Here is a 60,948-nt window from a genome sequence, read left to right on the forward strand (position 1 = left end):
ATACCTATTTCAACAATAACTTGACGGATGTTGGTTTTCTGATCGTCAATAGTCTGAGGATTATCGTTATAAACACGATCCTGCGATCCTTTGCATAACCAAAAAAAATTCCAAAGGTAATAAATGAGCTTGGGGCCAATTCACATCGCCGAAAAGGGAAATTAAACTTGTCCTGGGAATTTCTCTTGCAAAAAAGCCAAAACAGGTTGTGTTGTGTGGCTTGGTGCACTATCTTGCTGGAACCACATCTTTTCAATTCCATATCATTCATTTCAGATCAAAAAAATCGGTGAACATTTGGCTAAAGCCATGAAAATTGACGGTTTGAGTAACACCTTCTTCATTTTCAAAGAAATACGGGCGATTTACTCCATCAGTGCTTTACTTTTTAATCATATCAAAATAAATCTGCACTAATAAACCTAGCGAGAAAGGTAGCGTACACACTTGAGGCTTGAAATCTGTCGATTTCAAGTTCCGGAGTTATAGGTTATGAAATTTTGTGCTCTCATTAATTGAAAAATACTCATCCGATCGAATTGGAATTAAGAAATCAGTTGCAAAATAGTGAAAGGAATGTTCATGCACAATTACGCTAGGATCTTTTTTTATTGTAATAAATTGTGTATAGGTAGGTTACGGTAGGTATTATTATGAGGTATTGGACATTCTTTTTTTTTTGAGATTTCAAATGTTTTTGAAGCAAAGCGTTGAAGAAATGACACTATGCGAGAAGATACAAGAAGGTCGGAATAAATTTTCAAGAAAATCGTTACAAGATTAATTAGGGACTTAATTTCGTAAAAAATTACACGAAGACAAATGTGAACAAGCATGTAAGAACGCCTGACATGTTGGTTGTGCTTTTCTCGTTTTTTTTTCAGGAAAATGTTTTCTAGTAAAATTTTGTTTAAATTTTGAAACAATTTGTCCGAAACGTCTTAGGAAATATTTCAAGTTGTGAGTTATAAACAAAACATGTCTTTCTGATTTGGAAAATCAATTAATTAAAGTTTAATTGGAGTTATAGAGCCCTACTATATCAGCATGATTTTTAAATGAATGATGAGTTTACATATGTAATGGTAAGTCGAATGGAAAAATGAATTTCAATTTCTTGTAAAAAGTCCCAGCAAAGTCAATGCAGGTCTTCATGATGAAACATCCCTGTCTTCTAATAAGGAAACATAACAGTTTCTCTTTAATGACTTTGGTCATCTGGACAATAAATAAACATATGCTGCTAACTTAAGTTTGTAGAGTACAAATTATAAAATGTATATTTCGTTATTTACTTGGAATTTTACTATTCCACCGACACATACGACAAAGCTGTTTTCCGTACTTTGCCCATTATTATTGGCATATTCGCCATTACGCTGTCCGCAGTAAAAGTGGAATGTGCGGAACTTCCAGCCCTCTAGCGTCAATTAAACGAAATTCAACAACTTTGAAATTCTGGCCATTATTCCAATCTAGTCATTACGTAACTAATTATCTCAGTCATATCTCTACTCGCCGGTTAACTTCGTGTTTGTATTCGAGCAGAAAGAGTTTCTAGTTGGAGGAATAGGTCCTGTGTGGAGATATAGCCAACTTGAACTGCTGCATTTCCCCCAGATTTGGATGAAATCATTAAGGTTATGTTGCAAAGTAACGGTTTCCCAGTGTTACTACTATTAGGAGTAAAAGGTTATTCTTATGCTTATGTTTCCAAGCCAAAATACCTAGTTATAGAAATAGTGTCAACTTTATCATTTTAATTTGTTTTTCTGGTTATTACTTGATATAGATAATATCCTCACCTATTTTGATTTATATGGCACCTCCTTTATATCTTTGCATACCTACATTGAAAGAGCTTGGGATTTCGAATGTGCACATACACGGTTTAGTGAAAAAATCTAATGAAAACGAGGAATAAATTACTGCTTCTTCTAGAATAGCTGAAAGTTATTTACTGCAGATTAATGATAATGATGTTTTAAATAAAATCAAATCAAATTTTCAAAATGCCCGCTGTTCACCTCCTGACAATATGCCATCCTATTAACAAATTCTTGAGTCACTCTTTTCAAGACCTCTCCACGCATCAGTTCACAAACATCAATAATTTCCCATATAAATAAAAAAAAGGTGAGATTATTTCCGGTTCAACCGGAAGTATATTATCAACAAATTTTGAATATTAGATACATTTTGCACCATTGCACTTACTTGAAAAATTTCATAAATATTGCCCTTTTCGTTAAAAAAATATTTACTTCCATACTTCATCCCAACCTTGTATAATCTGTATATTTCATAGTGTTGGGTTGATTTCAGTCGTTGAAAGTGAAACTGAAGTGGCCTATTTACATTAAGACAGTTACATTTTCAGTATTTCTAGAAGGTCTTGTCGTTACGAGAGGAAGGCTCTATAAATTTGTAAAGAGAGAGGAATGACAATTAAATTATTGAAATTTTTGCTTTTCAATTTTTCATATTTCATCATAAGAGAATAGTTGATTATATTCTTAATTGATAAGAAAAAATCAGAAATGAAAACATGTGTTGCAGTTTTCTACAGAGACCAAACCTTCCAATGTAATTTATTTCCATTCAAGTTCTGATCAAACTGGATTCTGACATAAAATTCAAGTGTGACCACTGGTCAGCGGTCAGCCCCTAGGTATATTTTTGATTGTTCGACCTGTATAAGAGTGTGAGAATTTGTAAGACTAAAACGTGTTTGACGAGATAACTAGATCTTGTTTTTTTGTCCTAACTTTTTTAACAGCCTGAAATTGTAAGTATGGCAATTTAGTTTTGATGAGAGCTTTCACGTAAGATCAGATGTGTTTGTTTTTCTGAATTCTTCTGGAATTCTCTCTGGTTCTCTGATTGTGATGATGTGATCAACGTGAAATTGAAATCGTCGGTAGACATATAAATGCAATATATTATTCCGTTCGAATTGATGGTGGTCAAATGGCGAGGAAAATAATTTTGAACGACTGGATTTATTGAATCCTTAGTTCAAGTGATTTTGCCAATTTTTGAATTTAACCGGCATTCGAGATCTGAATCTACCCTGAAAATTTCAATTGTGAGTCTTTGGGTTCGAGAGTTATTTTGTTTACGGTAGGTGTCATCAGTGAGTTGATCCCTATATCGTTTGAGTGCATTCCTGGCTTGAAATCAGAAAATACAGATATTGTGGCGAGAACGATAAAGCGATATGCTCCGAAAACTAGGACTCAAAAAGAATTATCTGGATCAAAAGTAATGTTATCAGCTGGACAACGAACAATAGATGTGGATAATTAGTTTGTAACCCGATCCTTGCACTGTAGAGCCTTCAAGGTATAAGATATGTAGAAAGTTATGTTTCACATAAAGATCATAATATTCATTACTTGGAAACTATAAACCTTTGCAATGAAAAATATTGTACTGAATCCTTTTATGGGATTCCCCTATATTTTTTCCTTTGTAAAAAAAAATATAAATATAAAAATGCCAGGCGTCATGTCAGGGCCAATATTCTTTACCAGGAATATACCTTTTTATTGTAATATAATCTCATAAAATCTCATTTTGAAGTGTTTTATAGTCTTTTCCTCAACTTCGTTTTTATTGTGTCGTTCGAAAGATTTAATTTTAAATTTAATTTTTTTCTAAACCACATTTTTTTCCAAATCAAACTGTAAGCGATCTCTAGCGTGTTTTATTTTAATTTTATTTTTTTTTTGTATTGTGACAGTATGCCTTGATATGCATTAGAATATATGATTTGGTTTCTTATATTATATTATTATACTTATAGTATATTATAGCATCATTATATAGCTCTTTTCAGGATCATTTCATCAATATGCCACACCTTCGGTGAAAACTCAACGGTTCATGAGTTAATGGGATTCTTATGAAAAAAATTGTGGCCACGGGGGCACACTTTTTTTGAATATTTCTGCCGAAAAAGTTTTTTTTTTCTGCGATTTTGCAAATACGTAATATTATGAGACTCTGCGGTTTGGACAAAAAATGTACAAGATGATGAATTGATCATAAACTTGGACAACTCAAGATTTTAAAATTAAAACCTGAATTATTCATTATTTCAGTGGATTCTACGTACAAAAATAGTGGGGGCTACTTAAGCAAACCATAAACATAAAATGAAAACTTTGAGAGTAATCGAGGAAGAACTTTAAATGAGGAAAAACCGCAATTTATAACTGTGGAATTCGATGTTTCCACAACTAAATTCGACATTTCAAAAATTGTAATTAATTATTCGTAATTGAAAATTTTATTGATTTATGGATTTCTCAACAAAACCAACGAAATATCAATTATAATTCATGAAATGTAAAATTTAGTTATCCAAACATCGATTTTTAGTTTCTTTCTGTGTTTTCCAGAAGTCACAGAGTATGTATATTTCTTTCTAAAATGTGAATATTGTTTTTATGATTTTGACTGATAAAATAATTTTGACGAATACAGTCATGTAAGTGTAATTTTAAAACAGTGATATGTGATATTCAATGTTTTCTATTGTTGTAAACTTGTAAAAGGTCATTATGAGGCCGAAACATAGGTACCTATGTATGATAAATTTAAAATGAGAAATTGAATAACTTTCCGCTTAACAAAAATTACTGCGAGAAATCCCAAGAAAATATTCAGAATATCTTATATAATTGAAATAGCACAAGAAACAAATAATAAATAATATACCTATGTAAATGCATATGAAACAATTTACGTATTAAGAGATTAATAGTATAGAATGAATATAAATGACGCCGCAGATCGCTATTGCCAGATGGATCGCCAACCTTCGTTAGGAGACGGCGTACTAAGAAGAAGCAGATCGCTAACCGTTTTAAATGAAAAAATATATATAAGTATTTGGAAGAAAAAACATTGAATGAAAACATCATTCGGATGGCATAACAAATAGGGTATGTCCTTTTAAAAAAAATGACAGTGCCGCGATGCATGGAGTTTATATTTTTTCGCTGACTGTCATGCGAACAAGTACAAAACGCCATTTATAGAATGAAAAAATATTCAGCTATTCAAAAAAAATTTGGTTACCAAGATAAGTGAAATTTCTGAGATTAATTTTTTTCGAGATTTTAAGATTCATTGTTGAACTAAAACGGAGTGCACTGGCAGATTAAATATTGCAATTTTGATACTTTAATAACAATAAGACCATCAAAGGGAGAACTTATACCCAGACGATCGAATTTGATGCAGACGCCGGTCCTTTCGAAAATACTCCCTATCGCATAGTTCCTCGAACAAACAACACCGTTGAGGAACCCTCCGATCATGCCTTCAACATATTTGCCACAATTTCGAGTAATTTAACATCGATTTCAGTTTAGTGGTTTCAAACCCTCAGTGCATTCCTCGATAATAAGGCCTGATATGTAAGATGTCAGCATGATGGAGGGATTTTCCTTGGAAAATGATAAGGAGCGATTATTATGTGCAGAAGATGGAAAGAGAGATTAGAGATGATGGATTCGAGGGCAGCACTTCTTGTATCAATGTTCACCAAAATCAGGTTCTCGAATTGAGAGGAAATTGTATACTAAATTTTGAATGAGCTCTTGCTATTCTCAAGCTTTAACGAGCTTGTTCAAATTCGTATTTCAACTGCATAAAGCTAGGCAAGGGCGTAGATCTTATTTTTTCTTGGGGTAGGTAATCGAAACAAATTTTTTGGACGACATTGTTTACTCATATCTATAATGCGAGAAAAAAAATAAAATGGCTCATAAACATGGGCCCGAAAACGCTTTGTTTTCGAGATATGGGGTGTTTCTTGAAGTCCTAATTTTTTGTGATGCTTAACCAGTTTACCAAATTTTTATTAATCTTCGCTACAGAGTTGGTAAATAAGTATCAAAACTCATAATTAATATATTTATCACAGCTACTTAACTGGATCTTCATAATAAATTGGATTTTCCTGAGAATAGAGAGCTGTTTAATTTTTTTTCTTCAAATCGATTGCAGATACAACAAAACTACAACAAACCAAAAAGTATAGTACTGAACCAGAGTTTCTTTTTAAATTTTTCCAAACTACCAGTGGTTCAAAAAAAATTATTTAGGAAGAAAGAAGCGGGCGATCTTCAGGAAAAAATTTACCCTGTAGATTTGCATTTGAAATTAGGATATCACATGATGAAAACTTCAAATTGGAATATCTTTGCCAATTCAAGTTACATATCTTGTGAAGGGAAGGTGCTATGAGAGAAAAACTTGAACTTATCTGTATCTCAAAAACAAAGCGTTCGCAGACTCCTGTTATAGGACTTTTTTCTTGAAATGATTCGAGAAATCTGTCTTTTTCATTTGTACCTCCAATTTAGGAACATCCTGTAGATATAGTCAATTCAAAACTGATGTCTTCACAAATAAATTGCAATTTGAATGAAATACAATAAATTGTACAACAGAGCTCAGATAATTTTTCGATGCGAATTACTAAGTTCAATTCTTTGATAATCACATATTGAAATTTTGTGACGAGAAGATACAGAAAATAGAAAACAAGTGTATACCGATGACGAGTGCAAAAAATCACAGATGGCAAATAAAGGGCGATTCCGAGAAAGCGGATAGATAAAGGAAAATAATAAACCTCGGACAAAGACGAGCTCCTAGTGAAATAACAGTACTCATCTTGAAAGCGCTGATAAACTCATAAACCGTGAAGGGTCCAATTTTTTACTGACATATGTCGATTCAAAGGAAAATAAAATGTAAATAAAAAGTATTGGTTCATTTTATGAAGAAATTTTCGTTTTTCGTCTTTGCGAGATTTCTAAAATTTTATATTTTGAGAATATTGGGGAGTGCAATTACCCCCAGTACCCCCCCATTTCTACGCCCTTGAAGCTAGGTTGACATGGGTAGTGGGTCACGGTCGTTGTTCAAGAATTCGTGGGAAATGTCTCGTATCAACGGAAAAGTAGTGCACATATTCAAGAAACGAATGATTCATTCTAGTAGACATGGGGTAGTGACGCTCAATCGTGGTTCAAGAATTCGTGGAAAATTACTTGTGTCAATGGACTCTCGTGCAAATATTCATGAAATGAATCGTTACGAAAGGCGGCACGATCGTAAAACGAGATATAAAGCATGTTAATCATTCCACGAATCAATTAGCCCTGGAGCGACCAAAGTTGAAGAAGACAAGGGGTAGTTTGGATTTTTTTCGTACTGAATTGTGCTGTGCTATGTTTGAGCTATATTGTACCATTGATTTTTCCTTTGTTACATGCGGTTCTCAAAATATTTCCCAAAATATCTTTATTGGGTTTCAACGGATGAAAGAGAATACTATACAGATACAGTGCGTGTTAAAATTATGGAACAATTTCATTTTCTCAGAAGAAAAATATTTGGCAACAAAATCCGAAAACTGGTCAATATTTGTTTCATTTTTACCAAATTATTATGCATTTTTGAAGGATTTTTGTCATCCTTTGCCATCCCCATCAACCCCTTTAAATTTTTTGAATAGGGAAAGTGGGTCATGTGGTACTTTTTTGCAAGGTCGTTGTATCTTCTTTACATGCGTGTAGAAATTTTCAATAGAAATTTTTTTTTTGAAAAGTTAGTTAAAAGATGTTTTCAGTATGTGCGCAAAGTGCACATACTGACTTCCTATTCAAAAAATTTAGAGGGTTGATAGGGATGGCACAGGATGACAAAAATCCTTTTAAAATGAATAAAAATTTGGTAAACGTGGAACAAAAATTGACCTGTTTCAATATTTTGTTGCCAGAATTTTTATTCTAATTCCTCATAAAATCCCAAAATTCATTGTAAGCTAAGCTAACACCCATGTTTTTCTTTAGTCGTATAAATTTTTGGCACATCTGTATTCAGATTTTTCTTATGAGAATAAAAATTGTAAACGTAAAAATTGTGCTGCACTTATGGGAAGTTGTGCTCTTAAAATTTCGGTAGAATAAAATTGAAGAAAGTTTCGTTTTTCTTCGATGAAAATTGATTCGGATACATGTGCTACATTTGTGCACCCTTATTCTGGTCAGATTTTCAGGAGAAACTTTCAAATTCTTCATCAAATGATGGAAATCAGTTATCAGTGAATTATTTGAAAATCTGACGTAGGTACATAAGTCAACAGGAATATACATATAGCCCAATCGTATAAAACATTTCTGGGTAAAAAAAAAAAAACAAATCTCTGGATTAACTTCTCTCTCTCTCTTCTTTTGTTTTTGAAGAATCAGCATTTTTTGTGAGAATATCAACGGAATACCTTCACATATGTGTAGCACAATTTTTGGCACATTTTTCAGAGAGAAATGAAAATAATGTTTGCATTTTACCAATTCATCGGAAAATCCGAGGAATTTTTTTGAAAATAATACGACACAAGTCAAACGAAGAAGGGAGATTCCTTGGAAAATTTTAACTAACAACGTCAATGACAGCCAAATTACAAGAGGGGCTATTTGATTGAAATCTAGTAGTGGCATCAAAGATTTATGAGTCAGACAGACTATGAAGGATTACTATTTCATCAGAAAACGATGGTATATATATATAAAAGGAAATCAGATTGGTAGGTATTTCTTTTAAAATAATGTCCTGGTGTCAAATTTTTATATGGACTAGCCCCGGAGGAAGTATTTTTGAAAATAATTTTCAAGAGAACAACTTACTTCAATACTCTTAATTGTGTTTTTGATAATTATGAAATACTTTGTAAGTTTTCCAATCCTAATTCCTCATATTCTACAAACTCATCTGGAAACATTCAGTACTTTAGAAAGAAATTGTTTAGCAATTGCAAAGAATATTTGGTCAATGAAGCATAAAGAATGCAAAAAATACTTCAGAACATTTTCATCTTATCCATTAATTGAAGTTGAATGACCACTGATTAAATTACTCAAATTGTTGGTTCAGAATTAAGAAAAGAATTTACTGGACGATATAATTCAAGGGTTAGACACCAACGGTATGAGTACAAGAGAATTCCAATACAAGTCTAAAATTCATCATTCTCCCCATTGATCATCGAAGAAGATAACATCTTGAACACACGAACCATGGAAATAATTCAATTAAGTATTAACGAAGCCCCTTTCTGACATAAGACACCGCTCCAGAAATAACAATTCAGAAACCAAAAGCAGGCAGTGAGTATGACAGCTCCCGAACATAGAGAACGGAACGCAGAGAGAAACTGAACGAAGGGTGTGTTCATTAATTCACCCCTTTCTCAAAGTCTTAGAGTTATTAACGTCAGCCAATGAGGAAGCTGCTCGTCTATTTACAATGGAAGCATTGTTTCCGCTTCCGTTTTCGCAAGATATTCAATTTTCGTTTCTCAAACGAGGCGCCGTCTTACTTTGTACCTTCTAGGGGGTGCTTTTGGGGTGGTAGGGGGTTGCGTGGGTTGGCAACTGCCATTAGGGAGATGAATTAGCGAGTTTGGGATGATCAATACTGAAAGGATGTAGAGGGTGTTCTAAAACTTTAGGATGGATTATTTCGAAAGGGTTTTGCTGAATTTGGAAATGTCATACTCATCGTTGCATAAAGAACATTGCAATAGTGTACAGTCCATTCAGGAATTATTGACATCCCGGGTGGTTTTGGAAAATCGAAATTAAGTTGGTACTGGCTCATTCACTAACATTTTGAATTGCAGATTTCGGGTTGGCATTGAAAATGTCATTGACAGGAGGTTAGATTTCAGTTTGTTTGTGTCATTGGTTTTGATCGAAGAAATTTTGAAACTTAAAAGTTGTATAAATTTCAAACATACATTGATTAGTTTATTTGAGTATTTCTCACAGTACTGTTTGAAAAAAGAAGAAGGCAAGTCATTACAACCTGGATTATAAGTGGAAGAAAACCTGTGCAATACGATTTCACCTTCAAAGAATCATTTAATGATTTGATTGTTACCAAACGCAACCAATATATCAGTCTGGATAAAATTTGACCAAAAAGCATCTGGATTTTAATCAATCAACGTCAACATTACATAAACTTAATTGGCAAAAGTTCAAAACAGTTAAGAAAAGGAAAATTCTTATTGATGAACAGAAATATATAATAAGTTGAGTACGATTTTATGGTGAATACAGAGAATATTTGCAACAAAATGTGAAATTCATTTATCTGGAGGAAACTTCGTTTTTTGAAAATGGCAGCATTATTCAACAGTGGACTCTAGAAAGAAAACAAAAAGTTTTTCAAGTATATTCAAGGGTAAAAGTGGAAGGATTACTATTTTGAATGCTGGATATTTGGATTTTTACCTGGATGTTTTGTTTTGACAGTGGTGATCATGAGGATTATATAAATCTATGAAGAGAGAATTATTTTATAATTGGATTGCTAAACAGTCTTGGCATTGAATCTATAGTTTATTTATATTCTATATTGAAATTAAGTATTGTTTATATGTTTTTTGTTCTTCAATGAGTAATCCAAAAATCTAATAAATTCCAATTGGTTTATAGAATTTTTACTGATTATTTAATCGAAAAATATATTCAGAAGAGTAACTTCAAGAATTTCTTTACCTCTTACCCACTTGAAGATAATAATAGAATGCAATAAAATTTTAAAATTCACAATTTAAAAATAATTTCATACAAAAATGCTTTTACTGAGTGAGTTAAAGCTGTTATGTTATGGGCAAAATAATTCATGTAATTTAATAGAAACTAGTATAAAAGCATTTCAATAAAAAACAGAAAACTTGAGTACAAATAGAACCTATATTTTTCATACAAGTTTAATCAATCATTCATGTCATGAACAGTTTCAATAAATAGTGACTTTAGAAAGTAATTTACACATCGGCTGATAAATTGGTTCCAATTTTGAAAGTTACATTACAACTGTGATGTCAAAATTTTTCATATACTAAATGGATTCTTTGATATTTTTTTCTGTCTTATTATGATATGGCTCGTCCATTCACTAAGCTACACTATTTAAATTTATCAACCAGTTTTTTCTGTTTTCTTCATCAGTTTAGACACCACAGTTAAAATGATCCATAAAAGTTATTTGATAAGAATTTTACAAGCAGGTTGGTATCCAGTGTCCATCAGTAATGCAACAATTTTTGAAGAGCCTTTGGTGAAAAGGAATATGCATATTTTAATGATCTTCAATGGGATCTTTCATATGGGCGACTCTTAAATGAATATATATCTCTTCATTGGATTTCCTTGAAATGAGATAACATTTCACTATATTTTTACGTTATATAATCTGAATTTCAATTTATGAAATCATGACTGTATGCGCCCCTTCGTAATAATCGTAATTTCGAAAATTCAGTATCTTCCGGATAGAAAAATGATAAAATAATTTAAACTGGTTATTCCTATGATGAACCCATAGACCTAATGGATATAAGGTCTATGGATGAACCATAGCAATTTTTAGTGATATTTTTGTAACCAGAAATAAAGCCGCGACTAGACGTTCATGGCCTACTTCGATGTCAATAATTCCTGAATGGACTGTACAAATCTTTATCATTTACTCTCATAACATAAAATACCTAAATTAGAAGAAAAATATATATGTGTATCACGGAGTTGCCATTTGTTGTTGTTGTTGTTCATTTAGAAACTTTTATACAATTTTTTTGACTTTTAACTCCTGAATTCATCTTTTTTTTGTAAAGTCAGCACTCTAGAGTAGATTTTATTTAAGGTCTTGCTACTTAAAAAATCTGAAATTCCTATGGAATCTTTGATGTCCCAATTTCAATACTTAACTCCAATTTCATGGAATTCAAACTAGCCCTACGCGAATATGGAAAATCCGGGTGTTTTATGTTTGCCCATGAGCAGCCGTACATACGGAAAAAGTGAATGAAATTATCAATAAAAGCATTTTATGCAATATGGTGGGTAAAAAATGTGGAGGAGCTATATTTACCGAATTTATATTCAGTTGGAATGTGGGAGAGAAGATTAACTAACATTCTCATCAGACTCTGGTACGAAGTTGCTTGGAAAGAGTGCACACGTCGAATCTATCATTTTGTCGTTTTCTAAATAATTGTAGGAGTGAACACTTGGATAGCCCACGAGTTCACCAGAAATTTCCCTCATCTATTTTTTCTTGATGTCAAAATGTCAAATTACTAATCATGGGGTTGAGCAAATATTTCGTTCTGGCGAGAGCACTTCTAATAAATGTCATTGAGTATTTCTCACTCAAAGATAGATTAAATTAGAAAATAATTTTTATCCGATGAATTTTTCCAAAGAAAAAACTGTTTCCTCTTCAAAAATATTCTTGACATTCTGCTCTTTCTTATCAGGGAAGTTCTTTTATCGAATTTTGCACTATATTTCTGTAAATATTGTCTGTTCCCGTATGCAAGTGCCTCATTCTTCTACATTGCATCTCCTTCGATATAAAATATAAGTGTTAAGTATTTAGTGGAATAACACATCTTAGAAATGCTCCTCTAGTTTTCATTGATGTTGAAATGCTGTTTACTGTTTTCGTTATGTCCTGGTTCTCATGAAAGAGGATATCCTGTAATATCCAGAGAAGATCGGGAAAACCAAAGGAAAGAAGGTAGGCATTGTTAATCACCTCAAATTTCTGGTGGTTGTTCCAAAGCATGTTTGTTGGATCGTTGGATAAAGTCTTCGAAAAAAGATGTTCCGTAATTCTTCAAAGTGACCACGAAGGAATGTGAAGACTGAACTCTAAGGGTAAATCTCGAGGATATTACGATAGGAAGATCGATTACTGATATTTCAGAAGAGCATCGCCCAAGGAAATATCTATAAATAGATCCAGATCGCCCACTTTGTTACGGTGTTTCCAGAAATGAGAGCGAGTTTGTAAGCGAGTCATCCCTGATGCAACGAATTGCCCTTTGTTGGACAGAATCCAATAGTTTTAGGATATGTTTAGGTGCAGCACTCCAAACATGGAAACAGTATTGGTTGGCACGAAATCATAGAGGAAAAAAAATCAGATCAATTAATCAACTACCCTAGGACAGGTTTGATCTGTGCATCCTATAGATCATGAGCAGCTGACCTGGAATTAATTAATTCCTAAGAAAAAACAGAGAATCAAGTTTTTTGGATGCATTCTCATCAATAATAATACCAATCACCGAGATGGATTACTTCAATGGTATGGTTACTCCTGACAAGCTTATGAAGCAAAGTTATTGCTGATATGATATAGTATATCCAAAGTCACTTGGAGGAAACTGAATATTTCGATTAGACAAGGTTTGTCCAAGTTTCCAGAAATTCCTTTGGGGCCAGTGAATTTATTGCCTCACAATACTTTCAAATAAACACCGGTATTTAGCGGATCGTGGTATCGACTGCAAAGGGACATTTATGGGCAAGCGTTTTTATGGACTAGTTCAAGTGACTTTGGATATAATATACCATCCATCTAGATGGATGACTGGTACTCCGGGCAGCACAGTGATATTGGCTTTCCTAGATAAAATGAGTTTTGTCTGCTTTGAACTCGACCAAGTTATTGGATCCCACCAGACGAAATCACACTGGTTTTTGTGGATGAAATGGTCTCTCAGCAGTTAGATGAGGATTTTCACTGCCCCATATGTGACGACAATTTAGCTTGTTGACATAGCCTTCGAATAAAAAATGTGCTTTATTGTAGCTGAAGAAATTTTGATGGAACAATTCGAACGTAGTTGCTCAAGAAATATCCGTTCGTTATATGTTCTACGCTACCATCGTCAGCTGGCTTAAGTTCTTGTGTCGACGGAACCTCACAAAAATGGAGATGCAAATCCACATGGAAGACGCTACAGCGTTCCGTATCGCAAACCCAAAAGCTGTGAGCGCTAAGGAATAGATAAATTTGGTTCTTCTGACAGTTTCACTAACAGCAGCAATATTTTCAGTATACCACAGTGCGATGGCTGACCTGAAATCAACCATATGACCCTTCGGATAATATATTATTGATACAGGAGATGATGTGGTGAGGGAATTATAGTAAGTATAGTATAGTTAAGTATGCAAAAGAGGTCCAAAATCTGATGTCTAAGAAACATTAATATATATCGAAAATTCATCAACGTTTTCCATAATAACCATTTCATTTGAGCTCCTAAAATGTATTTCTTTCAACACACTTAATAAACAAGGAAATTAACTCTGAAATAGCACTGCATTGTTCATTAAAGAAATATTTTTACATTGTTTTATATGTTTTGCTGAGGAAACTACAAATTTTGTGGTTCTCATGTATCTACCCTATCTAAACTCTCTCACATCAAGTTATCTGAACCGATGGAATATTAATGAATTCAAAGTTCCCAGTATATGTTAGGCCGTATTTCCACCACATGTCATGTTTGATGTGGATTAATGTGTGAAGGGATAAGACAGTTGAAGATGTTGGGTTTGGGAAGTGAAAGGGAGGCTATGATGCATAAATCTGAAGTTATAAGGTGTTGAATTTACTCAGTTGGGCAGGATTAGTTACCCTTTCCACATTCAGTTTCAATATAATACCGAATGAGAAATGAAAATTTTATTTTCCATATTGTCTTCATAAATACATATAACAACAACAACAATATAATACCGAATGAGAAATGAAAATTTTATTTTCCATATTGTCTTCATAAATACATATAACAGTATGTTAGGGCTGCCATAAATGTTGAAACATCGACCGGGACAAGTGGCATAGAAATAAGTGAAAATACCACTGAAAAATTCAAACCTCATCTGAGAGGTATTCATTTAATAAATATCCGGGGTTTTTAGGATTATTGACTTTTTTCACTTGGCTGTAGAATTATAACTTATTCCCCAATCAAATAAGACTCATTTATTCAGACATATTTTATAAAGAACAAAAACAATATCAAATAGCAATAAAAACAACATAAAGTCGCAACAATAAACAAGTAGGTAGGTACCCTTTTTTTTAGGCTTGAGGCTTGACCCTTGGTTTTTGTTTGCCCATTTAGAGCCATTTATAGTATTTCAGGACTTGTGGCTTTTTCAAGTATTTTTTGTCTTACATATACTCTCCACTGTGCTCACTGCACTCGATGCCTTTCGTTCTTACTCTTACCACCCCAGTATCTTATAGAAAAGGAAACATTCGTTCCACATTAACCTTGCGACAATATAATGGCACATTTTGCCCCACATCTGACATTTCTGCGTTAATGAAAGAATTAAAATGTGTACCTAAATTCTTCATAAACGGAATCTTCAAGGTTAAAACATTTCCCATTCAAATATCCAACAGTTCCTTATACTACATTTCATTAAGGAACATCATTCAAAACCGTTCATGAAAATATATCCAATTTTGTCATTGTCCACTATATTCGAGATATCGGATGTTGTGAAAAATCGCTGACTTCATTGTCAAATTTATTGCATTGTTTTCATTGTGCCGTCATTCTTTAGTTTGTTATAGACTTGTCTTGTTTGGTTCCCAAAATATTTATTTAATAATCTTCCATGGAACTCTTTCTTAATATATTCTCAATTAATTTTTACTTTGATGGTTTTTCAATCCTTTCGAATGGTTTGTCAATCAGAAATCAGAAATGCTTGACTGTGTAAAAATGGAGTACAATGTTCTATTGAAGAGTCATAAAAAAGTCGGTTATAGCTTTTAAGGCACTTTTTTCAGCTATGATTTTTTTTCAGTGGCACCCATAACTTCAGCAAGCGTTAGAAGTTGTGAAAGCCAACTAATTCTAGAAAAATAAAGTGCATTGCTGTAAGTTGTTTCTGCATACTCATGAAAACCTCCCATCTTTCGACGCTTACAGAAAATATCGAAAAATATTCGAAAATTTTAAAACCAATAGATATCGACAGCATATCGGCGGAAGTGGAAGCAGTATTTTGGAGTATGTGCTCTGGACAACTAATAGCTTCGATGTCTTTGGACAAAATCTCTTCTAATTAAAAAAAAACTCGCCTTTTCACATCAAAGTAAGTTTTTGTATTTTATATGGAAATATTAAGATCCTCTAAGGATTTAATACAAAATCAAAATTTTTGTATTTTATATGGAAATATTGAGATTCTCTAAGGATTTAATACGAAATGAAGCGATTGTATAAGACAATTTATTTGGCTATGTGTCCAATTTTATTTTCAATTCTTCAGTTTCTGAAAAATAATGTTTGAGCAACAGTAACAGCTTCTCAGCTTTATGATACTGGAGTCCGTTCAGATTGCATGAAGAGCAATTTTTTCTCACCTACTCAATGTTAGAAAATCTGAATTTTATAACGGTCGACTTATTGACCGGGACAATTTAACAACTTACCGGGATACGGGGACTCAATGGTCCAAACCGGGACATGTCCCGGGACGTATGGCAGCCCTAAGTATGTGAATCAATTGATGGCATTATAACAAAAGATCTTGAAGGAAAATGATTAATATATAGATGGATTTGACACCTACTGAATTTTGGAGTCACATTCATTTGAAGTTAGTTCATCTTTTCCAATTGTAGTTCAAAAAATCAGAATCAATTTCAGAAAAGGAAACATGTAGTTCAGAGAAGAAAAGTATTATTCAGAAAGAAATTTCATTTAAAAAAAGTTGATTCAATTTCAGAAAAACGAAATTGAAATTCAGAAGAGTGAACTGAATTTCAATGAAACAATAAATCATATTTCAGAAAAGGAAAATTGTATTTCAGAAGTTTTCAATTCAGATAATGTAATACGTAATTAGGAATTTTACCGAAAGTGGGGTCAATCTGAGCCCTCGCTCTCGTCAACTCTTCAGGATAGCTGTAAATAGAATGGTACTGCAGACGCGAATATTATAGGGATGAAATTTAACAATACAAAATGATGAAAACACAAAATGAAAAATTTACGAGGATGAACGACTCTACAGTATCAATAGCATAGTGGAGCTAAGGAACACACTAAATGTTGAACACAAAATATAAGAAAATGTTATGTTATCAAGTTCAAACCAATCAACAGAATATACTAAATCTAGTGACCTGTTAATGTTAAGAGTTGTGAACCCTCACATGGTTGCTCAGTTCAAAATGAAATTAGAGATATTTCTTCGTACAAATCACCTATTTTCATGAGGTTTTCACATTTGCTTGAACAATAATCTATATGGAAGAAAGTGAATATTTTTAATTTTCAAGTGAAAAAAAGAAAAAAAAATCTGATAACTTTTCGCTTGTCGCAAAAAATTGATGATATGTACTTTGTACAAAGCACTGATATATTCTTGAAATATTCGTGGAGAACATCATTTTGAAAGTAAAATTATAATTTCGTGAAAATCATCGTAAGGGAGAGGGAGGCACATGTGAACGTTTTTCATATTATTGGAATTTTATCTTTGGAAAATTGATTCCATTCAATTATTATTTTAACCTTCAACTAAGGAGATGAGTTATGCCATTTATACTGAAATTTAAATATAATATCTCTAAAATTCTTTTCAGCTACAAGCGAAAATATTAACTACTGCTATTTGTCGTCCACATGTGCCTCTTCAGGGGCACATGCGGACATAGCAATTTATAACAAGTGAAATAAACTGCCTTTAAGTCCTCAAAAAATGCATTGATTATGTACTATACTATGCATCCAAAATAATTGTGGCATTTATTCTAGATTATAATTCATGGAATTAATACAAAACTTAAAAAAAGCATTTGATCTAGCAGTGCCTGTTTTCTTAATCGGAGATGGAAGCTTAGTGACAATATCTTCAGAGCTAAACCAACTTTAATCTTTATGTTCTGGAAAAAAAATGTATGTCCCAGTGTTAGTTTCAGAAAATTACCGTTTTCTTTGTCATGAATTAAACCAATACAAAATCATTTATATGAAGGCTAAATCTATCCCAATCAATTTCCGCTTCTTCTTCATCCAATGGACTATCACCTGACTCTTGGCAAACTTTCTCTATATCACTTCCGGATGTGTCTTGGTCATAAACCTTTCGGACGTGTTCTGTCTTCTTTCTTTTCGGTAGTCTTTTCTGTTCTCATTCATTCTCATTCATGTTTCTTGTTCTATTCTATTTTTCTCAGGTGTTTCGGTTGAAATTGCTGACAATTCTTTCCTTTTGGAATTTTTGTTTGGTGGTGGTCTTATTACTTTTTTTAGTCTTTTGTGCAGCATAGATTTTTTTCCTGCCTACTTGCAACTTTTCTTATGGAACCATTTTTGTCGCATAGGGCTTAAACCACTTTATCTTCTGGTATCTCCGCCCTATTCGATTTTTTGATATATGTTCTCGCCATTTTCGAAGCAAACCTGTAAAATAATTAAACATATACATCGTGTTTTTGTTCTATTTTATTTTACTGCTTTGAGTAAAACAGGCTGGGGTACATGTGGACATGTCCTCATCTGCCCCAGACTGCATGTCCACTTCTGCCCCACGCTAGGTTCACTTGCAACATAACTTTTATTATATTTCACGTTATATCCTTTATAAATGTCTTTTCAGTAACCGTTTCTTGAATCATGCAGCAATTCGGGAAGAATTATACCATCATCTGCTTGAAAATGCTGGAAAAATATTAAATCACTGTTTTTTTAAAACTTTCTACAGAAAAAAATACAAGTTTCACTCAAAAGAAAACTGCCGCGATTTTTGCTGTCAAAGTCAAGGACGAACTACTATAGTGGTAGGTTAATTTATCCATATATGCGAGAACTAACAGCAGCGTCAAACGGGCGATAAATTTAAATTGTCCACATTTACCTTGTGTCCACATGTACCTCCCTCTCCCCTACAGTGCTGCCTCTACTTGTTTGCTTCAAAAGAAGAAGAAACAAAGTTTGGTCATTGCAGAAGCACCAGAAGAAAATTAATGGGTACCAAAGTTTGACTGATACGCGAAAAACCACGTGGTGGTAATCCTTCTTGACGGAAAATGATAACACAGTAAGTAATGAAAGTGCCGACGAAGAGATAATTAGATATAATATGATATCAATTATTATTTGAAGTTTCTCAAAAAATGGAGAAAACTGCTATTAGGGGCTCGATTAGGGGTGTCGCCGATTCAATTAGATTAGTTTTCAGCTTTTACTTCAGGATCTCATTAAGTTTCACGCAATTGTCTATCTTCAATTTGGCATTTATTGCCCGTATGTAAATAATGATGGTGCCGACGACAGTTGGATCAGATCGAGCCCTTTGATATAACCGCTGGTTGATGAATTCATTGATTCAATTTTTGCACGATTCAATTATTGAGCGTTGTGACTTTGAATATATTCCTCTTGCGAGGATATATCCCCCTCATTCCCTCTCATGGGTACGCCACTGGAAATTTAGGAGGATAGAAAACGAAATTATGGAAATCAAACGTCCTTGAATAGCAACATAATTGTTTCTGGATTGAATCTGGATAACGGTGGTCTACTACGCTACGTTATATCCCAATTGAATACAGTTTTGGGTATAAATCTTCTAGATGCTGAACTGAACAATATCTATAGAGTGGGGAAAAATAAACTATTTAAAAAAATCGAATACCTTTCCTACTCTTCAGAATGGTCTCCGATCGGTACATGTAGTATGGCACTTTTTCAGAATGTATTCTAATATGATTGCCACTGGAATCTTCTTCTTCAGGTGCAGTATTCGTTCTGAAATTTGGCTACCATCAAAGCTTTGCCTATTGTCGATACTGCTGATCCAAAAAATTGCCAGTTGTTGCAATTGTACCATTCTCTTAAGTTCTTCAACCATGAGTTCCTTCTTCTTCCTATTGATCTTTTGTCCATTATCTATCCCTGAACAATAAGCTGTAGCAACTGGTATCTATCTTCCCTCCCAGGTATTGCAGTTTGCGCTTTTTAATAGTCAGTACCAATTCTTTCTCTTTTTACATTCTTCGCAAAATCTCTACATTCGTTACTTTCTCTGTCCACAATACTCTAAGTATTCTACGGTACATCCACATCTCAAATGCCTCTATCCTTCTGGAATCCATCTTCTTCAATGTCCACGCATCCATTCCATAGAAAATAATTGACAGCACGTAACATCTCACAAGACTAAATCTAGGCTTAAGGCTTAGATCTCGTCCACAGAATATCTTTTTCATTTTAGTAAATGTGGCTCTAGCTTTTTCCACTCTGATCCTGATTTTTTCAGAGCTATCGTTATTTTCGTTGATAACAGTTTCCAGATAATTATATTTTCTCAATTTTTTGACCAAGCACTATTATGTCATAGAAATTTTGTTTTGATTTAGATACCACCATTATTTTTGTTTTGCCACTTCTGGAATAACTTGCCAATTCATCGTATTTCTCTTTATATTAATTTGTCGCAAATATTTGATATCCACCCGTGAAATGTTGGATTGTTTCATTTGTTGGACACCAGTAAGGACATCGATCGTCAGTGTTAGTTGGACTTTTTATGATAGATCTGCAGTAGTTTCTCATTGAGATCACCTCAGATGGCTAGGAGAAACCCTTCCGTTTCTAAATATATTTCACCTAATGCGAGTCAGTAGCTTCTATGGGGACATGATCCTAGTTACACTCGTTGAAATGTCTTTCATGCAGGGACTTCTCTCCCCTCTTAGCAGTTTTTCTTGTATTGACTATTGGTAGTATGAAATATGGTCTTTATGCAGTTGTAAAAGTGGTCTCTGAAGTATGCTCGTAGGCTTTATATCTACCCATGAGCTAGTTCCATGATGTCCAGCCAGCCTTGGCGTCCTTTGATCCTTGACAGTGTTGTCATTTTGATTCTACTTTTCGGATGGTGCTTGTTTGCTTTGTCATCAACATTTTCATTTTGCGTTCCAAGTTTTCGAAGTCTGTTTTGCTCCATGGAACTATTTCGAAAGATAATGTTTTTGCTGTTGAGGTTTGTTTTTAAAGTTTTTTGGTTCTCCTAATGAACTCAGTGGAAGTTTTTTTTTTCATTCTTTGATGGTTGATTCGTCGTTCTGTTTCATTCCAAAGTATTTGTAAAAATCAACCGAATCATTTGCTTCTATTTCTATTTCCTGCACGTTTGCGAGAGTTTTCGATTGATCCTGAATTCTTCCTGGCACATCGCTGAGAGTACGACAGCTATCATGGATTGGGAAGTCGAAACGAAATATATGATACACTTGTAGATTTTGCTCAATCAACAATCTGTATATAATGAACATCTGCTTCAAGAAAAGAAACAGCAAGCAATGAAGGTAGGTTATTCCAGATGGCAGAATAAAAAACTCTGTAGATTTCATAATCAGCAGCAGAAAGCCTAATCAACGACATAAGAGCCTTGAACAAGTTTTCGATAGGAAGCGACCACCGTATTGTAAGAGGCGAAAAATAATTGAATATAAAGAAAGAAATAACCAGCATGATACTCAAAAGAAAAAGAAAAAAAAAACCTGAAAAGTAGATGACAGTGGACGAAATATACGAGAACATAAGAGACTTCACAAAAGCGGCGATTGAAAAATCCTGCCCGAAAGAAGTGAAAGAACAAAAACTGAACCAAAGGACTAAACACTAAATGAAACAAAGAAGGAACACGAAGAATATATATAGGAAAATAAGGAAGCAAAAAGGACTGTTTGAAAAATGAAAAGGGTTAAAGAGGAGGAAAAGAGTTATAGAGGAGAAAAGAGGTTTTGAGTTATTGAGGAACGCTACGATGGGGAGAGAAGAGATACAGCAGATCAGAGATGGACACGCAAACGTAGTGACATAGAAACGGGAAATTTTAAATTCAATAAAACGTTTCTATCAAGAACTTTATACATCAAGTGATCGAAGTCGATCTCCCAAAAATACAAAACCAGGGATCAGAAGAGATTCCAAAATTTACTATGAGCGAAATGAAGAGTGCCCATAGAGATGAAAAATAATAGACCTTCGACGAGGATGAACTAGTAATGAAGTCAATCAAAGAAAGAGGACCAAAAATAATCGAAGCTCTAAAAGTTCTCTTCAATAAATGTCTCGAAGGAGGAATAACACCATCACAGTGGAATAATGCAGCCATTACGAATTACAGACCGATCAGCTTCCTTAACCACATATGCAAGCTGTTCACGAAAATACTATCGAAGGGTTTGACAAATAAAATAACCTCTTCCTTTCGAGAGAACAGGTAGGATCTCAATCAAGTTTCGGAATAAATGACCACCTTCCGACAATCAGAGTTCCAATCGAGAAATGTATCGTGTATAATAGAACGTTAATGCTTGTGGATTTTACTATTCAAAAGTATCCAATACATAATAATGACACCAAGGCTAATGTCAGAATATTAACTGATCAAAGCACTGAAAAAATATCGACCAAGGGATAAGACAAGGCGATACACTTCCACCCAAATTATTTGTTGCGTTGATAGAGAGTATGCTGAAAAAGATAAACTGGGGTTCCACAGGAATGAGCATCGACTGTGAATGGCTAATTCATTTATGTTTTGCAGATGATGTTGTGCTTATAACTGATAACATAGAAGAAGCACAATATATGCTGGATGAGCTTGATGATGTCTCTGAAAAATTCAGTTCAAATATAAACTTATCGAACAGACAATTCATGACAAACTTGGTATTGAGTAGTCCTCAAAAGATTAACAACATTGACTTAAAACAAGTGCATTTTTACAAATATTGGGGTCGTGAAATTGGCATCTGTAGAGATAACCAGACCGACGAAAATCAACCAAGAATAGGTTTGTCGTGGACCGCATCCGGTAAACTCAGACATATTCTAAGAACATGATGTTCCAATGTGCTTCAAGAGGAAGGTTTTTCCCAATGTGCTTAGAGAAGAAGGTCTTGAATCAATGTGTTCTTTCTGTTCTCATGTATAGAGCAGAGACACTTACATTAACCAAAAAAACATCTGCAGAATTCATGTGATGCAACATAGAATGGAAAGGCCAATACTGGAAGGTAATCACAGAGATAGAATACCAAACCGAACCATAAAGAACCGAACAGGAGTAAGGGACGCAGTGGAGGCTATTTTTCAGCTCAAATGGAACTGGGCTGGACATGTGGCGAGAATGAGCGATGTAGGATGGACAAAATGACTTGTGGTGTGGAGACTAAGACATGAGACCTACACCCTAGACGGTGGACATATGGCATCAAGAGAAGCTGGAAATTGGATTCAGGAGGCACAAGATCGAACAAGATATCTACAGTTAACTGGATGCAAATTTTTATGACTTGCGAGACGTAGGCAAGGGGATATTTTATTACCTGTGTGATCTCGGAAATATTGAGCATTTTTTTTTGTTTTTTTGATATTCTTCTTCATTTTGCTATGGTTCAGATTAAGCGATCAACATGAAATGTCGTACGTAACTCCTAATTAAATTTTTCCTGATAGTCATTGAAATACAAATTCTCATCTCGATTGTACTTGCAGTTTCAGAAATAATAGACACGAAATTTTTAAAGAACCCAGTTCAAAAGAGAAAAACGTTTCTACCTTTTTTCGTTTGGCAGTTATTATGTTTAAGGCCGGACAGACGAAAAAAAACGAATTTGAGAACGGATTCGTTATCAATTTACCAAACACTAACGTTTGAGACCATTTCTGGCTCAAAATTCGAAAAATACAGACACTGTGAAGAAATTATGGAGTGATATGTTATATGAACCCTTAATTAGTGGTAAAAAAACCTTTGGATCTCAAAACTCATTTCTGATAATTTTTATTCATTATATTGTTCATTCGGAATTATCTCGCATCGAGGAGAATTACCTATTGTCTTTTCAGTACTGAAATAATATCTTTTGATAATTCATTCATTTCGTGCTCCTTGACATAGGAACAACTCATTTTTGCGTTCTCGTTAGAAATAAAAACTTGTTTTGAAATTCAAAAAATTTTGCAAAGCAGAGTTAATGAAGATGGATCATGTAAAGTGCTGTACCATTCAAGTGAATATTCAATAATGCACGGAACCGATTGAGGCTTCTTGGATTTGCTTGTTTATGCTAAAGAAGTAGCTCTGATAATCAAGGAGTATCAGGGTTAAAAAATTAGGAAACAATTGAACTATGAACTCTCGGTTTTTGTCTCAGTCCGCTTCGCATTTGATTGAAAATATTGATAGATTTCCTAGCAGATAATAATAGTTCCGTAATATGATTATCTTTGAAGATAATATTTATGAATTGAATGATTATTGTAAAATAATTCTTGGAACTAATTTCCTAAAGCAGAACAATTTCTTCGATATTGAAGCCGTATCATATTTCATCAGATATTAGAACACCAATCAACATTTGATCGAAGAGCGAACCGTGAACAATGAACCCATACTTTCGTTGAATAAGTTTCTTATGGAATTATTATATCACGTGCAAAGAGTGGGAGAGTCGAAATACATGAAGGCTAGTTTTTGGAATGAGCTATTTATGCAGTCGATTCAACTAAACTGAGTGTGTCATTACTTTTAGAGCTCCTTTTACTCCTCAAAAGTGATATTAATGTGAGTTTTTTCAATTCTAATTCATTTTTCTCAAGTAGGACATCAAATACTGATGTATTTCTTATCAATAATCTCCGTAGAAAATTTTATGGGAATTTTATTGGTATGAGCTATATTATGATGCTTCAAATAGGTTATACATAAATTCTTTTTCAGAATACTCAAAATCCAAATTTCATTTTTGATATTGATTCAATGAGTTGATATTCCCAGCTTCCTCCTGAAGTACGCTAAAAATTTCAGTTCATGCGAAATATGTTTATGAAGTTCAATTCGATTGAAACTAAGTGAACAACGAATTTTGAACTAGCTTTCAAAGTCTTGTTATTTTTACCATTTTGGCAATAAAACTTAACACTCAAATAGTTATTTCTAATACAATTGCCGAAGGCACTGGAGTAGAAAACAGACAAGTATTAGAAATGGCCTTTTGTACGAGAATTAGAAATTAATTTCTTGATTAGGTAGAATTCTTCAAATCTTATGATTTTTTTGAATTCATATCCGTCAGCGACTTTTGCATTACTAACACTGGCAGTTGCAAATCTCAACTCGAGAGTTGACATAGGATAAACGGTAGTGTCAACGTATAAAATGAGAATTTAACTGACATCTGTTGAAAAATTTAATGAAGTATTGATTAATACACACATCGAAATGTTGTAGTTCAACTTACATTGAAATCAGGTGATCAATTTGGACTGAGCCAACATTTCCTCTAAAAGTTAAGACTTCATCAAGGCAAGTTCATTGATGGTGGAATTCATAAAACTTCAATCGTATTGATTTGCTTGATCAAATGATTTCTAAGTTCAATTTCAGTTCTTCCTTGACACTTCCTAAGATGTCTGAAAACCTGGTGTATGGACTGATTAGATTTTGTTTTGCCAATTTTGAGAATATAAGTTAAGCTCAACTGTAGGTAGCGCTATCAACAAATTAAGATTATTGTTATTTATTATTTATGAGTTTTGTGCCATTTTGTACATATTATCTTTCATTATAGTTATGACCTATGTATGCAATTCTCGAAATTGTATTATCAACACCAATGTAATGTGAATAAACACCAATAAACTCTCTCTCTCTCTCTCTCTCTCTCTATTTCATATATTTGAATTCATTCTAATAGACGTTTTGTGTTTTGTTTCACGACTTTGCACGATCATACTCGGTCACACATCGATTTGATTGTCCAGGATCGGGGTTTAATTGATGTATCCTATCAAAATCAAAGGAAAAAAGATCGAAATGACAAGTATGACATAGCCACGAAATAAAACTTATATTCTCAATTTTGGTCGAACGTCATTTCATTCAAAAATTGACGAGTTCATACACCATGTTTTTAGACATCTTAACACTTCCATAGATTTCAAATTACAATCGATGAGTTGACCAGTCAATCAAAGTCTTATGAAACCCACCCTTATTCGAATAGATGATTAGTTTGAGTAGGTACATAGAATATGGAAAATTAACAAATTTTAGTAGTAGTGAGAATTCAGATCACTCTCGAAACCCATGTTTAAAAAGTTTTCACAAAAAAGCACTATAATTTCATATATTATTATGACAATTTTTCAATTATTTCACTTAATCTCGTACCATGAATATGAACATGTTTTGAATTTAATTTGAATTTTTTTCAGATGAAGAGTCATGTGCTGCACAGGATAAGTTTGCTTTTCTTTCTGATTTATGGTGCATTTACATCTTCGATCCTCCAGAAAGATGTAGAAGATAGGATCTTCACAATACCCGGAAGCAATTGTCAACCAATTCCAGCGGCTTACAAGACAATCTTGAATTATTCACTCCTAAAAAAAGCATGCACCAATATCAGGAGCAAACAGAAATTGATGATCGAAATAAACTTCCAGGACTTGGAGTCAGATTTATTTGAAAAGTTGCCGAAAATAGAGACTGTCGATGCTAGTAATTTAAATTTTACCGTGATGAACCTAAGTTCTTCAAATTTGAGAACTTTAGATTTATCGAAAAACAAGATACGAAAGTTTAGATTACTTATCCGTAAAAATCTGAAAATTCTTAATTTATCATATAATAAATTGATGGATATCGACTTAACACCAGTGGAGGAAGAAATTCCCAATCTGGAAATTTTGGATGTTTCACACAATATATTAAGAAATATTGTCACTATTTCTTCACTACAGAAGCTGAAGGACCTGAATTTAAGTTGGAACCAAATCAAGACTGTACCTCCTAATACTTTCTTCAAACTGAAAGATTTGATCGCTCTCAATTTATCTCACAATAAGTTATCATCCTTAAATACATGCTTGTTTTGTTCTTTGGAAAATTTGAAACTTTTGGATCTCTCCAATAACAACATTGTCACAATAGAATTTTTGTTGGTACCTACAATGAAATATCTGCAAACCGTGGATTTGAACATGAATGAAATTAAAGACTTCAACTACAAAGAACTCATTGAAAATCATCCTGATTTAAGGACTGTAAGAATGACTCATTATTCACTTAATTGTATGCATTTTTCGGGGAATGTTAACAATGAGAAATGTTTCGTTGCACCAAATTCCAGTGGAATATGCTGCTTAACCATGAAAAAGCATGTCACAAGACGTTCAATACCGCAGTCTCATTTTCATACCACTATTAACGATAAAAAGTTGTCTCACAACGTATCTGCAATCGTACCACCTGAAAACAAAAGAAAAATTAAATATATTAATTCGAAGGACTCCTCCAAGAACAAAATTGAGGACACCGAGAGCATGGAAAATAATATCATGCAAAAAATGTACGACGATGTGGCCATCATCAGTTCTAAACTAGATGAACTGAATGAAACCTTAAGCGATATGGTTCTGGAAATTTCTAATATAGATCCTGATAACCTTAAGGTAGCAGTAGACAAAATAATTCCCAAGACGTCTCACATAGAAACAGAATATGAAGATATACTCTTCCTTCTGAAATTCTGTCTCTGCCTAATAATGGTACTCGTTTTCTTGATGGTCTTCAATATAGTGGCAATAATAAGAAGAAGTCGAAGTTCGAAGAAGTATAGGATGAACCTACTCAACTTAGAGAACGTTGATCACCGTTGATATGATGTCATAAGACCTTGATATCAAATTATTTCCAATTATCCGGTGATCAGAAAATGGATCTGATTACCACGCGAATTTAGAAATTATAAATTGATTTTAAATAATAACGTTGTTGATGGCGCATCCAATTGAATGACGTGTTTGTGGATCAGAAAGAGGAAGTCAGTTAGCTAATTGCATAATTGTGATTGATGGGTACCTACAATAATTCCATGTATTCTCTTTGTAAGAGAAATTAATTTTGTGTATCACGAGTGTAATCAATGTTAAATTGAATAAAAATTATAGATAATTTGGGATTTTTTTGTCATCGCAGAGATAAAAATTCTTACCGGTAAATGTTGGGTACCATAATTCTTGACCTTAATAACGTTTTTTTTTTGGTTCGTCATTAAAATCAATTGAAAGTGATGATGTAGGCAATAAAAAACTTATCATTGATTCTGAATTAAATCTCTTGAATATTTATAGATAGATGTTTTTGTACGGAATTGTAGATTCAGAAAATAAAGTGCTTTTTGAGATGTATAGGTACATCTAAAAAAGTCATAATGCAAAAGTTGAGCCTAATATCTCAATATTGATAATTGAAAACAATTGCTACTTCAATGTGTTGATAATATACTTATGTATATTAGCGCTTTCGATGAGCTATAAGAGGAAAGACAATAGACAGCCGCTTGATGCCAGGCCGTCGATCTGTCTATACAGAGTGTATCCCAAATTTGATGCTCACTGATAGCTTCTCAAGAACTATAAGGGAAAAAAATCTTCAAGGACCTCCGATTTTTTTTTTTGGATAATAAGATATCAGAGATCATGGATCGTTTTCGAGTTACAGGGTGTTTCAGAAAAATGACCTTTTCAAATATTTTGCTATATCTTGGTTTCTGTTTGAGATATTTGAAACATTTTAAAACGTTTCTTTATAGATTATATGATCATAGAAATTAATTACTGTTTCAGAGATATTGAGGAGGATTGTGGTTTTTTCAATGTGACACTCTATTTTTTTCAGTTTTTCAGCCCTTGTTTTTCAGCCGCAGATTTGTCGAAAAGCATCCCATTACCGGTTGTTCAAAAATGTTATCCATTTGAGAGATATTGAGCTTTTTGACTACTTATATTCTTTTGATGGGACAACTGATATACAGGGTGTTTCCTAAACATGCGGCAAAAATTCAGGGGGTTGTTTATTATTAATTTTAAAAATATGAAAAATGTTGTTCGCCCTGTATTTTCGACACAAATAGGTTTTTCAAAAATCATCAAAGGACAAAATATTTTTTAGAATAGTCCAAGGAACAACCCCCTGAATTTTAGCCGCATGTTTAGGAAACACCCTGTATATGTAAATAATTTTGATTTATTTCGAGATATAATCGATTTTTGTTCATTTCATAATTGTAATGAAGTAATATATAGGGTGTCTCATTTGAAAAACACCAACACTTCTCTAAATCCGGAATATTACATAATTTTTTTTTGTCAACAAAATTTCAAATTTTATATAACAAATAAAACGAATATTGGAAATATTGGAAACGCTTTTATTCTATTCTTTAATTTATAACAACGCGACGTTTCGAAATAGTTCGTTTCTTTTTCAAGGCTAAAAAATAAATAAATTAGCCTTGAAAAAGAAACGAACTGTTTCGAAACGTCGGCGTTGTTAAAAATTAAACAATCGAATAAAATAGTGTCAAATATTCCCAATATTTTTTTTATTTATTAAACAACAATGGATGATAACCAAGTAATAATTTTATATAACTTTTAAATAAATCGGTCTTTACCGAAAGGAGCACTTTCCCATGGATTATGGAACTGGTCTCTATGTCGCAATCAATCAGTTCTCACATAAATATATTACACACTGAAGTATAATGCCATCTGTCTTCATTATTAAAATTTAGTTTGCACAACCATAGTTCTCATCCTCAATATTCAACTGCAAATTCAGTTCAGAAAAACTATATTTTTTATGACTTGTGAGAGCTTGTATATTGATTCACTTCATTGAAGATTTATACGTATTCTTATTCTTAGGAAAAGAAATTGACGAATTTATGAAGTGGAATACACATATTGATGATCTGTTGAAAAAACTGAATAAGATGATCTTTGGCTTCAAAGTGATGCACACACAGTACATTTATAAAAATGTACTAACAGTTTCATATTATGCTAACTATAAATATTCATTAATATATGTTATATTTTGGGGAGTGAGTACATCAGTAGATATAGTAAATCCAAAGTCACTTGGAGGAAACCAGAATATTTCGATTATACAAGGGTTGTCCAAGTTTCCAGAAATTTATTTGTGGCCAGGAATTCATTGCCTAACAATACTTCCAAATAAACCCCAGTATTTAGCGGATCGCGGTATCGACTTCAAAAGGACATCTGACTATGCGTTTTTGTGGACTAGTTCAAGTGACTTTGGATATACTATACAATCAGAATTCATAAGCCAGAAAATAATACTTAAAATATTCTTGAATACATATGGGATTCCTGCAGAGGTAAGTTTAGTTCATTGGGATTGCTAACAATTTATTTGCATGAGACAGGGGCGCATCCAGGATTTCTTCAAGGGGTTGGTCTACAGTACCAAATTCACATAAAAATTAAAAAAGTCTTTTTTCCATTTTCATTTCTCCTGTATCCGCCTACATGAAAACAGAGTAGATTTTCTTAGAAATGACACCAAACTCACGTACAATAAGAACGTCCAATATAAATTATTCACAGTACAAGTTATTATCAATAAAAAAAAATCCATCCTATATGCATTCAAATCTTCAACAACTCGCCTAATAATCTGGAAATTATACAAAAAAACAGACTTTTCAAATTGAAACCAAGAAATTTCTAATGAATTTCGGATTATTTCATAGCTGTAAATAACCTAATGATACTATTTTATTTCATGTTTTCTTTCTGCGAAATTCAATTTGAAATGAAAAATCTACCTAATCGTCCTAATCTAGCTATTTATATAAAAAAAGGAAACAGATCATTTCAGTTGCATCTAGTTATCAGACGGCGTTTATTGAAAGACCAATTCCATATTCTTTCTGAATCCCTACATAAATATCCAGAAAAGTATTTCAACTATCATAAAATCATTTCCAAGCCTATAACAAGTTTTCAAATAAGATTGAATTTCCTAAGGTTCAAATACATAATATAAAATTTCCCCCATTCTAGGAGAAAATCATAAAACCCGGCATCACTGTATCGGGAAAACTGTCGGTCATGTGATCTGTAATGAACAAAAACTACATCTGAATTTGTCCCTCCGACTTTCAGGTCGGTAAAAAACTATGCATGCTGCAACTTTTATGTAGGTCCGACATTTTAGATGGTCAAGTTCATTACTGATCTCGTTACTGATTCATTTCAACCTACAAATTAGTAGTTCGCTAAACGTCCGTCGTGTGCATTCTACCTAATGAGATGAACCCAGAGCCGGCGTTCAGGGTGAAACGGCGAAACAAATGATTCGCGTTACATTTCGTGAGGGGTGGCAATTCTGCCCAGCTCAGCAAGTTCTATTCTACAGGTGTGAGGTGAGTCAATAATGCTTGATCGGTCGATAATTCTTGTGAATTTTGATTTAAATTTTGACGGAATCGACAGAAATAAGCACAGGAGCTTAAATGACTTTTTGACTCTACAGGCTAGTCCGAAAGTGGGGTTAATATCCATGTGGTACAAAAGGTATTTGCACTGACGGTGTCCTGTCAGCAGTCCCACCATTACCCGAAGCTAAGCTCGTGATAGCTTCAAGAGCTTCCTGTTATAGGTCGGTGAGAGCACCACAAATTGTGTGAGCAAGTGAGCAAGATCCGGACTGTTCCCCCAGAATTTTATTTTGTTGCCACTGCTGCCTTATCAGTCTTTTCCAAGCCAAAAAAAGGATCAGGACCAACAGGCGTTAACCTTGATGCTCTTTTCGCAGGTTCATTGGCTTGGAATAGTACAGAATTGGCTTTTTCGTTTCCTTCAATAACACAATCTCCCGGTAGCCATATATATACAGGGTGGCCATTTGAAAACGAAACAGACGAGATTACAGACGAAATAAAGTTTTTCGATAGAAATGCTCGGACAGGTCGATTTCTGTTTCGAGGGGGACAACTTAAGATGTAGGTTACGGACGCATAGCGCTTCAACCTTTGCTACTACAACCCTCACCCCCAAATTTTGAATAGGGAAGATGGGGTGAGTGATACCTTATTTGAAAGGTATTTTTATACGGATTTCACCACAGTATTTGTTTTTTCATTTTATGCATTAGTTCTCGAAATATTCTTAACTAAGTATTTGAAAATGAACTGGTGTTTTCATGGCACTTGTAGTGTTCGACATTTTGAGCTTCAAAACAACCATGACTGTGGCTTCCTTCCTAACTAACTAACGCATGAATATTTCGAGAACTAATGCATAAAATGAAAAAACAATTACTGTGCTGAAATCAGTATAAAAATACCTTTAAATTTAGGTATCACTCACCCCATCTTCCCCATTCAAAAATTGGGGGTGGGGGTTGTAGCAGCAAGGGTTGAAGCGCTATGCGTCCGTAACCTACATCTTAAGTTGTCCTCCTCGAAACAGAAATCGACCTGTCCGAGCATTTCTATCGAAAAACTTTATTTCGTCTGTAATCTCGTCTGTTTCGTTTTCAAATGGCCACCCTGTATATGTATAACCGGTGTTGCATATTGCACTGGTACCTCACATTCGGTACTGTTATGAATTACATATTATATTACCAGAAATTGAATTGGTAACTTCTGAAATAGAATTTCTCTTTTCTGGAATGTAATTCGCTATTTCTGAAGTTCAGTTCACTATTATGAATTACAACTATGTTTTTCTGAATTCCAACTTCCTAATCTGAAATTTAACTTCGTTTTTCTGAAATTAATTTAACTATTCTGAAATACAATTTTTTTTCTGAATTATAATCATCTATTCTGATATACATGTTTCCTTATATGGAATCGAATTTTAATATTCTGAACATCGATTTGAAAAGATCTTTCCGACAGACAAAACAGTTCAGGGCATGTCATTTGATTTCTCAATTCAAAATTAAGAAATTACATTATTTAACAAAATCTCCTCTTTAAGCGTTTCAAATTTCTATTCCTGATCATTCCAAAACAATAAATTCGATGAGGAAAAATTTTTTCTGAAAGAGGGATTGCCACAACGATCAACAAAATGTAGGTAAATAATAAAAGTCTTTATTGTATGAAAAAATATAGCAATATAACTATTCACAACAATAACCATTCAAAAAAATAATTATGGAAAATTATTTCAGATAAGTAAACATTGAACTGCTGATTTCTGTAGTTGTGGTGATGATTTTATTTTCCTTATTCTTTATATTTACACGTTTACCATGAATATAAGTGTGGTATTCGTTGATTCTCAATATCTCCAAATGGTGATCCAAATCATCGTAGTCAAAAACGGTAATGTCATTACCAATCATGTCTAGGAACTCTAAACTTCGCAAGGAATTGATGATTTTTATATTGGCATTAGTCAACTGGTTATAGCTCAAATCCAAGTTCACCAAGTGTATAAGTCCCGTAAACATACCGTTGGGAAGATTCAGGATTTTGTTTCTGGCCAAGTTCAGTGTTACCAAGTTAGGATATCTCTGCAGTATTCCTGGTTTGATGCTAGTGATCTGATTGTCATTCAAAATGAACTTCTTGAGATTCCAGAAGGGATACAATGTGTCTAGCTTGGTAAGTTTATTGTAAGAAAGATCTAAAACTCTCATTTTTAAAGATAGGGGAGGTCTCATACTGGTCATCATTATGCTGTCATCGGTCAGAAGGTTATGAGACAGATTTAGGTTCATGAGTTCATCCATGAATTCTATAGTTACTTTCTCCAAGTTGTTCCTGGAGAAATCCAAGCTCTTCAGATTCCATGTACCAATAGTAATATCTGTCAAGTTCTCCATGTCATTTCCTTGAAAATCTTCGAGTCTTGGTAGCTTATTGAAAAGTGCCTCTGCTACGCCATGGAAATTACCAGATACTTTCATTCTAGCAACACTTACCACATTCTTGCACAAGCCATCTAGATATTCTATATCTAGGAATTCCTCTGTTTTGGTGTTTTCAACTTCCAGGGCGGAGGGGCAGTACTGATAATCTTTCTCACCAATGGCAGTGAATTCAAAGTTATGCTTCCTTCCGGAAGTTGTCATGCAGAATGTAAAAACGATGAAAGAGGTGCAGTACATTCGATGTGGCATCATCTGGAATGGTATACCAGAAATTCGGAGTTAATAGAGTGGCAATCGACCCGTCAACTTCTATTTGAGCTTGGTGATGATATGGAAATAATTTGTGAGAATTACAAGTTTTAACCAAGGTCTAAAGCGACAATTCAAAGCAAAATTCTTTCGAAGCAAAACAGTTTGGATATATTTGAGAATGATTAATGAAATTATTGCAATGTTTTACAACGATCATATTACATCAATCAGTGCTTAAATCAGCACATCTGATGAGTTCTTGTGATGAATGAAAAATTCTTCATTGAAGTACTTACAGTTGATCGAAAAGGAAATGAAACTGAACTTATCCAATATTTTTGTAATGAGTTCTCTAAGGAGTTAAGAATAGGATTACCTCAGTAAAATGAGACTTCTCAAGATATAACTTTTACCAAACGGAAAAACCTTCAGAAATTACGTTATTTCGATAAAGAAACAAGAGGTGATAATTTCCATACAATTTTTTGTTTGGCTTAGTCGAATACAATAAGTGTTATTGGATCAGGTATTATATTTGAGCTATTGTTTTATTTTTAAGTAATTCTTTCGATTCATGTTGCATATTTGGTCTTATCGTTTCTTAGTCACCTAGTTGAACTATTCATTTCAGAGGTATTAATTTTTTTCAGATTTGAAAAAATTTAAATTTGATTATTTGTTAAATTTGCTGTTTGAATATTATGTTTCAGTATCTGAAATAATCAAAGCAGGCTTGAATCCTTAACTAAAAAGCAAGAAGTATAGGCTGATTTCGAGCAACAAAACATTTTGAGTGATATGGTTTCTTTTTATTCCTCTTTGGAAATTCATTAATAAAAATAACCTACATTGGGGCTCGAAATATCACATGTGTCATTGTTTGGTGTCTATAAATATTGGTCTGGAGGAATCATAGAGAGGTAATAAAATAATGGTAAATAGCAATGCTGTCGTATGATGAAGTAGTAGTCGGAATATTGTCTCAAGAAGCCTATCCTTTCTCATCTTGCCCTGTTCTGGAATCTTGATAAGAATTTACTTCAAAACTATTTGATATATTAAGATCTTTAATCATGGATAGTTATTGAAATTCTTTCATTTTTTTTTTGGATCGATAGATGGAATAAACCAAAGTGTGAAATTTACCGTGTATTTTGAATGGAAATTAAAAAATTGAGCTTTCCGAAGTTCGACTTACTGATGACGAATTCGTCGTCAAATTAAAAACGTGACCAGAAAACCGACGTCTGCGATATTTTGGGCGTACTCAGATATAAAATAACAATGAAATCAAAATTTTCAGATGATCATATTTACAGAAAAATAAAGAGAATAATACTTTATTTGTTTGTTCGATCAAATTGAGATTTTGCAAGTATATATAAGGTGTTTTTTAATTGGAGTAGGAACTCACTGTTTGGCTTGATATTCAAGCTACTTGGCTCAAGCTCAAAGCCAAGTAGCTTGAGCTTTACTTGAAATCAACTCAAGTTCAAGTCAAGTAGTAGTTTTTCGATGTTAAGTCAAGTACTTAATTAATAAATACAATGAAAAATTACTACTTGACTTGAACTTGAGTTGATTTCCAGTTTGATCCAATTTAAGGATTCACGGCTTGACTTGATATTCAAGACTTGGCTTGTTGTCAAGTGAAATGTTTTTCGATGTTAAGTCAAGTACTTAATAGATAAATACTTTTGTCCGTTCGTTTGTCAGAACCATTGGAAATTTAAGCAGAATATCGAAAATGTTACTTTGTATGTCAGTACCAAAAGATCCTACAGCGTTCAAGATCTTGCAAGTATTTATAAAAAAAAATTTCAAGATCCATGCAAAAGTCTGTCATCTGAATTATGAAAATTTCATAACTGTGGGAAAAGCTGGGATGTATCCGATGGGATTTATTAAAATAACATTTATCTCGTTTGAATACGATGAAACAGATCCTACAATTATTTCACTTACATGAACAACATTCATTTGAAAAATGAGGGAAATTATCTAATAAAGATATTCTGATTGAAAACTATCTGTATTCTATTGATTTCTAATTGAAATATTACAACAATGTTCACCTAATTGTCGGTTGGTTAACTGTTGCGTAGGCGCAATATAAAATTCCTGATGAAATTTCAAAATTATGCGAAAGCGTGTAATAAAATGATGGAGACAATTTGATGAGAACGTAAGCTATTCTAATTATGTCAAATAATGAGTATCACAGAAAAAATTACTCTCCCAACGATTTAATTAAATATTTCGGCTACTCCGATCCTATTTTATTTTAATCTCATTACCCTAGATTGATGTGAAGTAGGTAAACGACAAAACTTATGTTTATTGAGAATTACAGATTTCAATCTTATCTCATGAATTTTAACTCGGAAAAAATGATCAAATACCTAATCATAATTTCGATTCAAGTGTTTGTCAAAGTATGAATATTTTAGATTTGTTGCTTAATAATAAATACTTCTTTTCTTAAATGAATGTCGAACACTCAATATACTTAGAATTGAGGATCTAACGCAAACATATTTTATTTATGCGAATTATTAGTAGATATTGTATGTATAAAAATTTCCATATGATAATATCATATCTATTTCGAATCATGATAGTATTCTAACTATAACCACCGTGTGGACTATGGGTCACCAGTTATCTATCAACATCCATTTCAAAGTTTTTCTAAACTGAAAAACATATTATGTTTTTGGTAAATATCCTCCGCGAAATGAATCAGGTATGGATATCGAAATTCAAAAAGGGGATGATACAACCTTTTCGCATTCTGATGTCTTATGGTTCTTATGAAAACTTCACAAAAAATGTGTGAAGGTTTTTCTCCTGAATAAAATAAGCTGAGCCATTTGCTCAGAAATTTAGCAGAAAGTGCTTTCTGCCAAATAAGTGAAACTCAAGGTGCAAAAAACAATTTAATGAGATGTTCGATGACGAATCAAGAAATCCTCAACCTGTTCAACTTTTTTCTATAAGGAAACAAAAATGATATTTGATCGAATCTTATCGGAAATGAAAATAAGGTTTAGAAACTTAGAACTTCTTTCTCTTTTGCAGTCAGGCTAATAGCCTTTTACTGCTCCATCTCAATATAATTCACCTCTGGTGAGCTATTTTGATTCTGCTCTAGCAGGTGGCAATATGCGACTGAGAAAGTTTGTGTAATCATTACACAATCTCTGTGCCAGTAAGGTTTTGGCTTTAACACACACTTCCAAGAGAAGTGCCATCTTCGGTCGTTTGTGTTTTCTAGAAGCTTTTTCATCGTAGTCGCAAGCCTTCCTTATTAAAGGGTTTGCGTGATTTTCCATTTTAATGAAGGTCTTCACGCTCAGATCTTTCAGATGGTCGTCTAGGGATGAGAATAAGGTTTGGTTGTGCTATCAGCATAAATCATGATTTTTGGTTTTCCTAATGACAGTGAAATCTTGAATATGTTAAGTGAAAAATTTCAGAATCATAAAGCAGGTTAGGAAAAAAACAAAACAAGATTGAGAGCAAGATTTGAACTCGGTCTAATTTTGACAAGAACTTAACGTTTTCAAAGAACAAGCTCCACTTTTGTTTTGTAATAGTAGAAATGTTAACGCTAGTAATCTTTTGCAACAAGTTTATACTCATGATTTGAAGGATGCCTTTCTCATTATTTCTATTGCGCTGCCAATTTACTCTAAAATCTCTAGTACATCAGCATGAAGCCACCGAAGGTGTAGTAACAGATGGGTTTCAGTTTTCTTGAGCTGATCTGTATCTGTATCGCATAACCCAAACTTCTCATCGATGGCAACTGAATGAAAACAGAAGTTTTAAATGCGAGGCAGCAGTAACACTCAATTTTATATGCGTTAATGCGACACTCACCGTCTAAACAACAAAGTTTACCATTGCTTTTTCATTTAAGTGTGCTCCTTTTTTGTTTCAATCATCAATATGAGTGTGTACGACACACCGTGAATAGGAGAAATAAAATATTGATCTTAGGTTTTTGGATACCAAGTATAGATACCTACCATCAACGCATATGGATTTCAATCAAATAGCCTCTATTTTCATTTGGTCATCATCGAAGTTGGGTTATGCGATACTGATGAGCACCAAAAAAGTTTAACCATTCATTGGTACTCACCTTCCATAGCATCACGTTTTTCTGTTAAATTTCCACGCAAATTCTGGTATTGTCATTTTTCAACATTATTAATACCGTTGTTTTCATCTGAATTATGTCTTTTCAGAAAGAATGGATGAGAAGAAATGGTCCAAGAGTTTGGCCTTCACGTTCATCAGATCTCACATATCTTTAGATTTTTGTGTTTGGGGCATCCGAAAGGTACGGATGCAAAAAATTAATTCTCAGGGACATTTAATGTAATGAATTGTACTGCAAACATAGAATAGAAATGAGAAAGAACTCTGATATTTGGGTGAAATCTCTGATTACACTTTCAAGTTGGCCATAAAAAGATCTACATGAGGGAGTTTCTCATTTTAAGTCTTTATTTTGAAATTTACAATGTTGGTGTCCTTTGTAGTATCTAATTATTAAAAGTGGTTCACGACATAGATCATTAGTGTGATATTCATTTTGCTTTGTACATTTTTTTATGAATTTATGTCTACATTATTTTCGTATCAAACCTTGATTTTGATTATGTCTTGTATATCATTATTATCTCGAACATATTTCATTAGTTATAAAACCTAATAATGTGTCTCTTTTCATAAACTTGAATTCACATGAGAATTCCGAATTTTTTAGCCAAAAAAAGTTTATAGAATATGTGAGAATATGAGTTACTCTCTTCCGTGTAACCTAACCTTTGATAAAAGTTTTGGTACAGTTAGTTAAGGAAAACTATTGGTAGAAGATAAATGCACATTTTTGGTATATTTCAGAGAGGAGTTGACCTGTGGATCATCTGCCTTATCGGACAACACCATAATCCTGAAATTTTCATATGGAATCAGACAAGTTGTTACTAAGTCTAATGTTGTTCAACATACTCATGGATTAAATCATTACAAGACTCAGGAATTTAATCATTACAAGCGTCAAGAATCTTGAGTTGGGTTATAGACTGGGTCGATTTTTCCTCCAGATCATTGAATTTGATGATGTTTTGCTGGCGGCCTACTCGCAGCATGACTTGCAGATATAAATTTTTCATCTGAATAACGCTGCGAGGAACTTCAAGATCTAGATTTCAACGGACAAAACGGAAACAATTGTTGAAGCTAAGGCACCAATTCGATGTTAACAAGATGATGAAATTATTGAACGAGTGAGCTGATTTAAGTGCCTGAAGTTAGAGATAACCAGAAATTAAGATATGTTGGAAGAGATTGGATCGTAAGCAGCAAAGGTCGCAGTGGTGTCCGTTTAATGGTGGGACGTGGTATAAAAAAATAACTGTCAAACAAAGGAAATAAAATAAATTTATCTAAAGTTAATGAACCTTTTCCACTCTATCCGATGTCATAATTGCTGCCTACCATACCATTCCTCTCCTCTTCTTGATCTTGCCCTCGACCATATCATCCCACGTTTACTTAATTCTCCCTTTTCTCGGTTTTGCCTCCTTTTCACCTTCCATATTTGTTTCACCGGTCTCTCCTTACCATGCGATGCAAGTGCCTCCACCATCCAAGTTACCTCCCTCTTATGAATTGCAATGAATTTCATCTTCCCACTCGTCATTGATTACCATAATAACTGACTTTTTTTTATTTAATTCCATACCATATCTCCTCAATATTTTATTCCAAACATCCATATTTTTTTTACACCTCCTCGTGTTCCTGTTGTTAATACAATCATCCGCGAAAGCACAGAGAAATATTTCAACCCTTCTCATATTTCTGTAGCCCACTGTTTCTCTCGATTACCTATCTCATATAAAAACATACTCTATGCGACTCAGCACTCCTCCATGTCTTAATCCATCTCTTGTACTCAAATTTACAACATATATTCTTTCAATTGCTTCCACCATATTAGTTTCAATTGCCGTTTTCTCCAATATTTCCCTGTTTTTACTCAAAAGGTTTTACCAGATCTATAAATACAAATTATGGACCGCCTGATGGAAGCAATCACCCAGATGCGACAGCTTTGGCCTATAGGAGAGGAATTGTGTTGCATGATGGCAACGCCAGGCCACATAACTCGATGGTGACTAGTCAGAAGATCTGGGAGCTTGGTTGGGAGGTTCTTATGAATCCACCTTATATTCAAAAGAGACTTATTTATTTATTATGAATGATAGATGGGACACGACTGCCTCAATATTTTTCCAATAGGAATGAGGTCTTCTTTGATATGGGCAACAAGTTATCGAACAAAACCTATATCGTTCATTTTAATTATGGTAATTAAAGCCTTGTTTTTCAAGCAAAAAAATAGATTTCTTCCAACTACTCTTAATATGTCTACCTTTTTCTCCCATGTGTTTCAACTTCTCAGACATAATATGATCATACCTCAGATACTCAGAGCTGCAGAAATTGGGGTTCTGCACACAATATTTGATGTAAGCATCAGATAGCAGATAAGTAGTGCGGAGATCAGGTATCGGCGTTGGTAAGTGGATCATTACCAAAATAATAACAAAGGAGATCCCAAGTACGAAGACAAGGAAGTACCAACTCCCTTAAATATACCAACAAATCAGAGAAATTTTGTCAATAGGAAGGCCATCATGTCCCTAATGGATTTTCGTTTATTATTTATAACCTAGCATCATAACATCATCATTCGATCAGTGACCTCACTAGGTGAAGATATAATTCTCAAAGATAACCATAAAAGTCAATTCTATCACATCAGCAGAATATAATAATTTATAGTTTTATGTCTAAATAAAAGAACCTGGTTCTTCATAAAGAAGAAAAACAAGAATTTGTGAGATAACTTGTATGATAATAGTTAATACTAATATACTTTTGAAGATGTCAATTATCAGGGGATGTGAGTTGCCTCAAGGAATAATCTCATAATTAATTATATGAATTATGAAAGGTCAGTTTATATTCGTGAAGAATATTGCTATCCTACAGAGATTTTTAGTTTCTATGAAAAAGCACGAAAATATCATACTAGTTTTACCATGATATTACTGAAGAAAAAAGTAGCCAGCAAAAAATTGAATACGTGTTTTGAAAACCTACTAATGAAGTAGTTCCTGAAATAATAATATAATATCAGCAATGATATCACGTATGTTATCATTATACCATTCATCCCGAATTATATCATATGTTCCTTCTTTTCAATACGAGTTTATTAACATTGTTTTGGCTTTTACGTATCTCAAATAGATCAAATTCAATGAGGCCATAAGATATTAATAGGAAATCATAAGAATTTCACTGGAAACATAATTATTTATTTAATATTTGCGGTATAAAAATACATAAAACTACAATATTAAGTATGGAAATAAAAATTAACGATATGTCGAAACGATTCCAATCCATCGCTTCAGGTTACTATCTTCTATATGCGAAAATTTCGTAATTTCATGGATATCGTAAATATAAATTCCTAAAATATATTCACTCTTTAATCTTCTTAAGTTAAAAATTCAGAATGTCATGAATATTAGGAATATATCAATCACATAAAACTGACCAACGTGTCATTATCAATCTTTTTCCCGTGCAAATAAGTATCATTCTCGTTTATTTTAAGTATTTCCATATTATGTTCTAGTTCACTATACTTGAAATTATCAATTATGTTGCCTTCCAAATTCAACTCCTCCAACGCTTTCAATGTGTTGATGATTTGAACGCTTATATCATTCAAACTATTATAAGAAAGATCCAGATTCACCAGTTCAGATAAACCGATGAAAATCCCACTTTCTAATTCATGTATCTTGTTATGCGCTAAATTCAATACCACCAGATTAGGATACTTTTGGAGTATACCTGGGTTGATGTGCTCTATCCTGTTGTTGTTCAGGAGAAGATTCCGCAGGTTCCAAAACGAAAGGAAAAAGTCAATTTTGGTCAGTCTGTTGTAGGACAAGTCCAAAGTTCTCAGCTGAAGGTTTAAGGGATGACTCATAGTATTCATATAGATGTTTTGTACCTCCAAAAAGTTCCTTGATAGGTTCAAATGGACCAGATCATCCTTGAATTCGATATCTATTTTCTCCAAGTGGTTTCTTGAAAAGTCCAGATGTTTCAAATTGGAACTACTTATGCTCAATTCTGTAAGACTGTCCATATCAGTCGCTTGGAAATTCTCCAGCTTCAAGAGGTGATTGAAGAGACCCTCTCCTATTCCTTGGAAATTTCCTGAGATTTTAATACGTAACATGTTAACTACGTTCTTGCATAGACCTTCCATAAATGCTAAATCGAAGATTTCAGAATTTTCTTTTAGGTTGTGTATTTCGATAACAGTTGGACAATTCTCATATTCCAGTTCTAGTATATCTGTAAAATCTATCTCGTGTGATTTTTTCACGTAAATTGTTGGTGACGTGAAGGTTGCGTAGACGATGGGTAAAAGTAGAATGACAGGGTAGCACATCATCTGAAATGAAAATTGTTTAGATTTTCATGGAATTCAATAAGTTTTGTGTTTCAATTTGTGAGTTGACTACATAAAATTATACAGGATAGTCTTGGCAAAGTATTGATCCAGATCTACCTCCACCATAATCTTTGTTCAATTTTTCTATCATAATTTTTATCTACAGATTGATGTTTAACCGATCTGTCTTTATCTCGATGAAAAATCTTTTACATATAAAAATTCATAACGATGGAATTCATTTTCCACAAATCCTATTATAAAAAATTAATTCTTCAAGTATTCATTTTAATGGAAAGCGATAAGTAAAATAAAAACAATTTATATCTCGTAAATTTAACTCAACACAATTATGAAATTGAAAATATGTATTGCTAGGACAAATCCAAATGCATTTTTCTTTATCGCAAAGTCTCTTATACATAGTGAGTCACCAAAAATGGTTCTTCCGAAAAAAGCTTTTTCTGTAAAAATATTTAAAAGAATGTTAGTACTCGTTGACAATAAATTTTACATACGAATCCTATTAACTCATACACCGTTGAGCATATTGCTGAAATAGTCATCAAAAAAGCTATCTATTAAAGCAACAACATATTATGTATGCCATTTGGAATAAGGCAGTAATAGCCTGTTTCTGTTATAACCGGAAGTTGTAGGGATCTGAAAATATTTTAGGGAGAAAGATCTTCGTCCCAAACCCCAACATGCGAATTTTCAGCACAAAATCATGATTAGTTTTCCATAAATATTTAATAGACCATCGCGTGAATTAACCTTATATATGTAGTTTCGGAGTTATGACTTTGTGAATCTTTCATCCTGACTCCCAAGCAGGTATAATTTCTGCGATTGGCGCTAGAGAATATTAACGAAGGATATATACATATATTAGACACTATAACATAAACTATATCTATCACATTCATCATGCTGATATTATTTGATGAACTGCAAATGGAAATAAATAAAAAAGAAGGTAATTAGTGTGTTTAACATTCAGATAAGTCATTCAATAGAATACTCACAGTAGAAAAAAAAATTCTTCTTATTTTATACATCAACATGAAAATCTTTTCAACTGAAAAGAACTAGTGAGCCTGTATTAAAAACAACGCATACATGAGAAACACATTAGAAAATCGGACATACATTTAATCGAAGAAGCTGGTATACCAAATATATCCAAACTCTTCAAATAAGTATACCCTTAATATGAAAGCTGTTCAATGAATGTCATTAAGACCTAGATGAATTTGATGGATGTTTATTCCTAAACTAATAATGACTTTCTAGCATTGTAAGAAATTATATCGCTTTTGGACTCACCTTGATATATCCCAAAAAGAGATTCACGTATTATGTTCATAAGTTGGATGAACTATCCAGAGGGAATTCCTTTCTGCAAACTTCGGGAGGTGCACTGAAAAAACGTTTGGTCAGTTCAAGTGAAATCAGTTATTCGATCCACTCATTTCTGAATGAATAATCTGAAACCAATGGTGTTTTGTTCATTCAAAGTCACACATATCATATACTTATCACTTTGAATGAATTCTATCTCGTTGTTCAACTAAAAGATATAAGCTTACCATGTATTGAAATTGTCAACAATAGATTTTTCATATGAAAGGCAATCTTTACAATAAGTATTGAATAGGAACGAGATAATTTGCAGTATATATAAAGATCAAGCCATCAAAAATGTTTCCGGAGGTTTATGGTGAATTCACTTCATCAAATTTGAATAATATTCGAATTATGAGATGCGTACAGAGAAAATATCGAAGGCAAATGGAGAAATTGTAGATTGAAGAAGTAAAAAATTTTTATTGTTATGCAGCTACACCTGAAAAATTAGCCTTATTTTGTGTACTGCAGGCATTTTGAACAATTTTTTGTTGGTGAGTTTGAATATAATTTTCAATTCATGTCGATTTATTAGGAGCCACTTGAGAAATTGACAACATTTCTTTTATAGAAACCACAGAAGACTATGTTTTGAATTTGGACTGTTTACTAAAAAAATAAGGATATTGGACATCAGTATGTTTTGTTCCATCAACATTTTTCATCATGATTATTTGAAATTAATATAACTCAAAAGTTCAAAGATTATTACCTTTCCCTGTAAATTGGTTGTCTGTGAAGATAAGCATACAAATTAGAGTTTATGCATGTTTTTCTATCACTATCCAAGGGGTGTTGATAATTTTGTCATTTTTCGCGTTTTCGTCAACATTTCAGTTTCCTGATGGAAGGGATTTTTGCCGGAGCTAGATGCAACACCAAAAGCGATTTGAAGCGAATAACGTGCTTGCTTTCCTGGTTATCATTGGTAATTACCAAAAATAAACAACTTCATTCAAGGTGGACTTCATTCAAGGTGGACCCTGTATCAAACCGGAAGTTTTTTAGTCGTGGTTATTCCTAAAGGGCTAAAACTAAAGGTACGACCAACAATATCTGCGGTTATAATTGGTTATTTGCACGCCTTTTAAGCCAGCAGAACCACTTTCGAATTTTTGATTATTTTTAAGGCCATAATTTTAGGCTAATTTATCACCATATTGAAAAAATTATTGCTCCAAAATTATCGCAGAAATCGCGGGTTCTGTAGCTGCTAGTTTAACGTTAAACTATCAGAACCACCGAACTAATTGATTTTTTATGGTCAATCTGATGATACCATAATTTTGGGCTCATTTTAGTCTCACGTTTGATTCCATCATCAAATTTCTGAATTTATGTTCACAAAAAACAACCCTGGGTTCTGCTAGATTTACCGTTAAGTTAACAGAACCAATCGTAAAGAAACTCTCCAGAATAATTCAACTCATATAGTAATTTTAGGCTAATTCTGGCTAATTTATTACCTTATCACGAAATTTTTTGCTCTTAGATTATCGAGATCTCATTGGTACCTACAACTACATTCATTTCATACCAGTAGTAAGTAAAAATTAAAATCGAATATGTATATGGAAAATCTTATTATACCATAATAATAGGCTCTATTCAGGCTAATTTATTATCCTAATACGAAATTTTTTGCTTTCCAGGTAAACAAGATATCAACGCGATTTCTCCGTCAATTTGAGAGCCAAAAAATGTTGAGTAGCGTAATAGATTAGTCTAAAATAAGCCTTAAATTATGGCCTGAAAAACTTAAAAATTGGAAAGTGGTTCTGCTACCTTAAAGGGGTGTTTTTCGCGCTTGTCTTCGCTCAAAAATTATAACGAATAATAAATGATTTTCAACAGGCGGTAACTCTGCAGCAAATGGCCGTATATTGAAAAAATAAAGTGCAAAATGTAGCTTCCAGTAAATTGTTCTCAGATTCGAACATGTACAATAGTTGGGGAACAGTACAGTAGAGGATTTACTAGCAAGCAGAGTAGGCTGAAGCTTAAGGCGACAAATTTGAAGGGATAGCAGAGGTATCCCTTAATTTTTTTACTAGTGTTTCCAAATGGCTGTGCGCTCATCACGGTTCAATGCAATTTTTTCCATTTAAAGAAATGGTTCTTTCGATATGCTCGCGAAAGGGATATTCTTTAATTGTATTTTCAATTTAATTTTTTTTATCTTTTTTATTCAGATTTTATTCAAAATTTTGGTCTGATAAAAACTGAATAAGAGATCTAGTATTAGACATCAATCAACATGTGGACTTTTATGTGGACGTCGGAATTTTCATGAATATCAACTCAATGAGAAGAGTTTTCAAAATTCGTTAATCTATTAAAATTCCAATCAATTTTTGTTATTTAAAAGGAAACAGGGCCAGCCGAATAATTTACATTTCGAAAGGACATTTAGTTTCAATAGAATTTAATAAATTCCTTCTCTGGTGATATTAAAAAACTACAAAATTACAGAAATCTAGTCTGCAAAACATGGTAGGCAGAAACCTTCGGAAGGGGTTGAATAAACTCAGATAAGGGTTGGGTAGCTTCTACGTTTATCTCACAGAGGACGCTAGGTAGGTTAGATGAATTTTCATTGAAATAGAAATTCTATGAGATTATGTGGATATATTATTTGATTCGATAATGTAATCTCCTTCCAGATTCCATATTTTAGATTGTTATTTCACGATTTTGCCTTTGAAGTTGATTAATTTTATTGGTAATATGAGTTGATTGGGTACGTAGGTATTCAAATAATGGAAACTGGATGAGTGCCTAGTAAATAATTTCAGATTATTATTTTTGGAATCCTACCCATAACAGTCTCTTAGAATATATTTTTGAGTTTAGTATTCCTATGTTCCGCTTCCCGATTTATTTCCGTTGATTATTTTTTTTTATCTATCCGCTTTGTGGCCTTGATTACCATCTGTGATTTTTGTATTCGATATCTGAAGGTACACACTCACCCCATGATTTCTGAAGATTTTTTTTTATCATTCTCGTCACGCAATTTCGATATTGCAGTTGTCAAAGAACGCATCGAAAAATTGTCTGTACTGTTTATGTTTGATGTGTTTCATTTGTATTATATTTTATCCATGAAGACCAAATTTTTGAATTGTCTGAATACCTAAGGTAAGGACAATACAATCGACTAATCAAGAAAAAATGCTCTCATTACTAGTAATTTGGTTCAAAATACGTTATTATAACTGTTTGTCGCACATTACAGATATGAGCAAATGAACACTTTAGATATGTTTTTCTGAAACATAAAGAAAGCCAACGTTTATTCTGAGCAGGTGAGCAATACTGACACAATAGTTGACGATGAACCTTCCACTCCTGGTGTTTCTGCAATTACAAATAGAGATATTGAGACAACGTTGAATTTAGAATAGTTGTCGTCGGTTAATGTCAAAACAGAATTAATTGTTGATGCCGCTGATCCTTGGTAAGATTTTATTTCCCTTTCACAACAATTGTTTTTGAGTCATTACTTTGTAGGCATGTTATATTTATGTGTTTTCTATTCATTATTATTACAAATTTATTGAATGTTTTCTTACGGAAAAAATTTGATGTTTTAAAAATTTTTCTTGTCCTGCATAACCGACATACGTTGAATAAGTTTTTATTTTTGCTAAAGTTAATGATATATACTTGGCGACATTATTTTTTCGATTTTGTCCCCCCTCTCAGCAAAAAAAAGACCTTGACAGATTATGGGAACAGACTCCCAAAAGTGTTCTCTTACTAATAAAAACCTAAGATTACCTAGTTCTCTAGTATAAAGCGAAACCTTTACATTTGATACTGGTAGTATAGCAATCATATAAATAATAATGAAAATCTACTCAAACATTTATCAGAAGGTGAAAGTGAATTTCTAAACATTCCACATTCTACTAACATGTAGAAAGGATGATGGTGGCTTATATATAAATATAATAATGCTTTTCGTTCAGAATACAATGAATAATTAGCTGAAAGAAGAAAAAGGCAGAAAAAAATTGTCGGTATTAATTGAATAACATCTGAAGAGGTGAAACAAGAGATCAACGAAAAAGTAGTAAAAGCAGTGTTCAGAAGGTATTCATTTTGTTTATGCCATTAAATGACAATTTGTTTTGCTGAAGGCAGACGTTCCAAGTAATCCTCAATTTTAATAAAGATTGTTCTACAATTCTTCAACATTTTTCACTGTTTGAGGTGTCGAAATTTCTGAATAAAAACATTAAAGAGATGCGAGAAAATTACAAAATATTTTTCCTACCTACATAGAATGTTTCGGGTTCCTGATATCAAAGTATCGCGTGAAATTCATAAACAAATTTTTTTGCCTTTATATTTTTCATAATCATCGAATCTATACCTGAACCAATCAAAATTATCTACTAGCCTGGAAACAATAATGATGACAGTAGAATAAATCCAAATCGACGATAAAGGCTTAAATTGACTGTGTGAAGGTAAATGTCAAATCAATTGAGTTTCATATATCTTCAAGACATAAACTGATTTCCTTCCAGTTTTCTCTTTCGCAGGTTAGAAGGGTTGGATGGGGTATGAAATCAGGAATTTATGGTGTGATATCCATATCCCTTCGCTGGTGAAATATCCCCGGAATCTAATGGGATATAAAGCCTCCCCTTTGTCTCTAAAGCTAGGTGTTCTTTTAGGGTAGAGATCGATATTCACGGAAGCTCTCTTTTGGATTTGAAAAAGCAGGAGATTGGAATATCTAACCGGTTGAATCTTGTATAAGTCAATTGTTTTTAAGAGCTGGTCGCCACGTTCGAAGGTATCCTGGATTTTCACAAGGAACGAAAGGTAATATTTTATTGAAAATTTAATTTTTTGGGAAGGAACTAATGCTCTATCAGTGCTACGGTGTTGCCGCTTATTTAAAAAAATACTAACAACTTCGATATTTCAAATAGTTTATTTTTGTTTTCCTTTTTTTTTAAATTTGAAGGGATGTAGGAATGTTGATTTATTTAAAACACAATATTTTTCATGATTCACGATTGTCGATTATTTTGAAGTCAAGTAAACATTATCGTAGAATAAGAAAATCTCCTCGTCGTCGGGTTCCTCACTCTCCGCTAAGAACATTCACTCAATCCCAGATATTTAAATATCATAAGGATAGAGCTCGGTCGGTCCTTGTAGTCCCCCTGGATCTGGTCGAACTTCTGGTCCTTTTACACCCGATCCCGCCCATCCTTGGACCTGTCCGTCGCCTGCTAGGAATTTTCTCACCGTCCTTGCAGTACCTAAAAGAACAGCTTTTTGCTTTATATTACAAATATACTGACTAAGTCTAAGTGCTTGATATTTCTCTTGAGATTTTTGGGTACTATTCCTGTTGTTAAGATAATAATTGGAAGAGTTCTAGTTGATATCGTTCCCCACTGCCGCTTTATCTGAAATTCGAGGTCCCTACTACCTATATTTTGAAATTTTTGCGACCTCCTTTTGAGGCAGGTTGTTATTGTTATTTGGTATCGCAACGTCGATGGGTAATGCTGTCTTTTGATGTTCAGCGACTATAGTAATATATCTGGTCAGCTATGTGGAAGTGTTTTATCAGTCAAAATCGTATGATCCCAGCACAGCTTATAGCGTTCGTTTTCCAGGAGGGTCACCGGTCGGTACTTGTATCATGTTTTCAGATCCAATGGAATCCAAACCGTCTTTGGTCTTTACATTTATCGCCTATTTATCTTCCTTAAGTTACGGAAAAACTATTTTTTGCCATATGTCAATAAAAATAATACTCGACAAGTTTATCCTTTCCTTCTTCCTATTCACAGTACTACTAGGTTTGAAAGAGGACCACTTTATATGGCCATGCGTTTATTTAATTTGCTTCCTAAGCAATTACAGGTTGTTGAAGATATAACCTTGTTTAGAAGGCGCATTTACAATTTTATTTTGGATTGTGAACCTTATTCAGTTGATGAGTTTATTTAATTTTGTAGAAAATAAGCTCTTTTATGACTTGTCTCTATTTTATTCGTTTGCATTGATTTTGATGTTGTGAATAATTTTTGAGATTAATAAATATTATTATTATTATTATTATAATATCATATCATGTTATAATATGGGAATTCTTCAGAATTAATTAGTTTTATTATGGTTGCCAATTCTTGGTGAAGTAGGTATCTTTCCTACTGCATCGTGTCTCTCTTCATATTCATTTATGTTATGTTGGATTGCCTCATTCGTTGGACATCCATATCGCCATCGATCGTCAGCAATAGTTCGATCCTTAATGATATGCTTGCAGTAATTTCTCGTTGGGATAACTTGATCTTGGATGGCTAACAGAGAACCTTCCATTTCTGAATACATTACACCTGATGTGAGCCAATAGTTCGACGGTTCAATGTCGACATGATCCTGGTTAATCTGGTTGAAATGTCTTCCATACAGGGGCTTCTCTCTCCATCTTTGTAGTTTTTCTTGGTTTGTCTGATGGTTGTATGAAAATTGCTCCTTGTGAAGTTGTAAAGGTGTTGATTCATCTGGTTCACACAGTAATTTGTAGACCTCTGATGTACTTGCTTGGTCTATGAAGTATTCCCATAGGCTTTTTATTTGCCTATTAGCAAGTTCTATGATGTCCGTCAGACCCCTGCCTCCTTTATTTGTCGGCAGTGTAGTCCTCCAAATGCTGCTTTACGGATGGTGCTTGTTTGCTTTTGTCATCAGCGTTCTCATTTAACGTTGCAAGTTTTCGATGTCTGTTTTGCTTCATGGAACTAGAATTGTACATGCTTATGTGTTGATGGATCTCGTCAGGTTCCTGCTATTGAGGTAAATTTTTAAGATTTTTAATTTTTTTAAGATGTTTTTGGTTCTCCTAATGCACTCAGTCATTGAGTCTTGCTTAATTCTTTGGTGGTTGATTCGTCTGTTTCATTCCAACGACACATGTCCAATCCGAATTCCATACTTACATCTTTCGAAAAATGTTCCACTAGTTTGACCATAATTTGTAGGTGGTTCTTATTGCCTGTTATCAGTTTCAAATTATCCATGTACAGCAAATGATTGAGGGTGGTAGTATTTTTATTGCCTCTAATGTTGAAATTTTTTCAATAGCGTTCAGCTGTTTAGAGAGTGGGTTCAATGCTAAGCAGATCCATAAATGGCTCAAGGAGTCTCCTGGAAAATTCCCCTCTTAACAAGAATCAGCCTGATTTTTATGTTTGCCGTAGAAAGCTCGATGTTCGTTTTCTAATTGCACATTGCAAGCTTCAGTGAATTTGTTGTTATTGGATCGATCTTGTATATTTCCAAAATTTCCGTCAGCCAACCATGTTGAAGTGAGTCGAAAGCCTGGAAGCTGTTCCTTCGATCCTTGTGAGTTCTTGGAACGTCCTTTCTGCAGTGTAGTTTATATTTTATTTTTTTCGCAATGTTTGTAGATAAGAGATGATGTGATTATTTTGTATATATATATATATATATATATATATATATATATATATATATATATATATATATATATATATATATATATATATATATATATATATATATATATATATATATATATATATATATATATATATATATATAGTTATAAGTTAGATAAGGGGTGTGGGAAAATTGATAAGTGTTATAATGTCACTCTTCTTTATTTCATTTAGTCGACGTTTCGATCCCGATGGGGACCTTCTTCAGGACTCTACAATAGCAATAAAAAACAGTCAAAATAAGGCAATCACAAAACATGCAAAAATAGTACATACCGAAATACAGAGTTGTAAAGATCTTATTTGAACACAAATCAATAGCTCTCAAGAAAGCAACTAACAAGAACATCAACAACTTCAGCGAAAAAAGATCTGATACTTCGTTAGTAAAGGAGTAGAAATCAATTATAATAAGTAAATAAGGTAAACAGAATAATCATCAAAATGAGAGGTTGTCAAAAATGTTGTCAACCAGACTTGCCACAGAATACACGCACATGACAGATGAAACATAGAGTAGCATTAAATCACATTGGTCGCAGTAATTCACTCTCACTGAACTCAGAACAAATGCGATTTTTTTGAAAGATTCCATGAACCGAAACCAATCCCCTCTCACAGAAATGGCCTAGAACACAGAATTCATTTTCACGTTATCCCTACGACTGCTGAACTTGTTGAAATTCTTTCTGTATGTGATCCTTCCAATTCTCTCCCACAGAACCGGTCATAATGAATCAAATAAGAATAGATGGAGCTGATATTATTTACATCCCTTCTGTAGTTCATCGAACAGGTTTGACGTTTAATATGATACATCTCTAAGAAACATCTTTTTCTTCCACTAACTTCAATTTCTAGGATTTTGGTGGAATCATAATTCATTGGATGATCTTTGTCCCGGGTATGGTCTGCTAGGGCACAAATCTTACTTGAATTCTTGATGTCGCTTTTGTGTTGAGCAATCCTTCTCTTCAGAAGCTGAGACGTCTGACCAATGTACACCTCACTGCATATTGAACAAGGAATACAATATACCACACCACTCATGTTATCAACAGTCATCCTATCTTTCACTCGACTATATAATCTGTCAATTTTAAAATAAGATTTCTGAATCAGCATAGTTTCTGTGGTCTTTAAGAGGTTAATTAATGCGTTTGTCATACCATTAATTAGGGGAATAGACAAGTAAAGAATTCTACCCGTGTTCTCAGTGTCCACAGTGGTGGATGCGCTCCTCTCTCCATTCGTTGGCCTTGTCGAAGGAGTGGTATTATAAATCAATCTGGACAATAACCTTTTTGGGTATCCATTCTCTAGCATCAACTGCATCAACAACCTCAGATTCTGCCGCGTAAGACTTGGATGGGCAACCTTTTCTATACGATTCTTTAATCCTAAAATCATTAAAGAATCGTATAGAAAAGGTTGCCCATCCAAGTCTAAGGCGGCAGAATCTGAGGTTGTTGATGCAGTTGATGCTAGAGAATGGATACCCAAAAAGGTTATTGTCCAGATTGATTTATAATACCACTCCTTCGACAAGGCCAACGAATGGAGAGAGGAGCGCATCCACCACTGTGGACACTGAGAACACGGGTAGAATTCTTTACTTGTCTATTCCCCTAATTAATGGTATGACAAACGCATTAATTAACCTCTTAAAGACCACAGAAACTATGCTGATTCAGAAATCTTATTTTAAAATTGACAGATTATATAGTCGAGTGAAAGATAGGATGACTGTTGATAACATGAGTGGTGTGGTATATTGTATTCCTTGTTCAATATGCAGTGAGGTGTACATTGGTCAGACGTCTCAGCTTCTGAAGAGAAGGATTGCTCAACACAAAAGCGACATCAAGAATTCAAGTAAGATTTGTGCCCTAGCAGACCATACCCGGGACAAAGATCATCCAATGAATTATGATTCCACCAAAATCCTAGAAATTGAAGTTAGTGGAAGAAAAAGATGTTTCTTAGAGATGTATCATATTAAACGTCAAACCTGTTCGATGAACTACAGAAGGGATGTAAATAATATCAGCTCCATCTATTCTTATTTGATTCATTATGACCGGTTCTGTGGGAGAGAATTGGAAGGATCACATACAGAAAGAATTTCAACAAGTTCAGCAGTCGTAGGGATAACGTGAAAATGAATTCTGTGTTCTAGGCCATTTCTGTGAGAGGGGATTGGTTTCGGTTCATGGAATCTTTCAAAAAAAATCGCATTTGTTCTGAGTTCAGTGAGAGTGAATTACTGCGACCAATGTGATTTAATGCTACTCTATGTTTCATCTGTCATGTGCGTGTATTCTGTGGCAAGTCTGGTTGACAACATTTTTGACAACCTCTCATTTTGATGATTATTCTGTTTACCTTATTTACTTATTATAATTGATTTCTACTCCTTTACTAACGAAGTATCAGATCTTTTTTCGCTGAAGTTGTTGATGTTCTTGTTAGTTGCTTTCTTGAGAGCTATTGATTTGTGTTCAAATAAGATCTTTACAACTCTGTATTTCGGTATGTACTATTTTTGCATGTTTTGTGATTGCCTTATTTTGACTGTTTTTTATTGCTATTGTAGAGTCCTGAAGAAGGTCCCCATCGGGATCGAAACGTCGACTAAATGAAATAAAGAAGAGTGACATTATAACACTTATCAATTTTCCCACACCCCTTATCTAACTTATAACTATTGTTGTATATTGGGAATTAAAATTGTTGATATATATATATATATATATATCCTTGTGAGTTCTTGGAACGTCCTTTCTGCAGTGTAGTTTATATTTTATTTTTTTCGCAATGTTTGTAGATAAGAGATGATGTGATTATTTTGTATATATATATATATATATATATATATATATATATATATATATATATATATATATATATATATATATATATATATATATATATATATATATATATATATATATATATATATAGTTGGTAGACATGTTATAGGTCTGCATTTTGATGGATCCATGGTGTTCTGAAAATCTTTAGGTATAAGTGATACCTGTTGTTAAAAATACTGGCATTTCTCTTGGATTATGTATTATGTTATGTTAGATTCGACAAGCCTATCGTGGAGACACCAAAACTTCTTCGCCTAGAAGTTGTGAATTCCATATGGGCCTGGAGATTTCCAATTGTGAGTGTTCTTCAATACTTCCTGTAGTTCTTCAGACGTTATTACACTATGTGGCATATTTTCTATGATCTGACATGATTTCCCCTCTTTTCTTATCCAATGCGTTTGGACGTTAAAAGGAGTCGATGTTGACAGTTGATCGGTCCAAAAACTTTCTATGTCTTCGGCGCTGGGAGGACTCCCTGATTTTGTTGACGTTTGTTCATTCAGCATCCTTTTCGAAGTTTTCAAAAATCAGATTGTCATGTTTTCGTTTATAGCTCTCATTGTATCTTCTCAGTCGTGCAGAGTATGCACTCAATTTTTGTTAGAGTGTGTCTAAAGTTTCTTGAGCACTTTCTTTGTTGGCATCATAGTTTGCATGTCGCCTATGGTGATGTATAATTATTGCCGCCATCTTCTGTAGTTTTCTCGACGGAGAACCTTTTACAAATTGTGTTAAGCTTTCTATATCTTGTCGGAGGCTATGTACTTTTGCTTCTAGCCTTTTTTGCCAATGTGGTTTGTTTTGCTGTTTTTTTTTCCGGGCTGGTTGCTCCCTTATAGTTTTTGGCTTCAAGCCGAGCACTGCTGTGTGAGATTCCTGTTCTTTAGCCTTAGTTGGACTTTATGGTGTCAAGTCTCTCATCGGGTACAAGTTTATTTCTCATTATGACCCAGTATTGGTCGGCTACTTTTTGCTCAGGAACTTGAAGTTCGGGATAGTTTCTGTGGAATTCTGCAAACAGCTTTTGCCGGTAGCCCATTTTATCCTCTTCCATGTTAGTCCATGTCAGTTTTTCCAATAGTTTTTATAATAGGGAAATCGTTAATGGCGAACTTTTTCCTAGAAAATATCTCGTTTGTTCCATTTCAACTGGTTCCGCGTACTGCTTCGTATTCCAAAATTCCGATATGAACTCGTTGAATTGGCCAAAAAAGATTACCGTGATTGGAGGAATATTTCCAGATCTTTAAAATCCCACGAAGCTTCTATAAAACATATGGAATGGTTTTATAAATGGATGCAGCTTGATACGAGGCTTCAAAAAAGATGATATATCATGAACACCAAAAATTAATGAATTAGAAAGACAGTTTTGGAGAGACTTATTCCATACAGTTGTTGCAGTAGTTCAGTTATGTGCATCCCAAATGCTTGCTTCTAGGGGATCTTCAGATAAAGTATTCCAACAAGGCAACGGAAACGGTTATGAGGGAAGTTGTGTTGTTATTGATATTTTTCAGCAGGAGCGACAAAAAATTCTTTGCTTCAGGCGCCAAAATTGCCCGCGTCGGCTCTGGTAGTGTGTAAAAGGAAGAAATATATGTAGACCAAAAAGAGCATAAATGAGCTGTCATCGAAAGAGAGTAGAAATAGACTGCTACCACTCTTTTCAGTAGCTATCGCTACCGCATAACTCAACCGAATGAAACAATGGAAACCATCAGACTAATCACTAACCGAATACACTGATGCAACACACCTTTAAAAATCAAAGAAGTATATTTAGTACACTGCTTCATTTGTTTGTCTGAAGTAATACTCATGAAAATAAGCAGATGAAAACAATGAGAGTAACTAATGTGAACTGGCAATAACCACAAAGGACAATACTTCAAGGAAATATAACGACAAAAGTAAAACAAGAGCATATTAAGTTTCTCTAGAAGACAGTGGAAAAAAATACGAGAAAAACACTGACCTGGTCTCAGGAGAGAATAGATTTGAGCGCTTAAGAGCTTGCCTATGCTTCTGCAGAACTATACAAATTTTTCCAATCAGAAGTTTCATGTTTATATAAAACAAACGAGTAGTTATATATCAAGGAGAATCAATGGATGCTTCTTCCATTGTATGTATGGACTACGGTTGCAGCACCATGAAAGCTTCATGAAAATTTCCATGACCAATTCGTCCATTCACTGCTGAATATACGATTACCTTAAGAATTCCATACTTAAGGTATTGAATCGATTGTGAAGCATTGTCATATACCCTCATTTTTCACGTGGTTCTAAAGGAATTGTTTGTAGGTACTTAGTCACAAGATTTCTGTGGCCAATTGTGATCACCTCTTCGAGAAATAACACGACCAGGAAACTTTCCTTGCGAAATAGCGTTAGTTTCGTTTTTGTGTGGCAGGTAGCACTATCTTGTTGAAGATACATTTCGTCCACATCAATATATTTCAATTCTGGACTTAAAAATCATCGACAAGAAATCAACAGACTTGGGTTGTCGTCAACAATTCGGCTACAGCAGGAATATTAACAGTTGTTCTTGAGTGACGCACACAGTTTCGATTCTTCACATCACTAACATGTCCGAACAGCTCAAACTTTTTCACCAGTTTTACTAACCGAGAAGGTTCTTCAGGACTACCTAAATGTGTTTCATTTTTGTGAACTGTGAAAAATTTTCTCCATTTATCAAAATGGAAACTTCAGTACCTACCGAATTTCAACATTTTGAATGCGTTGTTGAAACGTGTATCGTTCCATTTTTAGTAATGATGAAGTTTTTAATTGTCGATTGTCAAAAGATTACAGCTAATATGTTGAAAAACACAAAGGGGTCTCAAACTATTGGATTCGGCACTCTGATGATGTCTATGTCAAAATCGGTTCTGCCCGTCCGTCCTCTGATAATTTGTCAATGGGAAAGAAATGTTGTCAACTTTTCATTTTTCGTAACAAAATCTGATGATATTAACAATGTGAAAAGAACTTATATATTTTCAAAATATTTTTGAAAGAACCTACCGAAAATCATTACCAAAGAGGTGAAACTATGATTTTGTGAAAAAAAATAATCGACCATCGTACAGTGCAGCCCTCTGTTTATTTGCTTCGAAAAAAGTAAGAAGATGAAGTGAATGTACTACTTCGTACACCGTATAAAGTTTGGTCATCCCAGGAGCGCCAGAGGGGAAATGAATGGGTACCAAAGTTTGACTGGTACGCAGAAAGCCACGTGATGGTAATCCCTCAGGGCATGGCCATTTTCCATACATTCATTTTTTTTCTTATTTTCCTTTCATTAAGAGCTATTCATTTATCCAATTCTTGGATAATATTATGTTTTTCAGCATGATATCCCCATTATTTCAAAAGGCAACGATCAATTCTATAAATTCCTGGATTGAATCTTCCGTCTTCGGCATTATAATAGAGGGCCATGGAAAGACACCCATTCCGTCCCTCCCCTCTTAATTTGATAATTAAGGAACTGACGTTTAAGCGATGAGTGACATTAGAGTTCGACGACGTTTCGCTCAACTATTATATTTAATCTTCAGTTAAAGTTTCCCAGGCTTCGCCCTAATGAATCGTTAATACGCATTAGAGACTGGAATTTGCATCTAATCAAGAAATGTTTTTGTCGTGGCAAGAAAACGGGAGATGAGGGGTATGATGGGAGGTGTTAGAGTGGAGGGGGAAGGAGGAAAAACGATGCGTCGATCAAGGTTCCGTTTGGAGGCGATGTATCGGTATAATTGTCACCGAGGAAGGGTTATTATAGTGGCCCAAGATTAACTAAGACAAGGAATGTCAAAGGCGATGATAAGCATTCATTTCATATGACAATATTTGTGTTTCTTTGAAACATATAAAAAATATTTAAAATCATAATTCAATTTGAATCGATGAAAAATATATTTAAAAAAAACCAATCAAGTTACAATAACTGTACATGCTGTTCTAAACTCGATGCTTATTTCGATAACTAATAGATTTAAGGAGAAAATCTTCAACGACCAATATCTTTTTTCGAAATAATAAAATATCAGAAAGTAAATAAAAGATATCTTGATTCATTCACGAATTTCTGAAAAATGATTGAAATTTTTCCAGTAATTTTTAAGGTTTTGTATCTGATACTCATAACAGATCATAAAAATTCATTAACGTTCAGGAGTTGGTCATTTCGAGAATGCCGTCGAAAATCTCAATATGCTTGAAAAAAATGCTTGATGCTTTTCGACAATGAATTTTCAGATGATAATATTATACAAAAAGTCTTGTCAAAGGCTGAAAATGCGTTTTTAAAATTAAAAATGAAGACGTAAAAACGTATTCTGAATTCTTGCATGTGGTAGAAAAGGACTGTAAACGGAAGATCGTTTGAGATTGCTTCACTCATCATGAAAAGTGCTGGAATGTCAAAAACGCTGAGTAGTTAACATTTGGCAGATCACAATAATTCCACGTGGTTCCAAACTTCTTGAACAATAAAACTTATCCTCAAAAAAACATAACACCTAATATTGGAGATGAAATAAAGTTTGAATCGAGTTCCTTATATTTTTATTTTATCTGAAATCCTACTATGCTATAAATTATCGTTTTTTAACGTTGATATTAATGAGTTCTCATGCATACAATATATCCCTATTTTACCATTAATAAGTTTAACCCATTGCAAACTATCCTATTCTTTATTGATTTATATCAATAAATATATTCAGTTATCACTGAAATATATTTATGTTATTTGAACACTTCATTTACAGGGTGTCTGGTGACCAGTGGAACAATCCTGGTGAGGTGAAGATAGATGACATCTGTGTGAGTTGAGAAATTATATCCAATTTCTAATGGATTTAATTAGGGGAGCAGTTAACCTATTTTGGTCATTTTAGGTACGATTGATTTTATTAGAAAAAAAACGCATTTCGGACAGCTGAGAAGAAAATACTGCTGGCGATAACAGGACATACTTCGCGGGCCCACCAGAGGAACAATGAGATAAGACAACGATGCGAAGTAGAAGATGTTGTCAGAGGGGTTAGAGGTAGAAGAATAGGCTGGAGAGATCATGTAGACAGGATGGCTGAAGATCGGATAGCCAAAATTGTCAAGGAATGTGTACCTCGGTACACATTTCTTCTCCTACTCGTAGGAGAAGACCTCTAGACAGACCACCGAAGAGATGATACGAAAGTTGGAACTCAGCCTCCCAAGAATGAGGCCAAGGTGTTGCTATAAAACAGACCATGTCCTGGAAAACGAGGAAGAAGAAGAAAACAGCATCTGAAAACAAAAATTTTTTCGTAATAAGAAATTTCATTTTTTTGGATCTCCTAATTTCACACCAGTACTGTCTTCATTTCTTTTTTGGATATTCTAATTGAATATTCTATGGTTCTAACGTCGCTATTAACAGGCTAGTTTTCACGAAGTTTGGAATTGCTATATATAATTACATTTTTTTTTGCCGGAAACCTTTTGAAAAAATAAGCCTTTATTTACTACGAAATATAGAGCATCGTCAGTTTCAATAACTATGTATTGAGCTTACCTAATAGACTTGTCTACTGGAACTGATTGTCATGTTATACAAGATGATTCAAAAGTACTTTGTCAAACTTCAGGAGCTAAATCATCTCAATATTCTAATGTGAATTGTCCAAATAAATATATGTTAGCAACGCTTCGTATCCATTATACGAGGTGTTATTGTTATTTTCGTTTTTTGTAAATAACTCTGAAACTGAATCAAATACCTGAATAAATGAAAAATATTTATATGTAGGTAGTGTTTTTCATCAAAAAAAAAAAAAAGGCGGAAAACTCAATATCTTTGAAACATATTATATTTTTAAGAAAATAATAAGAACAACGACCAATCTGTGGCAAAAATACTACGTTGGAAAATATGGGTGTCCTATTTAAGAAACAACAATTTTTCTCTTTATCTCTGAAACGGTAATTAATTTCTATGATCTGTTATGATTTATAATCATGATAGATGACTCCCTTCGAATGAAAATTGACCTGTCTTGACTTTTTCCGTTAAAATCATACATACTTAAGGAAATATCCGAATCCCGAATGCACTGTTTTATGTATTCCATCTGTAGCATATTCTAATATATAGGTTATGATAGAATTGGGTAACTGTAAATCATAGATAGTTGCTAAAGATGGGCAGAAAAATTTTGATGTAACATTGCTGAAATATTCTATGAGAAATGAAACGATACAGTAATATGAATAAAATATTGAATGATTGAAATGATGAAATGACAATAAATATTTTTTGAACTTTATTAAAAAACCCAAACTATTACAAAATACAAATAATCCAAACAACCGTGAAACAAAACATCTTAAAATTAAATCAATAATAATAATAATAAACTCAGTACGTAATCAGTAACTTATCACCTAAATACATGTCCCTTATCATAAACAGTTGTATGTGTGTTACATGTCTTGATATTTTCAAGAAGAAAGTACGAACCATTAAAAACTAGTTGGAAAACTTAATAATAACGGTGAACGAAAATATAAAATCATTAAAATTAAAATTGTGGAATTTTCAATTAACAATATCAACTTAAAAATAAAAGCATTTTTTACAATTTCCAGTTGAAAAAATTTGTTGGGGAGGAGACATTTTTT

At 33.5% G+C, this 60,948-nt stretch overlaps 3 protein-coding genes and 1 long non-coding RNA gene across 6 annotated transcripts; 2 read left to right on the forward strand and 2 right to left on the reverse strand.

The window, feature by feature from the left end:
- Positions 1–24,287: 24,287 nt before the first annotated feature.
- Positions 24,288–27,905, forward strand: LOC123674899 (toll-like receptor 3). 2 transcript variants are annotated; one of them, XM_045610042.1, is made up of 2 exons: positions 24,288–24,512; positions 26,165–27,905. In XM_045610042.1, exon 2 carries the CDS (start codon positions 26,165–26,167, stop codon positions 27,608–27,610), a length of 1,446 nt encoding a protein of 481 aa, XP_045465998.1. In that variant the 5' UTR covers positions 24,288–24,512; the 3' UTR covers positions 27,611–27,905. The 2 variants fall into 2 exon arrangements, with proteins under 2 accessions (XP_045465998.1, XP_045465999.1); XM_045610043.1 differs by lacking the exon at positions 24,288–24,512 and adding an exon at positions 25,820–25,966.
- Positions 27,906–32,854: 4,949 nt separating this feature from the next.
- Positions 32,855–34,333, reverse strand: LOC123674900 (leucine-rich repeats and immunoglobulin-like domains protein 3). The gene is made up of 2 exons (XM_045610044.1): positions 34,208–34,333; positions 32,855–33,911 (listed from the first exon to the last, which is right to left on the reverse strand). Exon 2 carries the CDS (start codon positions 33,909–33,911, stop codon positions 32,946–32,948), a length of 966 nt encoding a protein of 321 aa, XP_045466000.1. The 5' UTR covers positions 34,208–34,333; the 3' UTR covers positions 32,855–32,945.
- Positions 34,334–41,301: 6,968 nt separating this feature from the next.
- Positions 41,302–46,974, reverse strand: LOC123674902 (leucine-rich repeat-containing protein 15-like). Of its 2 annotated transcripts, XM_045610046.1 has the most exons (3): positions 46,860–46,974; positions 43,807–43,900; positions 41,302–42,477 (listed from the first exon to the last, which is right to left on the reverse strand). In XM_045610046.1, exon 3 carries the CDS (start codon positions 42,475–42,477, stop codon positions 41,548–41,550), a length of 930 nt encoding a protein of 309 aa, XP_045466002.1. In that variant the 5' UTR covers positions 43,807–43,900; positions 46,860–46,974; the 3' UTR covers positions 41,302–41,547. The 2 variants fall into 2 exon arrangements, with proteins under 2 accessions (XP_045466002.1, XP_045466001.1); XM_045610045.1 differs by lacking the exon at positions 46,860–46,974 and having other exon boundaries at positions 43,807–43,986.
- A 1,275-nt stretch (positions 46,975–48,249) lies between these two features.
- LOC123674903 lies at positions 48,250–60,075 on the forward strand. Its single transcript, XR_006746718.1, has 4 exons — positions 48,250–48,365; positions 48,426–48,726; positions 59,055–59,109; positions 59,184–60,075. It is a non-coding gene; the product is annotated as an uncharacterized LOC123674903 (long non-coding RNA).
- Positions 60,076–60,948: the final 873 nt, after the last annotated feature.

The sequence above is a fragment of the Harmonia axyridis genome, chromosome 3 (assembly GCF_914767665.1).
Source record: "Harmonia axyridis chromosome 3, icHarAxyr1.1, whole genome shotgun sequence".
Taxonomy (NCBI): Eukaryota; Metazoa; Arthropoda; class Insecta; order Coleoptera; family Coccinellidae; genus Harmonia; species Harmonia axyridis.

What these genes read in the sequence shown, in the direction of transcription:
- LOC123674899 (XM_045610042.1), top strand. Translation starts at nt 26,165, where the DNA reads ATGAAGAGTCATGTGCTGCACAGGATAAGTTTGCTTTTCTTTCTGATT.
- LOC123674900 (XM_045610044.1), bottom strand. Translation starts at nt 33,911, where the DNA reads ATGATGCCACATCGAATGTACTGCACCTCTTTCATCGTTTTTACATTC.
- LOC123674902 (XM_045610046.1), bottom strand. Translation starts at nt 42,477, where the DNA reads ATGATGTGCTACCCTGTCATTCTACTTTTACCCATCGTCTACGCAACC.